The 72,089-nt window shown below is 36.3% G+C and overlaps 2 protein-coding genes and 1 pseudogene across 3 annotated transcripts; all 3 read right to left on the bottom strand.

The window, feature by feature from the left end:
- Window positions 1–15,140: 15,140 nt before the first annotated feature.
- On the bottom strand, window positions 15,141–42,192 carry LOC136219602 (uncharacterized; annotated as a pseudogene).
- A 97-nt stretch (window positions 42,193–42,289) lies between these two features.
- Window positions 42,290–51,781, bottom strand: LOC136211101 (ABC transporter C family member 10-like). Of its 2 annotated transcripts, XM_066002634.1 has the most exons (13): window positions 50,608–51,781; window positions 50,194–50,510; window positions 46,088–48,354; window positions 45,416–45,736; window positions 45,237–45,323; window positions 44,480–45,073; window positions 44,237–44,401; window positions 43,840–44,134; window positions 43,487–43,701; window positions 43,084–43,389; window positions 42,933–42,996; window positions 42,617–42,856; window positions 42,290–42,530 (listed from the first exon to the last, which is right to left on the bottom strand). In XM_066002634.1, the coding sequence occupies exons 3-13, from the start codon at window positions 48,161–48,163 to the stop codon at window positions 42,415–42,417; spliced, it is 4,479 nt and encodes a 1,492-aa protein (XP_065858706.1). In that variant the 5' UTR covers window positions 48,164–48,354; window positions 50,194–50,510; window positions 50,608–51,781; the 3' UTR covers window positions 42,290–42,414. The 2 variants fall into 2 exon arrangements, with proteins under 2 accessions (XP_065858706.1, XP_065858707.1); XM_066002635.1 differs by lacking the exons at window positions 42,290–42,530; window positions 42,617–42,856; window positions 42,933–42,996 and having other exon boundaries at window positions 43,214–43,389; window positions 43,546–43,701.
- Window positions 51,782–51,888: 107 nt separating this feature from the next.
- LOC136211100 (ABC transporter C family member 10-like) lies at window positions 51,889–58,215 on the bottom strand. The gene is made up of 12 exons (XM_066002633.1): window positions 57,750–58,215; window positions 55,369–57,465; window positions 54,921–55,241; window positions 54,756–54,842; window positions 54,048–54,641; window positions 53,807–53,971; window positions 53,406–53,700; window positions 53,098–53,312; window positions 52,695–53,000; window positions 52,544–52,607; window positions 52,228–52,467; window positions 51,889–52,150 (listed from the first exon to the last, which is right to left on the bottom strand). The coding sequence occupies exons 2-12, from the start codon at window positions 57,448–57,450 to the stop codon at window positions 52,041–52,043; spliced, it is 4,479 nt and encodes a 1,492-aa protein (XP_065858705.1). The 5' UTR covers window positions 57,451–57,465; window positions 57,750–58,215; the 3' UTR covers window positions 51,889–52,040.
- Between the last annotated feature and the right edge of the window lie 13,874 nt (window positions 58,216–72,089).

The raw sequence follows: 72,089 nt of genomic DNA, 5'->3' as shown, positions 1-72,089 counted from the left end.
AATATTGGGCTTCCGTCCTTTCCAAAGTTCATAGGGAGTTTTCTTGAGTATAGGTCTAACTAGAGCCCTATTAAGAATGTAGCATGCTGTGTTAACAGCCTCTCCCCAAAAATACTTTGGAAGCCTATGCTCATCCAGCATTGTCCTGGCTATTTCAACCAGAGTTCTGTTCTTCCTTTCTACTACCCCATTTTGCTGAGGTGTTCTAGGAGCAGAAAAATTGTGGTCAATGCCGCTGGCTTCACAGAATTCAACAAACTTTTGATTTTTGAATTCTCCACCGTTATCACTACGGATATGAGCTAATTTTAGGTCTTTTTCATTTTCAATTTTCCTAACCAAATTTGAAAATGTCTCAAAGGTCTCATCCTTGCTGGTCAGCAAGATAACCCACGTATACCGAGAGAAATCATCTACAATGACCAAGGAAAATCTTCTTCCACCCAGACTCAGCGGCTGGACTGGACCAAAGAGATCCAAGTGTAGTAATTCTAACGGACGTTTAGTTGAGACAATGTTTTTACTGTGAAAAGATTGTTTGGTTTGTTTTCCAGCTTGGCAAGCGTGGCATAATTGATCTTTTTGAAATTTAAGTTCAGGCAGTCCCTCAACCAATTGCTTTCTTGCTAGTTTGGCCAGGAGGTCCATGCTTACATGACCAAGTCTCCTGTGCCATAGCCAGGAATTTTCTTCCTTTGTTACTAAGCACACAGTTTTTAAAAACTTTTTCTCTAAGTCTAGCATAAAGACATTATCTATCCGAGGGGCAGTTAAAATTAACTCATTAGTTTTACCCTCGTATATTTTACATCCAGTAGCATCAAATATAACTTTTCTCCCATTGTCACATAGCTGAGCTACGCTGAGTAAGTTATATTTGAGTCCGCTGACTAGGGAGACAGATTCAATAGTAGGATTACCTCTGATGGTTCCTGAGCCTACTATCTTACCCTTCTTGTTGTCTCCAAAACTTACACTCCCTCCTCGTTTACGTTCAAACATGATGAACTGAGTTTCATCACTCGTCATATGCCTTGAGCATGCGCTGTCAATATACCACATCTTTGACTTCTCGGCACATCTCAGGCTTACCTGCATTGTAACTAGTTACTTTTAGGTACCCAATTCTTTTTGGGTCCTGACTTGTTAGGTGCAATAGGTATAGCATCATATTTTATTTTATGGCGACATACATGGACAGTATGGCCATTCTTCCCAAAGAAGTCACAACTGACCTTCTGTTTAGGATTTTTTACTGACTTGTCAGCACCCCAGTGCTAAGCGTGCCAGCACACTTTAGTAGTGTGTCCTAACTTCCCACAAAAGTCACACTGGACTTTTCGCTGGGGATTCCATCTCTGCTGAGTACCTTGGTACTGAGTTCTCAGAGGAATGTTATTTTTCTTAGGAACCTTTAGTTGGTTCTGGATGGTTGTGACGTCCTTCCTCAGTTTCTTTGAAACTGACTGGACTTCAGACACATACTCATGCATGATCTTCATGTTATCATGCAGAGTCGAATTGTCCTGAAGAAGGTATCTGAGGTCACTCAGTTTGACCTCTTCCACTTCGTCACAGCGCCTGCTGAGTGCTCTAACCTTTTTATTACACTTCTTAACAAGTGTATAGAGATCACTCAGGGCATTAACCATATCGTTTCTGAGCTGGGGAAGAGAAATTACCTCATTTGATTGCTCTTCATCATCCGATGCGATGGATGGGTCAGCATGCTCAGAGATGCATGGCTCAGCAAGTTCGTCAGCCATAAAGCATATCTTCGCTGACTCGGTGGCCTCAGTTTCTGTTGATGAAGATTCATCACTGTCACTCCAAGTAGCCACCATTGCCTTCTTCCCACTCTTCTTGTCTTTCCTCAGCGTGGGGCAGTTCGACTTAATATGGTCAGCTTGATGGCACTCAAAGCATGTAATGGGCTTTGAGCTGTCCTTTCTATATTTGCTGTCGCTTGAGTCAGCCTTATACTTATCAAACCTTTTGTAAGGCTTTTTAGAATATTTGTCGTTCTTCCTGAACAGCCTCTTCGTCTTTCTTGTGAACATGGCCATCTCCTCATCATCAGTTGAACTCCCGTCAGTGGAGTCAGCCTTCATGACAAGTGACTTCTGCTTCTTGTCATCAGATTTTTCCTTCACCTCAAAGTTTTTCATGGATATCTCATGGGTCAGCAATGAACCGATGAGTTCATCATATTTGTAGGTGGTTAAATCCTGAGCTTCCTCAACTGCTGTCTTCTTTGCTTGCCAGTCTTTTGGAAGACTCCTGAGTATCTTTTTGACTTGTTCTTCCTCAGTGAAGATTTTCCCAAGTCTCTTGAGCTCATTAATGATGTTGGTGAACCTTGCGTTCATGTCTAAAATGCCCTCGTCATTGTTCATCTCGAACAGCTCGTACAGTCTCATCTGCTCATTCACCTTGGATTCTTTTACTTTGTTTGTTCCCTCGTAGGTGACTTCCAGCTTCTTCCAGATCTCTTGTGCCGACTCACAACCTGAGATTTTGTTATATTCTGCAGCATCGAGCGCACAGTGAAGCATATTGATAGCCGAAGCATGGTTTTGAAGCTTCTTGAGATCATCCTCTGTCCATTCAATCTCAGCTTTAACAACTGACTGGCCAGCAACAACTTTCACAGGTACAAACGGGCCTTGGACTATAGATAGCCAGGCACTCATGTTTGTAGCTTGAATGAAGTTCTTCATCCTATTCTTCCAAAAGGTATAGTTTGACCCGAAGAATATGGGAGGCCTAGTAATGGACAGCCCCTCAGGTAATATCTGAGTTGTCTGGTTTCCAGGGAGAAACCGAGTGCTGTTTTCACCCATGGTATGGATCAACTCAAGGTTGTTAGACCTTTAGTAATGAGCTTTTAAGCTCTGATACCACTGGTTGGTCCCTTATTTAGTTGCAAGTATAGTTCCAAGGGGGGGTTAGGAACTATTTAAACTTTTTCTCAGTTTAGGCAGACTTCTTTTACTAAAGAAAAGGTTTGAACAGCAGCGCTGAGTAAACAGCAAGATACTGGCTTAGTCAACAGGAGACTAGGTCAGTTTCTTAGCTTGAGTCAGGAGATAGCACTTAGAGTCTATTCCTGAGCTCTTACGTTTTAATGCGCACAACTCAACTTGACCTCTTGACTTGGTCAGTTTTGATTTTTTAAGCAAGCAATATAAATAAGGAGTCAAAGGTTTAGAAATACTTCACTCAGCAGATTTATCCAGGTTCGGCTTCTTCTAAGCCTACGTCCTGTCCCCGGAACACGTCCGAGATTTCAAATCCTCTACTGAGCTCTTTAAAGGTAGAGCCTCAAACCTTTTACAATATCAGCAATTGAGTATGACAAGAGTACCTTCCTCTATACTTCTACTCAATCCTAATCTCTCCGCTGAGTACTTAAAACCGAGTACTCAGCCTCTCCTTTCTATCTCTAGAAATGATAAGTGTTTTTGTCCTAATACAAAGATGTGCTAAGGCACTTTAGACGATTTACAATCACTCTAGACTTTTACACAGATATGAAAAAGTAGTGTAAGAATTTTGCTTTGCCTCTTGCTTGCAGAACTTGTAGAGATTTGGTCAGCGTAATGGCTTGATCAAGTTCTGTATTTTGTGAAGCTTGTGATGGCACTATTTATAGAGACGTCTGGTCATTCGGTCATTTCGAAATTCGAAATAACCGTTGGAGGGAAACGGCTATGTGTCGTTGTCATCCTGACTTGGACAGAGCTCTCGGCCAATCACAATTATGTATCTTCTGTCCTCGGTCAGCACAGCAGATGGTCTCTCCTTTTATGGTAAAGTCAACTGGACAGCATACTGTGTCGTCTGAACTTTGCCAAAAGAAGAAACACTTTGTCTAGAAGTTTTCCTTTGCCAGCTGCTGTCTTGTACGCTTTGTCGAGACTACTCAGCAGCTTCATCTTGAAGTTGTTCCCGAAGGTCTTCTAGATCCTTCCGATTGCTGAGTTGCGTTTTGAATGAAACGGCAAAGTCTTGACATACACGGGCCGAGTGTACTGAGTTGTTTGACTTGGACCTTGGCTTCCGTATTGGGCTTGGGCCTTCCAATCCTTATGACTTATAACAAACACATTAGTAGAATAAATCAAAGCATTTAAACTTAGTGTGTTTAGAATATGTATTTTAATTTATACTTAAACAATTTTGTCAAATCAAAATTATGTAGAATGGTGTTTCAACAATGACGAGGTGCACCGAACATAAGAAAATTTTCTCATGAACTAAAAAGCATGTTGGACATGTTTGAATTTCATGGCTAACGTGGTAGCCATGTGTGTGCCAAGTCACACATCTTTTAATCTTTTAGGGTTGTCAACCATTTCAACTAAAAGTTTAAGCTGATTGTTAAAGGTTCAATTCATATTCATATTAATAACTGACACATCCCGCACACGAATCCTAACTGGATTTGAAGCATGTCAACACAAGCCTGTCTTAGCATCTCCTACAATCAAATCTTGTTAGGATTCGAACTGTTGATCACTTTTAAAGACCTTATATTAATAACTGACATTCATAAAACGTTAGAGGCATATATGATTTTTCAATTATGAAACATAAACCATATTTATGTAACTTTCTCTCCTACAAAAATCAAATTACTTGGATATTTAGTTGATCCATAATTGGTCCCTGAAATTAGTTGTATATGGCTAGATCTAAATTTAACTGAATATTCAATATAATTGAATATCCAAGAGGTGAGTTTGTAAAAAGTTAAATTATTTATCCTTATATAATTAAGGCTTAATACATCAAGCGTTTCCTCAACTTGTCCAAAAAGATTGATTGACCCTCTAAATTTATATAGTGTCTCATTCGCTCCCTCAACTAACTTAAAATAACCAATTGGCTACATGGATTTATATAAAGTGACCTATTGACCCTCTAAACTTGCTTACAGTGATCCATTTGTCCCTAAACTTGTTTAAAGTGATATATTTCAATTTGTCTAAATCTGTAAAAAAAAATTAAAAACTTAAAAAATAACATGATTCTAAGTCTTTAAAACAAATTAACTTTCTGTTTTATATATCTTTATAGCGTTTTTATAAATTTATGGATTTAATCATGACACGCAAGTTTAGGGGGATTAAAGAAACACCATATAAGTTTAGGGACAATCAACCTTTTTAGATAAGTTAAGGGGTTGTTGATGTATTAAGCCTATAATTAAATATCCAAGATGTCAGTTTGTAACATGAGATCCCCAGCAATCCTCTAGCAAGATATAGGAAAGATGAGCATTTTATTTGTTTATTTAAATAACGATAAATTTCAAATAAAACTCATGTGGTTTCACTAATTTTCAGATAAAGGATTGTGGTTTACTTTTTGTCAAAATGATGATTGAGGTTTCACACTTGGATTAATACTATTGAAATCATTTTTAACGACCCGAAAATGAAAATTTTCAAGATTTAAAGTTGTTCAATGTCATATTTTTTATGGAACTACATTTTCGATTTTCTAAAATCATCTTTTTTGGAACTTTCTTATTTTGCTAAAGTTGAAAACCTAATCCTCGTTTTGACAAAAAGTAAACCACAGTCCTTTATCTGAAAATTAGTGAAACCACATGAGTTTTATTTGAAATTTACCCTTTAAATAATGTTATGCATTCTAACAATATTTTATCTCAATATTTGTCAACCTAATATGTAAATAACTACATGAGTTAGTAATTGTAAATAAAACTCAAATTCACCCCCAAACATTACCACAAATGAGTAACTCACATGTAACAAGTTAAATCATGAGTTTTTGCCTCAAACCGTAACTTTGGAATCCAAATCCCTAATTTCTCACTTTCCCCAAATTTCAATTACCACGGTCTTCTCCTTCACACCAGAAACGATGACATTTTCTTTTCCTGTGAGTCATCAGTACCTGATCTTATATTCTATCATCACTCACCGTTCATCACGCTTCGTACAAGCCCTTACCATTTATCAGCAACAGAGACATCTGCTCTCACTCTTGTCACTCAAGCCTTTACAGGTCCTAACTATCATCAATGTTCTCGAGCAGTGAAGGTTGCCCTTATATCCAAGAACACGTACTCGTTTGTAGATGGTTCAATCAAAGCACCAGCGACCGATGACGTTATGTACAATCAGTGGGACAGATGCAACAACATGGTGATGTCTTAGATACATCATGTCGTCTCACCTTCTATCGCCATGAGTGTAATGTGGTTAGATAAAGCAAATGAGGTCTAGGGAGATCTGAAAGAGAGGTTTTCACAGACAGATACAATAAGGATTTTGGAACTAAGAAGGGAAATACACAGCTTCAAGCAAGGAGAAAGCAATGTCACTGAGTACTACACTAACCTGAAGTTCCTTTTTGATGAGTTATTGAACCTGAGGCCCATGCTAAAGTGCACATGTACACCACCCTGCCATTGCAATGCCTTCAAAGAGATGAGAAATCAGCGGGACGCAGATCAGGTAATGACCTTCTTACAAGGGCTAAATGATGGATACTCAACAATTTGCTCTCAGATTCTGCTCATGGAGCCCCTACCGACATTGAACAAGGTATTTGCCTGGTCTATTCAACACGAGAGACAGTTGGGATTGTCACCTGCCAAGAATGCAGTCAATCATGAAACCATACCTTTTGCTGGGTTCACCAATACTCAGGGAAGGCGAGGAGGAAAAAACAACAACTCAAAATCACATAATCACAAAACTAGCAACAGAAACACCTCAATATGCACCTATTGTGGGAACACAGGGCACACAGAAGAAATATGCTACAAAAAGCATGGATACCCGCCCAGCTATGGAAATCGCAACAAAGGAAACAACAACATGCAATACCAATCAAGGGCCAACTCAACAATGACTCAGAACAGAGATGCAGGTGAGATGGACTCAGGTGAAGCAGATAACGCACAGAGTGCAGGTGAACATTTCACACTCACAAAGGAACAATACCAAAGGTTGGTTTCACTCATTCCACAAGATCATAGCAAACCATCATCTTCAGGGGGAAGCATCAATACTTTCACAAAAAATGAGAGTACTGGTAAAATTCTGAGCTCCACTTTACTTAAACCTGCTAACCCCTATTGGATCATAGACACAAGGGCAACTGACCATATAATATGTGATATTAGATTCTACAGTTCTTATGATAAGGTGGATAATTGTATTGTAAATTCACCAAATGGTGTGTGAAGGTAGATTACATTGGCACAGTTATACTAAGCTCCACTAGCAAATTTCTTAGCACTAGCAAAATATGTGTTGTTATAACTGGGTCAATGTGCATATTATAGGAAACTACAAGATGGGAGAGGATTGACTTAGCTAAGGAATTTGGAGGATTATATTATTTGGATTACCTCTTACCTATTTTAGCTAGTAATGTTGTTGGTTAAGGCCACTATTTGGAGGTTTGGTCATCCCTCATTTGAGAGAATGAAAAGTTTACATTTGCCCTGTAATGACCTAGATTCTATGAATAAAATGCCTTGTGACATTTGTCAAAGGGCTAAGCAAAAGAAACTGTCATTTCCATTAAGCAATATGTTTGTTTTGATCTTGTGCATGTTGATATACAGGGGCTGTTAAAGAATCTTACACAAATGATCACTATTTCCTAACCATATTGGATGACCACAATCGTTACACTTGGGTGAGCCTAATGAAAACTAAAGCTGATGTCAGACCCTTGTTGCAGAAATTCTGCAAATTTGTCAGCAGACAATTTGGCAAAGAATCAAGGTGATCAGGTCTGACAATGGGCCAGAATTCGCCATGAAAGAATTCTACCTCCAGCAAGAGATCTTACACCATACTTCATGTCCTGAAACCCCTCAGCAGAATGCCAGAGTGGAAAGAAAGCATCACAAAATCATGAATACCAGGGCTATCTTATTCCAAAGTTCATTGCCTAAAATTTACTGGCCTGAGGCTGTGACCCACGCTGTTTATCTGATAAATAGGCTCCCTTCAATCCCTATATAGAACATCACACCCTATGAAAGGCTACATGGAAAGCCTGATGATGTAGAGAATCTGAAAGTTTTTGGATGCCTTGCATATGCATTCACATTGGACATGCACAAAACCAAATTCACAGATAGAGCAGTCAAGTGTGTGTTCTTGGGATATAGAAATGGTACAAGCACATAGTAAGGATGAACTAGATGCCTTACATGATACAATATCAGATGATGAGGAGGCACAAGATAATGAAAACTAGGAGCAAAATGATCCAGTCAACGTTCCAAACCAAAATGTTGATCCAGATGACTATGAGAATGATGTGGAAGCTGGCATGATGACAACAGATAATGCAAACAATGAACAAGGGACAAAAATGTCAACACATCAATAGTTAGATGTAGGTAGTTGTTGGCATTTAAGGAAGTAGTTGGGAATAAAGTAGTTGGAAATTAAATACTTAATTTGTATATAAATACTTGTAATCCTTGTGAGTTATTACATAAGAATATATTCTCTCAAATAACCCTTGTGTGGTAACATGCTATCAGAGCCAGGTTGTTTAGCTTGATAAATTAGTTCTCCGTTGCGTTTCTCAGAACTGGTTAACGGTGGTTAGGGTTGAAGGTCGAAATTTTCAACACCTCCGTTTATCTCACCGCCCCCTCCAATAGTCTCCCCTGTCGCCGATCTATCAGGTCGTGTATTTCCGGCCACCAGAAATGCCGCGCGTTGGCCCCACGCGCCACCCAGTCGCCGACGCGTGAGAGCGCGTGCCTGCTCCGTTCGGCGCCATTCTTCTTCTGCCGGTCTCGCCACTGCATTTTCGGCCCATCTGTGTGGTCAGTTTCTCTTGGTGATAATTCCGGTCAGCCTCCTTTGTGGTAACTCCGGCTTGTGTTCGGTTAGACCCATATTTCTGATCTGGTTTCTCTTTTCAATTGAGGTTGACAATATTTTGATCCTCTTTGGTCTATTTTATCTTTATCTTGGTTTTTTGTTAAAATAATAGTAGTGCATTTACTGTTCATTGAAATTTTGTGGTAATTATCATTTGCTTGGATTGACAATGACTGAGGAAAAGGATAAGAAAGTCATGACTGAAATTACTGTTGGTACCACTCGAATTACGGATAGAAAATTGACTGGAGTTAAGGATTACACTCAGTGGAAACGTACTATTACTCGATACATTAATAGTGTTGATTTGGGGGATCATTTGAGTAATAATCCTCCACCTAGAGATGAGTAGGGAAGTAGAAAGAAATGGATGATGGTAGACTATAAACTTTTTAATCTGATTACTTTCAGAATACTTTAGACTCCACTATTGATGACATTGTGACTCATTGTGATACTTTCAAAGAAATGTGGGAATACTTAGAGTCTATGTATGCTAGTAAACAAGACTTGACTCATATTCATAACTTGATGTCTTCATATTATTGTCCTCAGAGAAAGGGTCACACCTTCTTTCAGTATTATAATGAATGTAAGCAGATTTGTGAGGAGAAGCGAACTCGATTTCTTATGACAGCGGATGTTAAGAAGATGCAAGAGGATGATGATCGTATATTTGTTCTTGGATTTCTGGAGGGTCTTGGTCTTGAATTTGAGATAGCACGTAGCCAAATATTGACCAATGGGACAGTTCCCTCCTTCGCTGACCTCTATTGTCGACTTCTTCCCGTGTGTAAGGATATTGAAAAGACGTCTGATGTGGTGTCTCAAGAGACAATGGCTCTGGTGAGCAATGCGACGCATGGAGTTCAAAGTGGCCCTTAGAATTCCACTAGTCATCGTATCTCTCAAAATTCTCAGCTATGCCATCATTGCGGTAAAGCAGGACACATTAAGAATTACTGTTGGAAGCTACATGGCCGGCCTCAGAAAAGTAACCATCAGAAGTTTGCTCACATTGCTGCTGGTGATGGTATCCTACCGTCCCCTCAATCTTCGTCTTCTACTCCTACTGTCACTATTTCTGTTGATGAATACGCTTGACTTCAGCAGCTGTCTCTTGATCATGGTGCCTCCCAGTCTGCTACTACTGCTTTGGCTGATACAGGTAATCGGGCTGCTTGTCTCTCCACCTCATCCCGTAGTTGGGTTATTGATTCTGGTGCTACCGATCATATGTCTGGTAACACAGGTATTCTTTCTTCTTTTGATACTAATGCTAATCTACCATCCGTTACTTTAGCTAATGGAGCCACCGCTCCTGTAAATGGTCATGGAACAGCTCATCCTACCTCCAAAATCTCTTTATCCTCTGTTTTATGTCTTTCTCAATTCCCTTTTAATCTGTTATCTGTTAGTCAACTCACCAAAACCCTTAATTGCTGTGTTGTTTTCTTTCCAAATTATTGCCTTTTTCAGGATCTTGGGACGAAACAGAATATTGGTAGAGGGAAACTGGTGAATGGTTTGTATGTTCTTGACTCCACTGAAGCGGTGCCAAGACCAATTGCCTGTACAAGCTCCTCTTTGTTGCGGCTTCATTATCAGTTTGATCATCCATCTCTTCCTGTCTTGCAGAAAATGTGTCCGAGTCTCCCGAGGAACTCTACTTTGGAGTGTGAAGAATGTCAGTTTGCTAAGTACCATCGAGTCTCATATTCTCCTCGAATAAATAAATGTGTTGAGTCTGTTTTTGATTTAGTTCACACTGATGTGTAGAGTCCTTGTCCTATTGTTTCTAAACTTGGTTATTGTTATTTTGTGACTTGTGTGGATGATTTTTCTCGAGTTACATGGCTTTATCATTTGAAGCACCGTTCCGATTTATTTACTGTTTTTTGTGCTTTTCATGCTGAGATTAAAACTCAATTTAACAAAAATATCTGTATTTTGAGAAGCGACAATGCCAAAGAATACTTATCCAGTACTTTTACAGCATGGTATTATTCATCAAACGCCATGTGTTGTTACACCACAACAGAATGGTGTCGCTGAAAGGAAGAATCGCCATTTACTTGAAGTCACCCGGGCTATCATGTTCCAAATGCAAATCCCGAAAGTTTTTTGGGCAGATGCTGTTTCCACTGTTTGTTACCTCATCAATCGTATGCCTTCCACTATTCTTCAGGGTCAGATTCCATACTCTATCCTGTTTTCTTCTCAATCTTTATTTTCTCTTGCCTCTCGTATTTTTGGGTGTACTTGTTTTGTACACGATATTCGTCCTCAAGTCTCCAAACTTGACCCCAAATCTCTCAAGTGTGTCTTTTTGGGATATTCTCAAAGTCAGAAAGGGTACCGTTGTTACTCTCCATCTTTGGGGCGCTATCTTGTTTCGGCCGATGTCACGTTCTTTGAGAATACACCTTTCTTCTGTCCATCTTCCCCTCCTCTTTTCCTGCTGATAAAACTGATGATGATTTTTTTATCTTTATTGTAAGTGAACAGGTTGTCCCTCGTCCTCCTATTCGTCACGTTTATTCTAGGCGTGTGCAGCATGCGGTTAAGGCACTTGCTCCAGGACTAGACACCAATGATCCTCCACCATCGTCTGTTTCGGCTCCAGATCCTCCACCTTCATCTGAACCCAGTCTTGATCTCCCCATTGCCCTTCGGAAAGGTACAAGGTCTTGCACTTACCCTATCTCCTCATTTGTCTCTTATAATGCCTTGTCACCCCCTTCCAAGTGTTTTGTAGCTACCTTAGATTCCATTGCGATTCCAAAATCCATTTCAGAGGCTATGGATCATCCTGATTGGCTAAAGACAATGAAAGAAGAGCTGAATGCACTTGAACAAAATCACACTTGGGGCCTGGTGGACTTACCAAAAGATAGGAAGCAAATTGGTGCTCGGTGGATCTGGACTGTTAAGATGAATCCTGATGGTACTGTTGCTCATGTGAAGGCTCGATTGGTTGCTAAAGGCTATGCTCAGACTTGTGGTATTGATTATTTCGATACTTTCTCCCCTGTTGCCAAACTCACTTCTGTCCGTCTGTTCATTTCTTTAGCTGCCACTTACAATTGGGAGCTTCATCAACTGGACATTAAAATCCTTTCTTGCATGGTGACCTGAATGAAGAGGTTTATATGGAGCAACCTCCTGGCTTTGTTGCTCAGGGGGAGTCTGGGAAGGTGTGCAGGTTAAGGAAGTCTCTGTATGGTTTGAAGCAATCTCCTCGTGCATGGTTTGGTAAATTCAGTGCCGCAGTAATGGAATTCGGCTTACATAGAAGTGCATATGATCCCTCTGTTTTTCTACTTCAGTTCTAGTTCTGGATGCATTCTGGTTGTGTATGTTGATAATATCATAATTACAGGAAGTGATGTTGCTCGGATTAAGAAGTTGAAGGAGTTCCTTGGTACTTGCTTCCAGACAAAGGATCTTGGTCCTTTGAAATACTTCTTGGGAATAGAAGTATCTCACAGTAGGAAAGGAATTTGTTTAAATCAGAGAAAATATTGTTTAGTTATGTTGAAAGATGCAGGTCTAATTGAGGGAAAGACTTGTGATGCTCCAATGGTGCCCAATGTGAAGTTGGAGTCCAATGATGGTGACTTACTCAAAGAACCTAAGAAATACAAGAGAATTGTTGGCAAACTAAATTATCTCACAATTACTCGTCCTGACATTTCATTTCCTGTGAGTGTGGTAAGTCAATTCATGTCCTCACCTAGGACAACACATTGGGATGCTGTTACTCACATCCTGAGGTATCTAAAGGGAGCTCCTGGACGAGGCTTGTTATATCAAAATCATGGACATCACATCGCAGAAGGCTTCACCGATGCAGACACTCTACTACTGGATACTGTGTATTTGTTGAGGGAAATCTTGTTTCGTGGAAGAGTAAGAAGCAAAGTGTAGTTTCTAGATCCAGTGCAGAATCTGAATACCGAGCTATAGCACAGGCTACGTGTGAACTTGTGTGGTTACGTCGTCTACTTGGAGAAATTGGGGTTGACCAGATAAAACCAATGAAGTTATATTGTGATAATAAAACATCTATCTATATTGCAAATAACTATGTGTTTAATGAAAGAACAAAGCATATAGAAGTTGACTGTCATTTTACTCGAGAGAAGTTGGAAGATTGTACAATCACAACTCCACATGTCAGAACCGAAAGTCAATTAGCAGATGTGTTCACCAAGGCTTTACCAGGAACTCGAGTCAATTATATTTGTAGCAAGTTGGGCATGATAAATATCTATGCTCCAGCTTGAGGTGGAGTGTTACAGCAATAGTTAGATATAGATAGTTGTTGGCATTTAAGGGAGTAGTTGGGAATAAAGTAGTTGGGAATTAAATGCTTAGTTTGTATATAAATAATTATACTGTTAAAACACTCATTATTTAATTATCACTTTAAACATCAATTGTGTCTAAAATATTTATTTTATTACTAACACAGTTAAAACTAACCTATCAAGATGATAAGATTTAAGTTTGCCAGATATAAGTTAATCACACAAAAATGCATAAAATGTTATATATGTTATTAAAACATATATAAACAACCGTCAAAATACATATAACTGTTTTATTTTATCGACAAACTTATTTGGAAGATTCCATGTAATAGTCAGATAACTGTTAAATCGGTAGTTCAAAATTTCTACTGTGTAAGGATAAAATTGAATTTGTTTGACAATATTAGGGATAAAATTAAACTCAACATATCAACAAGCCTAATCAAATTCATCTCATTTAATATGAATTTCATATTTTATTTCTTCAATGTAACACAAAAAAGGAATTGATTCAAAATGAAAACAAATTGTGATTCATAAATTTAATAAATTATTAGTTATAATTATAAGCAACTAAATCGGAAAAAGACAAGCACTTATGTGGATTTAAAAGCAAAAAAAAAATGATCTAACTAACTTTATAGATTTTGTTAAAAAAAACGAATAAAGGACTCAATGGGCTTTGGAATTAATATGAAATAGACCCACCTCTCCATTTGCTAAAGACTTCATTTAATTTTTAAACACCCAAAAGCAAACGACGTAGTTTGCATTAGGGCGTTAAATTAAAAACATAAAATAGAAGATGGAGAGCAGCCTCCATCCTCTTCGTCTGCCATGGCTGGAGAGGGGCTCCAGCCATGGCAGATCCTGGCGGAGCCAGGAATGAAAACCCCTTGCTGGGGTTTTCTGGCGGAGTCGGAGGGTCGGCTGACCCTCCCCGCCCCCTCTGGCTCCGCCCCTGCTCCTGCAGCAAAATTCATATACAACAGCTTGACATTAATAATTGATCCGGAACCATTTGAACCAAAAGCTCAAGCTAATAGTTAAAGATCCGGTTCATATTAATATCTAACACACTCCCACACGCGAATGCCCACTAGACTTGAAGTGTGCATAATAGAGCCTGCAATTAAATCAATAAATGAGGATGCTAAGGATTGAACCCTAGACCACTTGGTCAAGCTGGCATTTAATGTAACACTCTTTTAAACAAGATTGATATCCAGAACTAACATTTTTAGTAATGAAGGGAATTTAATGTGTGATTATAATTGATGGCAGCTCAATGCGTCAAATTAAAAGATTAAGGCTTAACTTAAAAAAAAAACGAAGGGCCCAAAGATGCTTTGTTTCCTATTATTTTTCTCCACATATATGTGTAGCTAGATGTTTATGTGGTTCCACTTTGATCAACAGAACCCATTATGCAAGAATGATAATTAACATGATGAAAACATACTTTACCTCCCATATTTCTTTATCTGTATGCTCCACTGCCAATTTTGCGTTCTCCAGCCTTTCAATGGTACAATTTATTCCCGGGAGAATCAAAAGCCCTGTGAGAAAATTATAAACATCAAGAACTGAAGCAGAAATGATGAAGGTATAAGGTTTCCTGGACAAACCAGTCATCTGCAGAAAAATTGTGAAACTAAGCACTTAACTCTCTTCATCTTCCTGTTTAAAAGCTCTGATTGTCGCTGCACCAGCAATTAATTCAACCAGATGGCATGAACTGAGTACTTACTTGCGCCATTGATTCACATCAACCCTTTCCTAGATGCAAAATAGTATCTTAGCTCCTTCAGCAGCATAAATGGAAGTTTTCATGAAAAGAGCAGCAGACACAATAATCACTTGATAAATACAAGACTATCAGCAATATAAAAGGGGGTTCATATGTTCCTTTCTGTCTGTATCTTCTCAATTGCTGCATGGAGGCAAACTCACAACTCACTGCTTGATCTTCCTGTCAAAAAAAAGTTATAACATTCTGATGTTAACTGTTTTAATCCGTAGTATTTGCTTGCACATCTCCTAATGGTTCCCAGAAAGAGTCACTGTTGATGCCTGGACTATTAATTTTTGTCCAGGAGAGTATAAAATGTCCAAAATCAATTGAACTGATGCTTTTTTGTCCATAAATTGCCAATGGAGATGAAATGCAGATAAATCAAGATAGGAAGAAGGTGATAATGAAACAAAACTCAACAACTTAATTCAATTATATATAGAGAGGGATGAATGATCCAAAAGTTTTATATAAAAATGAAAAATCCCAATTAAATTGCCAATTTTCTCAACAGCTGCTGCTGCTGCTGTTTCTAGTATGAGACCAGTATTCCTTCACAAGCTGGGCAAATATAGATCCTTCATTACTCAAAAGCTTCAATGGCTCACCATACTCTGCTAGTTTCCCTGACAATGGAACCCCATATTGTTATTAAATGTAAAAGAATGAATTGTGTAGTGTGAAGATCATAGAAATAACTCACCATCACTAATGGCAAGAACCATAGTGCAGTCCATCACAGTTGGGATTCTGTGAGCCACAGTTATTATAGTGCAGTCTGAAAATTCCGTTCTTATGGTTTTCTGAATGACAGAATCTGTGGCATTGTCGATGGATGCAGTGGCTTCATCCAATACTAATATCCTGCTTCTCTTTAGTAATGCTCGTCCTAGACAGAAGAGTTGTCTCTGTCCCATACTCCAGTTCGACCCATCTTGTGTGACTGCAATTACTGATGTTAGTGTGAAAAATAAGAGCTCTTGTATGAATTGCATCTTGTTCATAACAAAATATCTCACCTGGAGAATTCAGGCCATCTTCTTTTCCTTGAATGGCTGCTCTAAGATGACACTTCTCTACAACCTTCCAAATGTTCATGAAAACATAAGAGGGTGTATGAAATCAAATATATGATATCAATATCAGAAGCATGAAATATTGAAATTTTACCTGCCATATTTCTTGGTCTGTATACTCAGACAAGGGGTCCAAGTTGTATCTGACAGATCCAACAAAAAGAGTTGGATCCTGCGGGATGATTGCCAAACGTGATCTTAGATCATGAAGCCCAATTTTGGAAATGTCAATGTCATCCATCACTATTTTTCCTTCTGCAGGCTCTACCAGCCGAAACAAGGAGCTAATGAGAGTTGTCTTTCCACTTCCAGTTCTTCCAACTATCCCAATCTTATGTCCTCCTTCAAAGGTGCAACTTATTCCATGAAGAACTAGTGGAGAATTGGGTCGATATCGAACCTGTTTGATGCTATGAAATGATATATTTGCCTTGATGTTTTGAATTGACAGAACAAAAGTTACATATTTCCAGTTTACCTTCAGATTAGATATTTCCACTCTACCTACAGCAGGCCAATTGGGGTCAGGTCTATTATCTTCTATTACTTCTGGAGCTTCGCTAGGAATAAGCAAGTACTGTTCCAGCCTTTCTTCAGAAATAATTAAGTTTGATAGCAAGCACTGGAACTGGATGGAATTCACGAGAAATAGGTTCAATGAAAGTCCATAAGAAAGCTCCATTCCAATAAATCCTGGCATGAAATTTCATCCAGAAAGGGTTTGTAGATAAGTGTTATAATGAATCATGAAGCTATGAAATTTGACAGGCAACTATAACTAACCAGACGCAGAAGCTCCGTTGTTGAGCAATGTAATGGCAAGTGCTGCCGAAGAGAGAACAATTGCACAGAGAATTTCCAGACGTTCAATCAACCACTCATTTGCAGACAAGTTATGGAAGTATGAACTTGCATTTTTGTCAATGAGATCTAGATTCTTTGAAAAGAATCGGTCTTCCTGCCTAAAAGCTCTTATTACAATTGCTCCTGTAATTGATTCAGCAAGTTGGCTTGCAGCTGATGACTTACTTGTGCCATTGATTCGCATCAACTCTTTCGTAGAAGCATAGTAGTATGCCTACATATATCAAAACAAACAGTAGAAAGAAAGCATCCATTATGAAAATATGCATAAGAAGAAATTAGAAGAACCAAGAAAATATGCATAATTCCGATACCTGCAATCGTGAACTTATATAAAGCATGGGAATTATTACGAACAAGACTGGCCAAGAAAGAAAAGCCAGTACTACAAAATTGGAGTATGAGTTGATGGTTGAGCCTGATGTTATTATCATTCTGAAAGCCACTTCAGTGTCAATGATGCTCAAGTCAGACGACAGCTACAGAAAGAAAAAAATTAATAGACAAATCATATGAAGTTTTGGCTCTAAAAGCTTGGGAATGAAATTCTAATTTCTTACTCTGCTCAGTATTCTTCCAATAGGCGTGGAGTCATAAAAAGACATTGGTGCATAAAAAAGAGATGATGACAAACAAGAAAATATAGATTTGGACGCGCCTAATCCGAGTAGAACTGCACATAAGGATCTGACGAGCAGAAACAATATCACAATAGAACCTGTGACAGTGTAAACTGTGAACAAGAGAATTTGGCTCACGCGAAAATTCTCGACGTTGGCAGCCAACCAATAGTTCTGTATCACTTGGCCAAGTAAAAATATGATATGGAATATGGTTCCTAAAGAGAAGTATAAAAAGCCTTTGTTGTGATGTAAGTACTGCAGATAAGGCTTCAAACCAGTGTTTCCTGCTTCTCTTTCTTCTTCTTGAATTAATTGATCCGCCATAGGTTCTATTAGTTGTTCGTGAATATTAACTGTCTGGATTTCCTCTTTGTAAGCTTCAGTTATTTCCCCATTTTGGCTTTCACTGTAAGCAGCAGTGTTCTTGTGTGCATTGACAAGATCTTGAAATTCGTGACTGGAAGCCATCAATTCATTATAAGTAGCTTCTCGGATTATTTCCCCACCAGACATCAACTGTTAGAAAGTCAGATTTGTATGAGTTGATTTGCTTAAAAATTCAGATTTTGCAACAATGTTTATTAAAACATTCAAATGAAAATGTCAGTCTATGGTTTGAAAATGGGGGAAACTAACCAAAATAGAATCAAAAGCTGGAAGAAAGTCGACTTGGTGTGTAACAAGTAGCACTGTCTTGCCTGACAAAGCTCTGATGACGTATTCCTGCAATGATCCAAGCTTTCTTACATGAAGAACACATTTCCCGTAAATTAGATTAATCACAGAATAACAAGAAGATGTACTATTACATTGAACAAGAAGGTTGCTGTATGTGCATCCACTGCACTGAAGGGATCATCCAAGAGATATACATCGGTATCCTGATACAGGGCACGAGCAAGTTGAATGCGTTGTTTCTGTCCACCACTCAAATTGACTCCTTTTTCCCCAATATGAGTGAGGTCCCCAAATGGAAACATTTCAAGATCCTTCACTAGGGAACATCTCTCAATCACCTCAAGATATCTAACTTGATCCAGTTCAGACCCAAACAAAATATTTTCTTGTACGGTCCCAGTTTGGATCCATGCAACTTGAGGAACATATGCTATATTTCCGTAAACATGAACCTGTACAACAAAATGTATAGTTTATTAGCAGAAAATTTAGTAATTTCTTCTTTTCATCTATTATACTTGTCTCATAAAACCTCAATTAGGAGATATAGAGATAGTGCAGGAAAAAGTTTTCATCAGAACTCACAGTTCCATTGATTTTAGGAACTTCTCCAAGCACTGCAGCTAAGAGGGTTGATTTTCCGGAACCAACTTCTCCGCAGACAGCCACCTTTTTGCCTTCTTGAACCACCAAGTTTATGTTCCTTAATGTAGGGTTTCCCGAGGGATTAGCATCCCAAAAAATTTCATTTGACTGGAAAAAAATGGTCTCATTGAGCTCTTTGCTGCTGGAATTCTGCAGAAAATTCCTTTCTGTAACTCTGGCTCTTCAAGAAACCTCCCAATCCGATCTAGTGAAACCTTTGCTTCAATGAAGCTTTCCAAAACTTCTGGGATCAACCTAACTGATTCTTGGGCAATGCGCAGAGTTGCAAGGAATGTGAACACACTACTAGCAGAGAGTGAAATTCTGAGGAAATAACATGCCCAAAATGTAACTGCTGGTATCAGAACAGGGCATGACCAAAACAAAACCAGATTGTATGCTTTTTGTAATAGTAATTTTGATATGCAGTGAAGTTCTTCTTTTCTTAATCCGTCGATAAGATTCTTGAAATGTGTTTGCCAAGCATACAACTTCAAGACCTTCATATTAGCAAGTGCCTCCGTAATGACCTTGAGCCTCTCATCTTGTTTTTGCATCAACTTCCTTTGGTATTTAAGCTGTGTTTTGACCAGTGGAGAACTTGCAAGGGCAGTCAGAACAATGGCAATAAATGCTGCAATAGTTGCCAACCGAACCGTATAATAGATAATAGCTAAGGCAAGACATAGTTGAATGCTGGTTGTCCATATCTGATGAAACCAATATGGGAACTCTCCAATTCTATAAGCATCAGAAGCTACATAGTTAACTATCTCACCAGGAGAATGAGCTGCCTTAGCAACATTTGATAGATGTAGCTGCTTTTGGTAGATTGCAGCAGATAACATCGATCTCACTTGGATTCCAATCAATCGTGTTCGAAAAAACCATTGCCTTTCTGATAGAGACTCCAAGAATTTTGTAAGAAGAAGCACAACTGTCAATGCATAACCTCCATGCCTCGGTCCTTTAGCTTGAGCAACATCAATGAATGCTTTTAAAAATAGAGGGCCAGAAGATGCAGTGAGTACCTTAATCAATGCAAAGAAGCCAGAGATCAAAATTTGTTTCCAATGCAACGAAATGATCACTGATAACATTGAGGCAGAGTCAGATGATACTTTCTGTTTCTGTTTTCTTACTTCCTCCATGTAAGCTAAGTAACAAGTCTTTGCGCGGTCTTCCTGTCTTAGTAGTGGTATGTCTTCATCCTCAAGTATGTTATCCTTACCCTTCTTCATTAATGAATTCAACCATGAAAACGATATTTTACTGAAAAATCCAGCTCCTGCGAAAGGGGTGGTATTTTCATTCAAATTGATTTCACAAGTGGCATTTGCTTTCCCACTTAGCAATAGTGCACACAAACAATGATCTTCAGTGCTTGGAGTTCTATCTGTAGATATGTGCCTCTTAAAGCAACAGAGGAGAAAAAGAATAGCTCCTGGAAAGGTTAAAGCATTCAAAATCAACTGAATCGACACAGTTTTATCGATAACAGCCACCAAAAGAGATGAAATGCAGAGAAATCCAGCAAACAAGAAGGTGAAAACTGAACAAACTTTCATAGCTGAAATGTATGGAAGGAATAGTTTTGGAAGGCATACTATAAAATTCACAAGCAACCATGAGAATCCTTGCATTAAATTTACTACCCCCAAGCCGACGGAATGATCTCTGCTAATTTGTTCAACAATATCCCATAGCCCCAAGCCCAGATAAGTCAAGCCTAAAATGGAATTGAAAATGGATGAAATACATAACAATGGTGAGAAATAAGGAGACACAGATTGTGTTCCTGTAGGCTTCCTTGATAATGATTTATGTATGGAGATAGAAAAGATAATCAGCAAAAGAAGAATATCAGCAGAAATTATCACAATGATATTGCTGTTTGAATATGGACCAATTAACCGAGAAAAGCTCTCCTCCATATTGATTATTTATGACTTGATCAATCTGCAAATTCTAAACCTTGTTAGGAACAGGAAGGGCTATTTGAGCAAAATTCTGCAGAATCATAGTTTCAATATACGTTAGAAAAAATTCAACAGATATATAAAATTAAGAACCAATGTATGTAAAACATGCTTATTTGTAGAGCACTCTTTTATGTTAAACTGACTATAAGCCAAATGTTGTTAGGCTGTGAGGGCAAAACCGTCAAAAGTTGGCAACTTAATCTTTTGCTATTCTACTCTGCCAAAGAATTCCATAAATTAATTAACTAACTAACTCGTGGAACATCAATATATAATTAAGTCAACAACTGGCATGAGTGAGTCACATAATTGTACAACATAGAAAGAATAAATATATATTTTCTTTATCTTAATATAATGATATATGGTTGGGGTGAAGATCACATGGCTGTATATAATAAATAAATAAAATCAAACCGGTGAATCTTTCACTTTCAACATAATCTAGAAAGCCAAATACATTTGGAGTCCCTGAAGTTGGCAAAAAAAAAAAAGATTGATTCCTGAACTTCTCATTTGCCATTTGAATTTTGCTTAAGGCGACCTATTAGTCTCTACGTGTTTCAATTTATCCAAATCTCTTCTAACTCTTCCAAGTAGCATTTAGGAGTTAATCATATCATTTTAACCAAGCTCAGAGGACTGATAAGATATTGTTAAAGTTTAGGGGACTAATCGGTTCTTTGGGCCTCGTTCAGTGGGACCTCTGATGTATTAAGCCTCTAGAAAATTTTCATTAAAATATGGCCATTGGGATGGGAACAAAGTAGTTGGACCTTGTGCAAGTTGTGGAAAAGGAAATTTTTCTATCCTACTACGGCGTGTTTGGTTCAAAAGTTGCTTGTTTACTACTCTCTCCGTTTCATAATAATTGTCGTTTTGAGGAAAAAAATTTGTTTCAAATTATTTTACGTTTTACACTTTTCAATGAGCATTAAATGTATTTTTTCCAACTTTGTGCTCATATAATGAAAGGAAAGAAATTTGCAGAGAAATTTAAGCATTAATTGCAAGAGGGTAATAAGGTAATGTTTAACTACTTTTTAGGTTAATTAATAGGTTTCTTAATATGTGTGTAGAAACCTTAAAAGACAATTAAAATGAAACAGAGGGAGTATATGTTATTGCCCGTAAATATTAATTGATTTTCTTTCTAAAGTAACTATCAGTAGCTCTTTTCAAGCCTAATCAAATACTTCATTCATGACTACTGTTTGGAGTAAACAACAAAAATCAGCTATAATTCAATATTTCTTTTTCATTTTAGGATCAAAACAACACATTTGTTTGACTAGGTGATCCAAACCATGAGAAAGATGGGACAAGGGCCACATGTGCCTTTAACATTTTTAGGGAGTTTAAATATACCCTAATGTAGGAAACAACCAAATATTAGGCCTAACATGTACAGAGCTATCTAAACTAGGAAAGAAATAATTACATTGTATTTATTCTATAACCCCTATGATTAAGGGATTTGATTTAGCTAACAGCTATATACAATTATGGCATTCCGTAATACCCTCAAGTTGAAGCATAGATATTAATCATGTCCAACTTGATACATGTAATTCTTTGTATTGGTATTTCTGCATTTTCTGTATTACATACACATATACACCCAACTAGCTATAGATATTACCTCTAATGTCAAGGAGACATCTTTACCCTAAAAGCTTATAGTGGCCCTTCAGCAGTCTTGGACATGCTATTCATTAGTTACAAACTAATATTCACATAACACTCCCCTTAAGCTAGAGCATAAATATTTGTCATGTCTAACTTGTTACAAATATAGTTTACTCCAACTTGCTCATTGATTCTGATGTAGGGCTTGTTACAAATATAGTTTACTCGAACCCGATTTAAGGCCTTAGTGAAGATATCTCCAAGCTGCTCATCAGTTCTGATGTAGGGCTTAGAAATGATGTTCTCTTTAAGCTTCTCACAAACAAAAATGGCATTCTACTGAATATGCTTAGAAATATGAAGAACTGTTTAATTATCACACCATAACTTTGCTGAAGTAGTGATCTTGACTTCAAGTTCGGACAAAAGATGACGAATCCACATAATCTCACAAACTGAATGAGACATTGCTTAATACTCAGATTGTGCACTAGAGCCAGATACATCATGTTGCTTTTTGCTTTTTCAAAAAACTAAATTCCCTCCAACAAAGACAAAGTAGTAGCCATTAGTGGATCTTCTACCATCCTTGTCCCCTGCCGAGTCTGCATCGAATACACAATCTCAGAGCAGTCCAGTGATCAATGGTGGGAGAAGATATAAACTGACTAACAACATTTACAGAGTAGGTTATATCAGGTCTAGTCAATGTAAGTTAATTCAGCTTTCCCACTAAACGTAGATATCTTCTGGGATCTTCAAATGGCTTTCCTTCCGATGTGAAAATTTGGAATCATAGGCGCACTACATGGCTTAGCTCCACATTTTTCTATTTCTAAAAACAAATAAAGAACATATTTTGTAAAGATTCTTTCTTATTCCTTGACACCTCAATCCACAAGAAGTACTTTAGAGTACCCAAATCCTTAATATGAAACTACGTGAAGAAAGGATTTTAGATATGAGATTCCTAAGATGTCACTTCCTGAAATAACAATATCGTCAGACGACAAGAAGAATGATATCTGCTGCAGAGTGTTTATAGAAAACGGAGTAATCACACTCGCACTTCTTCATCCCAAACCGCTCAACTACTTTGATAAAAAGACGAATAGAGGTCTTCTTAGCCACCGGAGAAAAAGTGTAAGAAAAGTCCATAAGTTTGAGCATAGCCCTTTGCAACAAGGCGAGCCTTTAAACGAGCAACTGAACCATCAGAATTGACATTCACAACAAACATCCATCGACATCTAACGGATTTCTTTCCGGCAGGCACATTACCAAATCCCAAGTACCATTAGCATTCAAAGCATTCATTTCCTCTACCTTGCATTGCGCCAGCCTGGATGTGATAAGGCCTCCTAGACAGATTTAGGAACAGCAGTAGAATCAAGTGAAGCAATAAGAGCCATAGGAAGGTTATCACTATCTTGTCTAGAGCCTGAGGTTGGATCTGATGACAAACCAAGTTATTGGATCAGAAGCAGAACTCCGTTTTCTTGAATATACCTGAATGATAGAAGGCCAAGATGGTCATGGAGGCTAAGGAATATTGTGGACTTAATAGACCAACACACTATCAACATCCGTATCCGAACTGGATGTATCGAAAGGTAGGGGATAAAAGCGAAGCTGCTCCAAAATGTGAAATCAGAGGACATAAGTTACTTATTAAAAACTGGGGAGAAACAACAATACTCACGAGAGTAACCAAAGAAGACACATTTTAATGCTTTAGGATAAGTTTGGTGACTTGTAGTCGAAGGTCTCGAATAAAACAAGTACTCCCAAATATTCACGGTGACACGAGAAATAATGATTTGTTCGAAAAGAGAGTTCTGTAAGGTTGGATGCATCGCATCACCCGTACTGTAAACCTATTACAGAACGAAAGTCTCTCTCCAAAGCTAAGTTGCAACCTAAGATCCAGCTATGAAAGAAGTGCCTCCATATTAAATATAATGGTATATGGTAGTGGTCCAGAGATCAATATGGCTCAATCTTGATCACGTGGCTATATATAATAAAGCCTGCATATTAAATATTAATAACTACCTGAGGTTCTTCCTAGGAAAGGAAAATGGATGCTAAATTATTTAGTCTTAATATAATTGAATATTAAAGATGTCATTTTGTAACATGAGATCACCAGTAATCCCCTAATAAGATATAGGAAAGATGAGTATTTTATTTATTTATTTAAATAAATATTTTATCTCAATATTTGTCAACCGAATATGCAAATCACTACGTAAGTTAGTAATTGTAAATAAAGGTAAAACTCACCCAAAGTTACTTCAAATGAGGATTAACTCACGTCTAAAAAGTCAAATGACTCCTTATTTATAGCATCTCAAATACAAGCAACATCAAAAATTGTCAAAACTTAACACATTATGTGACAAAAAGCATCCCAAGGCCTCTGATTTTTCGATGTTTGTTGATTAAGTTTTCTTGTTAATGCAAAGGTTAGCTACGAACATAAAACTCGGTTAAAGAGCATTAGTCATTTCAACTACATTTGAAATTGTATTTTAGATGTTCAAAAGCAGTTTTATATATATATGTTGTGGTTATAGGAAACGGTAAAAACCTCCGGACTATAAAACATGAAAATTCAAACTCAAACTCAAATCAAATTATTAATACTTCAAGCCGAGATTGAAGTTCACAAATAACGTTTATAGTAACTAAAGACGTTTAATTTGTGCAATTATAATTGATCAAAGGTTAAATGTGTCAAATTGAAAAATAAAGGGCTTAATCAACAAAGGTTGAAAAAAATAAGAGCCTGAAGATGTTTCTCTTTCCTATTATTTTTGTCCATTTATATGTGTGGTTTGATGTTTATGTGGTCCAGTTTTGATCAACAGGAATCTGTTAAAAAAAAAAGGTTTTAGAGGTGTAAGTGATGATACATGAAAAAATGCACATTTTCAGAATCCATTCTGCAAGAATGATAATTAACATGCTGTAAACAAACTTTACCTCCCATATTTCTTCTTCTCTATGCATGAAGAAGGCCACAAATATTTCCACTTCCAATTCTAATTTTGTGTTCTCCAACCTTCAATAGTACAACTTATTCCCTGGAGAACCAGAAGCCCTATCAGAAAATTATAAACATGAAGAACCGAAGCAGAAAATAATCCATCTTCCTGTTTAAAAGCTCCAATGCTCGCTGCTACTGCTATTGGTTTAGCTAGATGGCTTGCAACTGAGGACTTACATGTGTCATTGATTCACATCAACTTTTTCATAGATGCAAAATAGTATCTCAGTTTCCTTCAGCAGCATCACTGGAAGTCTTTATGAGCAGAGGAGCAGACGCAATGACCACCTTAATAAATAAAATAAAAATAGTAGACAAGGGGTTAAAAGTCTTTCTGTCTGTCTTTTTGTTACCTTTATTTAGCAATGGATTTGACCAAAAAATCCAGCCTCACCACAAATTGTAACAATCTGATATAAACTGTAGTATTTGCTTGCTAATCTGGTAATGGTTCCCAGCACGAGTCACTATTAATGCCGGGGTTATTATTTTTTCTCCATGGAAGGATAAAATGACAGAAAAATACAAACTGATGCTTTTTTGTCAATAAACTATCAAAGGAGATGAAATGCAGATAATCCAGAGAGGAAGAAGGTGATAGCGAAACAAAACTCAAAAGCTTAAGTGAATTTTATATATTCAGAGATAAATGATTCAAAAGTTCTATATAAAAAAGATCATTCTCAAAACTCAAATACTATCTTCCTGCAGTTGTAAGGCTTTTTCAACATTGTCAATTTTCTCAACAGCTGCTGCTTCTAGTGTGAGACCAGTATTCCTTTACAAGCTGGGAAAATATAGATCCTTCCTTACTCATCAGCTTCAATGGCTCATCATACTCTGCTAGTTTACCTGATAATGCAGCCGCATATTGTTATTAAATGTAAAAGAATGGATTGTGTAGTGTCAAGATCATAGCAACGACTCACCATCACTAATGGCAAGCACCATAGTGCAGTCCATCACAGTTGGGATTCTGTGAGCCACAGTTATTATAGTGCAATCTGCAAATTCTGTTCTTATGGTTTTCTGAATGACAGAATCTGTCCAATTGTCTATAGATGCGGTGGCTTCATCCAGTACAAGTATCCTGCTTCTCTTTAGTAATGCTCGTCCTAGACAGAACAGTTGTCGCTGTCCCATACTCCAATTTGATCCATCATGTGTGACTGCAATTGCGGATGTTTGTGTGAAAAATAAGAGATCTTGAATGAATTGCATCTTGTTCATAACAAAATTTCTCACCTGGAGAATTTAGGCCATCTTCTTTTCCTTGAATGGCTGCTCTAAGATGACACTTCTCTACAACCTTCAACATGTTCATGAAAACATAAGAGGGTGCATGAAACTAAATATATGATATCACTATCAAAACCATGAAAAATTGGAATTTTACCTGCCATATTTCTTGATCTGTATACTCTGACAAGGGGTCCAAGTTGTATCGGACAGAGCCAACAAAAAGAGTTGGATCCTGCGGGATGATTGCCAAATGTGCTCTTAGATCATGAAGCCCAATTGTCGAAATGTCAATGCCATCTATAACTATTTTCCCTTCTGCAGGCTCAACCAGACGAAACAAGGCGCTAATAAGAGTTGTTTTTCCACTCCCAGTTCTTCCAACTATCCCAATTTTATGTCCTCCTTCAATGGTGCAACTTATTCCATGAAGAACTAACGGAGCAGTGGGTCGATATTGAACCTGTTTTATGCTATTAGATGTAATGCAGAAGCCATACATATATATATATATATATATATATATAGTTCTTGATGATGTGAACACACAGAACAAGATATAGGTATTTACACTTTACCTTCAGATTACATATTTCCACTTTACCAACAGCAGGCCAATTGGGGTCAGGTCTATTACCTTCAACTACTTCTGGAGCTTCACTAGGAATAAGCATGTACTGTTCCACCCTTTCTACAGAAACAATTAAGTTTGACAGCATACACTGGGTCTGTATCGAACCAACGAGAAACAGGTTCAATGAAAGGCCATAAGATAGCTCCATTCCAATAAATCCTGACATCAAGTTATATATGTAGAAAGCATTTGTAAATTAAGTTATATGATGAAACATGAAGCTAAAAAAAGTTGACAGGCAACTATAACTGACCAGAAGCAGAAGCTCCAAGTTTAAGTGATGTCATGGCAAGTGCTGCGGAAGAGAGAACAATTGCACACAGAAATTCCAGACGTTCAATCAACCACTCATTTGCAGAGAAGTTATGGAAGTATGAACTTGCATTTCTGTCAACGAGTTCTAGATTCTTTGAAAAGAATTGGTCTTCTTGCCTAAAAGCTCTTATTACCATCACTCCTGTAATTGATTCAGCAAGTTGGCTTGCAGCTGAGGACTTACTTGTGCCGTTGATTCGCATCATCTCTTTCGTAGAAGCATAGTAGTATGCCTGCATATATTAAAGCAAATAGTAAAATGCATCAGAAGAAATTAGAAGCACTAAGAAAACTATCAACAAAAAAGGCCAGGAGTACATAATTCGGATACCTGCAATTTTGAAGTTATATAAAGCATGGGAACTATTACAAACAAGACTGGCCAAGTAAGAAAAGCCAGTACTAAAAAATTGGAGTATGAGCTGATGGTTGAGCCGGATGCTATCAACATTCTGTAAGCCACTTCAGTGTCAATGATGCTCAAATCAGATGACACCTGCAGAAAAAAAAAATAATAATATCAAGTTTGGGCTTTCAAAGCTAGGGAATGAAATTCAATTTTCTTACTCTGCTGAGTATTCTTCCAAGAGGTGTGGAGTCATAAAAAGACATTGGTGCATAAAAAAGAGAGCACGATAGACAAGAAAATATAGATTTCGAAGCGCCAAATCCGAGTATAACTATACATAAGGATCTCAGGAGCAGAACTAATGCCACAATAAGACCTGTTGCAGTGTAAACTGTGAACAAGAGAATTCGGCTCACATGAAAATTCTCGATGTTGGCAGCTAACCAATAATTCTGTATCAGTAGGCCAATTAAAAACATGACATGGAATACGGTTCCCAAAGAGAAATGTAAAAAGCCTTTGCCATGTCTCAAGTACTGCAAATAAGGCTTCAAACCAGTGTTTCCTGCTTCTCTTTCTTCTTCTTTAATTAATTGATCCGCCATAGGTTCTCTTAATTGTTCTTGAATATAAGCTGTCTGGATTTCCCCTTTGTAAGAAGCTTCAATTCTTTTTCCATAAACATGATCATTTTTTCCTTCACCGTAACCAGCTGTATTCTTGTGTGCATTGACAAGATCTTGAAATTCCTGACTGGAAGCCATCAACTCATTATAAGTAGCTTCTCTAATTATTTCCCCACCAGACATCAACTGTTATCAAATAATATTTATGAGTTGATTTGCTAGGAAATTCAGGATCTGCTCGAATTACAGAAATAACATTCAAATGGAGGGGGGGGATAGAAACAGTTATAGAGAAAGATACCAAAATAGAATTAAAAGCCGGAAGAAAGTCGACTTGGTGGGTGACAAGCAGCACTGTCTTGCCTGACAAAGCTCCGATAACATATTCCTGCAACAATCCAGAACTTTCTTACAAAAAGACCATATTTCCAGTAAATCATATTACTCGCAGAAGAATGTACTGTACATTGAACAAGAAGGTTGCTGTATGTGCATCGACTGCACTGAAGGGATCATCTAAGAGATATACATCAGAATCCTGATATAGAGCACGAGCAAGTTGAATGCGTTGTTTCTGTCCACCACTCAAATTGACACCTTTTTCTCCAATCTGAGTGAGGTCCCCAAATGGAAGCATCTCAAGGTCCTTCACTAGGGAACATCTCTTAATCACCTCATGATATCTAACTTGATCCAGTTCAGACCCAAACAGAATATTTTCTTGTATGGTCCCAGTTTGGATCCATGCAAATTGAGGAACATATGCTATCTTTCCATGGACATGAACCTGTAAATGAAGTGTATACTTTAGTAGCAGACATTTTTTTTTTCATCTGTCAAACTTGTCTAATAAAAACATCAAATGGGAGATATGAAGACAATGCAGGAAAAAGGTTTTATCAAAACTCACAGTTCCATTGATTTTAGGAACTTCTCCAAGCACTGCAGCTAAGAGGGTTGATTTTCCGGAACCAACTTCTCCGCAGACGGCCACCTTTTCGCCTTCTTGAACCACCAAGTTAATATTCCTTAATGAAGTCCTTGCTGAGGGATTAGCATCCCAAAAAATTTCACTAGACCGAATAAAAACGGACTCCTTGAGCTCTTTGCTGCTGCAATTCTGCAGAACATTTCTATTCTGTATTTCTGGCTCTTCAAGGAACCTCTGAATCCGATCTAGTGAAACCTTTGCTTCAATGAAGATTCCCAAAACTTCTGGGATCAACCTAACTGATTCTTGGGCAATGCGCAGAGTTGCAAGGAATGTGAATACACTGCTAGCAGTGAGTGAAATTCTGAGGAAATAACATGCCCAAAATGTAACTGCTGGTATCAGAACAGGGCATGACCAAAACAAAACCAGACTGTATGCTTTTTGTAATAGTAATTTTGATATGCAGTGAAGTTCTTCTTTTCTTAATCCGTCGATAAGATTCTTGAAATGTGTTTGCCAAGCATACAACTTCAAGACCTTCATATTAGCAAGTGCCTCCGTAATGGCCTTAAGCCTCTCATCTTGTTTTTCCATTATCTTCCTTTGATATTTAAGCTGTGTCTTAATCAGTGGAGAACTTCCAAGCACAGTCATAACAATGGCGATAAAAGCTGCAATAGTTGCCAGCCCAACAGTATAATAGATAATAGCTAAGGATAGACAAAGTTGAATGCTTGTTGTCCATATCTGATGAAACCAGTATGGGAACTCACCAATTCTATAAGCATCAGAAGCCACATAGTTAACTATCTCACCAGGAGAATGAGCTGCCTTAGCCACATTTGATAGATGTAGTTGCTTTTGGAAGATTGCAGCAGATAACATTGATCTTACTTGGATTCCAATTAGTCGTGTCCGAAAATTCCATTGTCTTTCTGATAGAGACTCCAAAACTTTTACAAGAAACAATCCAATTGTCAGTGCATAACCTTCATACTTCAAAGCTCCGTTCCCTTGAGCAACATCAATGAATGCTTTTAAAAATAGAGGGCTAGAAGATACAATGAGTACCTTAATCAATGCAAAGAACCCAGAGATCAAAATTTGTTTCCAATGCAAAGAAATGATCACTGACAACATAGAGGCGGAATCAGATGATACTTTATGTTTCTGTTTTTTTGCTTCCTCCATGTAAGCTAAGTAACAAGCCTTTGCTCGATCTTCCTCTCTTAGTAGTGGTATATCTTCATCCTCAAGTATTTTATCCTTACCCTTCTTCATTAATGGATTCATCCACCAAAATGACATTTTACTGAAAAACCCAGCTCTTGCAAAAGGGGTAGTATTTTCATTCAAATTGATTTCACCACTGGCATTTGCTTTCTCATTTGGCAATGGTGCATAGAAACCATGATTTTCGATGCTTGCAGTTCTGTCTGTAGAAATGTGCTTCTTAAAGCAATAAAGGAGAAGTAGCGCAGCTCCAGGAAAGGTTAAAGCATTCAAAATCAACTGAATCGACACAGTTTTATCAATAACAGCCACCAAAAGAGATGAAATGCACAGAAATCCAGCAAACAAGAAGGTGAAAACTGAACAAACTTTCATTGCAGAAATGTATGGAAGGAATAGTTTTGGAAGGCATACTATAAAATTCACAAGCAACCATGAGAACCCTTGCAATAAATTTACTACCCATGCGTGCACTGGCAAGATAGAATGATTTATGCTTACTTGCTCAACGATATTCCATATTCCTAAGCCCAGATAAGCCAAACCTAAAATGGCATTAAAAATGGATGAAATACATAACAATGGTGAGAAATAATGAGACGGAGACTGTGCTTCTATAGGCTTCCTTGATAGTGATTTATGAATGGAGATAGAAAAGATAATCAGTAAAAGCAGAATATCAGCAGAAATGGTCACAATGATATTGCTGTTCGAATATGGACCAATTAACGAAGAAAAGCTTGAGCTGCAACATTTCTTCACAAAATCAGTAGAACATTCGGTATCATCACAAAACATGGTCCAAAAGCTCTCCTGCATTATGACTCAATAAATCTGCAAATACCAAATCTTGTAAGAAATTTGCTTATATTCTTGTGGGAATAAGTGTAAAATGATGTCTGCCATGAGTAATATCAATAAATCACGTGTGTTAAGACAGCAGAAAATCGGACTTCCAGTTTTCATGTTTCCTCCATGCACTTGCTGCCATATGATATGAGCAGCCTTTATGGAGGAAGAGACGGAACAAGAAGGGCTGTTTTAGTAAAATTCTGCAGCATTATAGTTTTGATGTGTAACCCTCGAAAAAATTCCAACAGATGTCAGAGTAGTATTTCAATACTTCTAAGCAAATGCAAAAGAAAAGGAAAAAACAGAAGTAGAATGCAGTTAGGATCAGTAACTTACTGAATGGCAGGCAAACTTGTCTTCCTTGGTGTGAGAAATTATGAAAAGAAAAAGATAGTTCCAAGAGTGGGTGAAGATAGTTGGCCACTGGCTGTGAAATTTTTAGGGGAGAAGCAATATTTGGTCCCTAAAAAGGAAGGAATTATGAATTGTTTGTAAATAGCAAAAGGAAACTAGCCTCTTTGCATAATTGAAATTAAAGAATTAATGAAGGAGATCAGTTAAAGAATTCCTGCCCCAAAATTGTATATTTTTCTTTTATCTTAATATATAATGATATATTGACCAATCTTAATCACATGGCTGTATATAATAAAGCATGCATATTCATAACTACCTGAATTTTAGGAAAGGAAGATAGATGCCACAAAAGTCAAATTTGAAGATTTAATTATTTTTATTATAATTGATACTCCCTCCGGTCTCATTTTTGTGTTAATTAATAAATGGGGTTGTCAGGAATCGAACTCTTGATCAAAGAGGCTCTTATACTATGTCAAGGAACCAATTGAACTAAAAGCTTAAGCTGATAATTAAGATTGAATAATAGTTTTTATGTTAATCTTTGACAGTAATTAATGCAAATAATTCTAATCAAGTCATAATAATTATGAAGAAAGAGAAATTTTGCATAAAAAATAGAGTTTTAGGATAAGTATTAATAGGCATTTTAATAATCTAATTAATGTTTTATTGTTCTTGGTAAAAAACCTTAAACGGCATATATTAAAGACCGGAGGGAGCACCATATTTTTTGGACTGTTTCATATGTTACTAGTATATATGAACTTTACATAAAACGTTATATTTGGTCCTTATCCCTTACATAAAAGGTTATGTCATATTTAAGTTTAAAATCATATTTTTCAAAAAAATCAAATTACTTCCATATTTAGTTGATCCATCGTTGACTCCTGATATTAGTTGATATGGTATGGCTAGATCTAGATGTAGATGCACAATTATTAAGTTCAAGATTTTAATATAATTAAATATTTAAGATCTCAGTAACAACAATCGCCAGTACTCCTCTAACAAGATTTTTATTATTTAAGTAATAATATGTATTCTAACAATATTTTATGTCAATATTTGACAACCTAATATGCAAATCACTGCACGAGTTAGTAACAATTAAATTTTAATGAACTAATTCAACTTTTAATAATTTGTTGGTATGCAGAATATTATTATGGCAAAAAGCATTCCAAGGCCTCTGATTTTTCAATAACACACTGAGCTCTCATCAATTACAATTGGAAACATTAAGCCTCTTGCTACTAAAAAAAGTAGCTATGAATATAAAACTCTGTTAAAGAGCGTTATTTATTTTATCTGCATTTGAAATTGCATTTTAAATATTCATGTTGGGGATTAATATAAGATCTATGATTAAGCCTTAACTATTAGCTTGAGCTTTTAGTTCAATTGGTTCCATGACAGTTCAAGAGCAGTTTTTTTTTCACTACTAATGTTTTTAGTAACTAAGAATGTTTAATGTGTGCAATTATAATTGATAGAAGGTTAAATGTGTCAAATTGAAACATAAAGGGCTCAATCAACAAAAATAAAAAAAATAAGGACCTCAAGATGTTCCTTTTTCCTATTATTTTTGTCCATTTATGCGTGGTTTGATGTTCATGTGCTCCAGTTTTGATCAACAGAAATCTTCACAAAAAAAAAAAGGTTTTAGAATCCATTCTGCAAAAATGATGATTAACATGCTGTAAACAAAATTTACCTCCCATATTTCTTCATCTCTATGCTGAAGGCCACTTCCAATTCTAATTTTGTATTCTGCAGCACCAGAAGCCCAGTCAGAAAATTATAAACATGAAGAACTGAAGCAGAAAATAAAATTTTGTATCCTGCTATTGATTTAGCTAGGTGGCTTGCAACTGAGGACTTACATGTGCCATTGATTCACATCTTCCTGTAAAATTTGTTTCCTGTGTGTAATCATAGTTTCAACATATGTTAGATAAAATTCAACAGATATATAAAATTAAGAACCAATATATGTATGTAAAACATGCTTATTTGTAGAGCACTCTTTTATGTTAAAGTGACTACAAGCCAAATGTTGGCAACTTAATCTTTTGCTATTCGATTCTGCCAAAGAATTCCATAAATTAATAAACTAACTAACTCGTGGAACATAATTATATAATTAAGTCAACAACTGGCGTGAGTCAGTCACATAATTGTACAACATAGAAAGAATAAAATATATTTTCTTTAATCTTAATATAATGATATATGGTTGGGGTGAAGATCACATGGCTGTATATAATAAATAAATAAATGTCTAGATCAAAATAAATAAATAAAATCAAACCGGCAAATCTTTCACTTTCAACATAATCTAGAAAGTTTAATACATTTGGAGTCCCTCAAGTTGGAAAAAAAATAAATTTTTTTTTTGTATCCGTCATGGAATCCGTTTGCAGCCTATACAACACAGACCCATCCCACCATATATTCAATCATAGATCTTATATTAATCTTTGACAGTATTTTACTGCGGCATGTTTGATTCAATTGTTGTTTGTTTACTATATGTTATTGCTTGTAAATGATTTTATCAGTAGCTCTTTTCAATCCTAATCAAATACTTCATTCATGACTACTGTTTGGAGTAAACAGCTATCATTCAATATTTCTTTTTTAGTATCAAAATAACATATTTGTTTGACTAGGTGATCCAAGCCATGAGAAAGAAGGGATGAGGGCCACATGTGCCATTAACATTTTTGGGGAGTTTATATATGCCCTAATGTAGGCCTAACATGTCCAGAGCTATCTAAACTAGGAAAGAAATAATTACATTTAATTGTATTTATTCTATAATCCCTATGATTAAGCGATTTGATTTAGCTATCAGCTATATACAATTATGGCATTCCGTAATACCCTCAAGTTGAATCATAGATATTAATCATGTCAACTTGATACATGTAATTCTTTGTATTGGCATTTCTGCATTTTCTGTATTACATACACATATATACACAACTAGCCACATATATTATCCCTAATGTCAAGGAGACATCTTTACCCTAAAAGCAGCCTAAGTATGCTATAGTGGCCCTTCAGCAGTCTTGGACATGCTATTCATTAATTACAACAACTAATATTCACATAACACTCCCACTTAAGCTAGAGCATAAATATTTGTCATGTCTAACTTGTTACAAATATAGTTTACTCCATTCTGATGTAGGGCTTAAAATGATGTTCTCTTCAAGCTTCTCACAAACAAAAATGGCATTCTACTGAATATGCTTGGTACGTTCATGCATAGCAATATGAAAAACTGCTTGATTATCACACCATAACTTTGCTGAAGTAGTGATTTTGAATCCAAGTTCGGAAAAAAGATGAGACATTGCTTAATACTCCGATTATGCACTAGAGCCAGATACAACATGTTGCTTTTTGCTTTTCCAAAAAAACTAAATTCCCTCCAACAAAGACAAAGTAGTAGCCATTAGTGGATCTTCTATCATCCTTGTCCCCTGCCCAGTACAATCTCAAAGTGGAGAAAATATAAACTGGCTAACAACATTGATAGAATAGGTTATATCATATCAGGTCTAGTCAATGTTAAGTTAATTCAACTTTCCCAATAAATGCAGTCTGGATCTGATGACGAAACAATTATTGGTATTGGATTAGAAGCAGAACTTCGTCGTCTTGAATATACCTGAATGATAGTAGGCCAAAATGGTCGTGGAGGCTGAGGCTGAGGAATATTGTGGACTTGATAAACCAACACACTATCAATATCCGTATCGGAACTCGATGTATCGAAAGGTAGGGGATAAATCCGAAGCCGCTCCAAAATTGTGAAATCAGAAGACACAAGGTACTTATTAAAAACTGGAGAGAAACAATGATACTCTTTACGAAGATGAGAGTAACCGAGGAAGACACATTTGAATGCTTTAGGATAAGTTTGGTGACTTGTAGTCGAACGTCTCGAATAAAGCAAGTTCTCCCAAAAATTCACAGTGACACGAGAAATAATGATTTGTTCGAAAAGAGAGTTCTGTAAGGTTGGATGCATCACGTCACACGTACCGAAAACCTATTACAGACGAAAGTCTCTCTCCAAAGCTAAGTTGCAACCTAAGATCAAGCTATGAAAGAAGTGCCTCCATATTCCAAGAAGGTAGAACCTATGTTACACGGAAACGGAAACAGGAAATGAAACGGAAACGAAAACGGATATCAGGAAACGTTATTTCTAAGAAAAATTAGCTAGGAAACGGAAACGCGGAAACACTAATGAAGAAGAGTTTCCGTGCAATATAGAGTAGAACAAAGTGACCGTGTATTTAGCGGATGTAAAACAAAGCTTATAGAGCCCTCTTTTATGTTAAAATGACTATAAGCCAAAAGTTGTCAGGTTGAAGTGAGGACAAATCCGTCAAAGCTAGCAACTTAATATTTTGCCATTAATTAATTAATTAACCAACTCGTGAAGATAATTATATGATCAAGTCAACACTTGACGTTAGAAATACTAAAATATAATTTTTATTTAATCTTAATATAATGGTATATGGTAGTGGTAATATGCCCCAACCTTGATCACATGGCTATATATAATAAGGGATGCATATTAAATATTAATAACTACCTGCGGTTTTTTTAGGAAAGGAAAATGGATGCTAACTTTGGTAGTGACTAATAAATTATTTACTCTTAATATAATTGAATATTAGATGTCAGTAATCCTCTAATAAGATATCGGAAAGATGAGTATTTTATTTGTTTATTTCAATCTTTGTTGTGGAGCTGTTTAAGTCAAAATCTACTATCGTTCCATGGAAAATCCATCATGACTAGTTGGTGTGTCTTCACCACTGTTCGCAGAAGCTTGTCACGGTCTCACACGTTTACAGGGAAGGTAACCGAGTTGCTGACGCTCTTGCTCGTATAAGGTGGGACACTGTTCCTAATTTTTGTGTAACCTTTGTGTCAGATGACATTTTAGGCCTACCTCAGTATAGGTTTATTTAGTCTTCTATTTTCCGGTTGCTTGTATAACAACAACAACAACCACAACAACAACAACAAAGCCTTAGTCCCGAAATGATTCGGGGTCGGCTAACATGAACCATCTTATAAAACCGTGAAATCAAGTCGTGTCAGCGACACAAATTCGCTCCCTCCACTCCGTCCTATCCACTACCATATTTTCCTCAATTCCCAGTAAACTCATATCACTCTCGATCACCCTCCTCCAAGTTTGCTTAGGTCTTCCCCTACCCCTCACCACTACATCCCTTTGCCACTCTTCGGTTCTCCTAATCGGCGCATCAAGCGCTCTACGTCTCACATGGCCAAACCACCTTAGTCGGTTTTCTCTCATTTTATTCTCAATAGATGTGACCCCTACTTTTGTCCTAATTATTTCATTACTCACCCGATCCTTTCTCGTATGACCACACATCCATCTCAACATACGCATCTCCGCCACCGACATCTTATGGATGTGGCAATGTTTCACTGCCCAACACTCCGTACCATATAACAATGCTGGTCTAATTGTTGTCCGGTAGAATTTCCCCTTCAATCTATTAGGCATGCCGGGGTCACAAAGGAAACCCGTAGCACTCTTCCACTTCGACCAACCAGCTTTAATCCTATGAGCAACATCTCCATCTACTTCTCCATCCGTTTGGATAATAGATCCTAAATACCGGAAGCAATCCGAGGCCTGAACAACTCTCCCATCTAGGGTGATTGTTCCTGCCTCCCTACTCCTATGGCTGCTAAACTTACACTCCAAATATTTTGTCTTACTTCGGCTCAACTTAAAGCCTCTAGATTCTAGAGTTTGTCTCCATAGTTCCAACTTCCTCTCCACTCCTTCTTTCGTCTCATCAACCAACACAATATCATCTGCAAACAGCATGCACCATGGTATACCATCTTGAAGTGAACTTGTTAGTTCATCCATAACGATGGCAAAAAGAAATGGGCTTAGTGCGGAACCTTGATGCACTCCAATCGTAATAGGAAACTCTTCAGTCTTCCCAACACTAGTACGTACACTCGTGCATGCTCCCTCATACATGTCCTTTATGATGTCAATATATTTCCGCGAAATGCCTTTCCTTATCAAGGCCCACCAAAGTACTTCCCTTGGTACCTTATCATATGCTTTCTCCAAGTCAATGAAAACCATATGCAAGTCTTTCTTCTTATTTCGATAGTGCTCCATTAATTGTCTCATTAGATGGATGGCTTCCATAGTTGATCTTCCCGGCATAAAGCCAAACTGGTTTTCCGAGATCTTCACCGTCCTCCTTAGCCTTTGTTCGATCACTCGCTCCCAAAGTTTCATAGTGTGACTCATTAATTTGATTCCCCGATAGTTGGCACAATCTTGGACATCGCCTTTGTTCTTATACAAAGGGATTAAGATACTTTTCCTCCATTCTGATGGCATCTTATTGTTTCTCCAAATTTTGTTGAAGAACGTCGTCAACCATTCGATTCCTCTTTCTCCCAAACATCTCCAAATCTCAATAGGGATGCCATCAGGTCCTACTGCTTTCTTCAACTTCATCTTACTTAATGCCATTTTGACTTCACCTTTTTGAATTCTCCGCAGGCATTCATGATTTATCATATCGTGATGGATACTTATATCTCCAACATCTTGTCTGCGATCTCCATTAAATAAGTCATCAAAATAGGACCTCCATCGTTCCTTGATATCCTTATCTCCAACTAGGACTTTCTGGTCCACATCCTTCACACATTTAACTTTTCCGAGATCTCGCGTCTTCCTATCTCTCATCCGAGCAATTCTATATATGTCTCTTTCCCCTTCTTTCGTATCCAATCTGGTATACAGATCCCGATTCACCTTTGCTCTAGCACCTCGTATGACCTTCTTTACTTCCCTTTTAGCCTCTTTGTATTTTTCGTAGTTCTCGTCACTCCTACATTTCCCCAATATTTTATAGGATTCTCGCTTACTCTTTACTGCTTGTCGTACTTCTTCTGTCCACCAAGATGTGTCCTTACCTGGTGGCATGCTACCCTTAGATTCCCCTAGAACTTTCTTCGCTACTTCCCTTATACTATGCTCCATCTTAGTCCATATCGAATCTATATCTAAATCCATATTACAAGTCCAAACATCTTTTTTGGTCATCTCATCCACAAATTTTTGTTGATTCTCTCCTTGCAATTTCCACCACTTAATCTTAGTCTCTACTTGTGGTGCTTGTTTTCTTATACATTTCCTACTTCGAAAATCAAGCACCACTACTCTATGTTGGGTTGTCGTACTCTCACCAGGGATCACCTTACAATCAATATAGCTCTTTCTCCAAGCACTCCTTACTAAGAAGAAGTCAATTTGGCTCGCATTACCGCCACTCCGATAAGTCACTAAGTGGGATGTTCTCTTCATAAACCATGTGTTCATGATACTCAAGTCATAGGCTGATGCGAATTCCAAAATATCATTTCCTGCTTCATTCTTATCTCCAAAACCATACCCTCCATGAACACTCTCAAACCCATCTCGCCTAGAACCCACGTGTCCATTGTATAACATTTTATTTTATTTTCTTTATTTTGGGCCCGGTTTGGTTTTGTCCTTTCCGGCCTCTATCTCTAATAAAAAAAAACAATATTTTATCTCAATATCTGTCACACTACATGAGTTAGTAATTGTAAATAAAGGTAAAACTCATCCAAAGTTACTTCAAATGGGATTAACTCACGTATATTCAATAATATAATATTTTTATGTTTAATTGTATTTTTTTATTTAAAAAAAAAAGCAAGGGTGCCAAAGGGATGTCAAAAAGTAGCAACGTTGACATAAAAAAACAAAAAACTCTTATCTCTCCAATGCAAGAAACTCTTTCAAGCACCCTCTACCTCATCAAGCACTCTTGTTCGAGATGCTCTAAAGTAATGTGAGATACCCAGTACACCTCCTCATGCCTAGAACCATATGGAGCATGAAGAAAATATCCTTTGGTAACGGAGTATTGAATACAAGGCTCCAATATTGTACAAAGGAATTATTTGACCTAAAAGTTTAAGCCGATAGGTAAGTTCAAAAATAGCTTTTATTATTATCTCACACAGTAATAATTAAATTTATCGAATTAATTCAACAATCCTTGGCGCAACGGTAAACATTGTTGTCGTGTGACTGAGAGGTCACGGGTTCGAGTCTTAGGAGCGGTCTCATGCCAAAAAATTGGCAAGAAAAGGCTTGCCCCCAGTACATCCTTGTGGTGGGACCCCTCCCCGGACCCTCGCTTAAGTGGGGGACGCATAGTGCACTGGGCCGCCCTTTTTTTAATTCAACAATCAATTATACATGATTTACTCAGAAACATAGTGAAATGAAAGTTTGTTGATATGCAGAATATTATTTGACAAAAAGCATATGGAGGCCTCTGATTTTTTTCAATTTGTGTGATTATATCTTTGATCTTCCAATTTAACGCATTAAACTATTGATAAATTACAAAAATTAGTTATGGACATAAAACTCGATGAAAAAAAGGCAGGGAATTTTGTTTCTCTTGTGAAGAGCGAGAGTAAAAAGAAAAAAAAAAGGAAGATGGGAGTGTGGTAGGTCCTGTAGAAAGTCTCGTGGGTTAAAAGGTAGGAATGTAATAGTTGTTGGTGACAAACGTTAGGGACTTCATAATGTACTTTTTAAAATACAAAGACTAAACAATGTGTTGTATAAAAATGTATGGACTAATAAATTATCCTTAAACATTTTTTATTTCATTTGCATTTGAAATTGCATTTTATCTATTCAAAAGCCGGTTTCTTTATGTATGATGAGCTAGTAGAAAAACGGTAAAACTTCATTGTGGACCGCAAAACATGCAATTTCAAACACATGAAGTGAGTAACGTTCTTTTACCCAAAATTGATATTCATAACTTTTTTAGTAACAAAGAGCATTTAATGCATTCGATTATAATTGATGGCAGCTCGTCGTGTCAAATTAAGAGACTAAGGGCTTAACCAACAAAAATAAAAAATAACTATAAAACAAAAGCCTAAAGACGCTTTCTTTCCTATTATTTTTCTCCACACATATATGTGTTGCTTGATGTTTATGTGGTACCACTTTGATCAACAAAACAATCCTAGATTACTATGTTATGAAACCAATTCAACCAAAAGCTCAAGCTGATAATTAAAAGTCGACTTCATATTAATATCCGACAAAAATTAACATGCAAAAAACATACTTTACCTCACATATTCCAATGCTTGAACAAGGCCATAACTCTTTCTGCTTCCAATTCTTCGAACAACCCCACTTTTGTGTTCTCCAGCCTTCAATAGTACAAATATGTACTGGAGAACCAGCTGAGAACCAAAAGCCCTGTCAGAAACTTATAAACATGAAGAATTGAAGCAGAAATGAATGAAGATATAAAGTTTCCAGGCATTATACAAACCAGTCATTTGCAGAAAAATTGTGAAACTAAGGACTTACATTTATGTCATTTGCAGGATATAAAGTTTCCAAACTAAGGTCTAGATTCTTGGAAAAGAATCCATTTCCTGTTTAAAAGCTCTGAATGTCGCTGCACCTGCAATTGTTTCAGCTAGATGGCATGAATTGAGGACTTGTGGCATTGACTCACATCAACCCTTTCCTAGATGCAAAATAGTATCTTAGTTTCCTTCAGCAGCATCAATGGAAGTCTTTATGAAAAGAGCAGCAGACGCAATGATAAGTTGATAAATACGAAAAATCCATAAATTAGAATTTGATTCCAGTGCAAATACTAGACTATCACCAATATAGAAGGGGGTTCAGATGTTTCTTTCTGTCTGTGTCTCCTCAGTTGCTGAATGGAGGCAAACTAACAACTCACAGCTTGATCTTTCTGTCTTAATAATGGAATATCTTCATCGTCCAATATATTTTTGTTACCTTTCTTCATCAATGGATTTGGCCACCAAAATGGCATTTGACCGAAAAGTCCAGCTTCACCAAAGGTTGTAACATTCTGATGTTAACTGTTTTAATCTGTACTATTTGCTTGCTCATCTCGTAATGGTTACCAGAAAGAGTCACTGTTGCTGCCTGGACTATTAATTTTTCTCCAGGAAAGGATAAACTATCCAGAATCAACTGAACTGATGCTTTTTTGTCCATAAATTACCAATGGAGATGAAATGGAGATAAATCAAGAGACAAAGAAGGTGATAATGAAACAAAACTAAACAACTTAATTCAATTATACATAGAGAAAGATGAATGATCCAAAAGTTCTGTATATATATGAAAAATCCCAATTCAACATTGCCAATTTTCTCAAAAGCTGCTGCTGCTGTTTCTAGTATGAGACCAGTATTCCTTTACAAGCTGGGCAAATATAGATCCTTCGTTACTCAAAAGCTTCAATGGCTCATCATACTCTGCAAGTTTCCCTGATAATGCAACCAAGTACTGTTTTATCAGGATATAAAAAGAATAAATTGCCTAGTGTTGAGTCAGAATCAAATCTACAACTTACCATCACTAATGGCAAGCACCATAGTGCAGTCCATCACAGTTGGGATTCTGTGAGCTACAGTTATTATAGTGCAGTCTGCAAATTCTGCTCTTATGGTTTTCTGAATGATGGAATCTGTCCAATTGTCTATAGATGCAGTGGCTTCATCCAGTACGAGTATCCTGCTTCTCTTTAGTAATGCTCGTCCTAGACAAAATAGTTGTCGCTGTCCCATGCTCCAATTCGCTCCATCTTGTGTCACTGCAATTGTGGATGCTAGTGTGAAAAATAAGAGGCCTTGAATGAATTGCATCTTGTTCCTAAACAAAATTCTCACCTGGAGAATTTAGCCCATCTTCTTTTCCTTGAACGGCTGCTCTAAGATGACACTTCTCTACAACCTTCCAAATGTTCATGAAAACATAAGAGGGTGTATGAAATCAAACATATGATATCAATATCAGAAGCATGAAAAATTGGAATTTTACCTGCCATATTTCTTGATCTGTATACTCAGACAAGGGGTCCAAGTTGTATCGGACAGAGCCAACAAAAAGAGTTGGATCCTGCGGGATGATTGCCAAACGTGATCTTAGATCATGAAGCCCAATTGTCGAAATGTTAATGCCATCTATTACTATTTTCCCTTCTGCAGGCTCAACCAGACGAAACAAGGCCGTAATAAGAGTTGTTTTTCCACTTCCAGTTCTTCCAACTATCCCAATTTTATGTCCTCCTTCAATGGTGCAACTTATTCCATCAAGAACAAGCGGAGCAGTGGGTCGATATCGAACCTGTTTTATGCTATTAGATGTAATGTAGAAGCCATAGATATATGTAATTCTTGATGTTGTGAATACACAGAACAAGATTTACTTATTTACACTTTACCTTCAGATTACATATTTCCACTTTACCTACAGCAGGCCAATTGGGGTCAGGTCTATTACCTTCAATTACTTCTGGAGCTTCACTAGGAATAAGCAAGTACTGTTCCATCCTTTCTACGGAAACAATCAAGTTGGATAGCAAGCACTGGAACTGGATGGAATATACAAGAAACATGTTTAAAGAAAGACCGTAAGAAAGCTCCATTCCGATAAACCCTGGCACAAGTTTTATGACATTGACAAAGGATTGTAAATAAGTTATATGATGAAACATTAAGCTAGAAAAGTTGACAGGCAGAAGCTCCAAGCTTGAGCAATGCCATGCCAAGTGCTGTGAAACATGTTATAACTGACCAGAGGCAGAAGCTCCAAGCTTGAGCAATGTCATGCCAAGTGCTGTGGAAGAGAGAACAATTGCACACAGAATTTCCAGACGTTCAATCAGCCACTCATTTGCAGAAAAGTTATGGAAGTATGAACTTGCATTTCTGTCAATGAGTTCTAGATTCTTTGAAAAGAATCGGTCTTCCTGCCTAAAAGCTCTTATTACCATTGCTCCTGTAATTGATTCAGCAAGTTGGCTTGCAATTGATGACTTACTTGTGCCATTGATTCGCATCAACTCTTTCGTAGATGCATAGTAGTATGCCTAAATATATCAAAGCAAATAGTATAAAGCATCTATCATGAAAAATGCATTAGAAGAAATTAGAAGCACTAAGAAATGAATAATAAAGCATAATTCTGATACCTGTAATTGTGAACTTATATAAAGCATGGGAATTATTAAAAACAGGACTGGCCAAGTAAGAAATGCCAGTACTACAAAATTGGAGTATGAGTTGATGGTTGAGCCTGATGCCAATAAAATTCTGAAAGCCACTTCAATGTCAATGATGCTCAGATCAGATGAAACCTACAGAAAAAACATTTAATAGACAAATCATTTGAAGTTTGGCTTTCAAAAGTTAGCAATGAAATTCTATCTTCTTACTCTGCTAAGTATTCTTCCTACAGGTGTGGAGTCATAAAAAGACATTGGTGCATAAAAAAGAGAGGATGACAAAGAAGAAAATATAGATTTTGATGCGCCCAATCCGAGTAGAACTGCACACAAGGATCTGAACAGCAGAAATAATACCACAATAAGACCTGTAACGGTGTACACTGTGAACAAGAGAATCCGGCTCACTTGAAAATTCTGGATGTTGGCAGCCAACCAGTAGTTTTGTATCAGTTGACCAAGTAAAAATATGATATGGAATATGCTTCCCAAAGAGAAGTATAAAAAGCCTTTGTTGTGCCTTAAATACTGCATATAAGGCTTCAAACCAGTGTCTCCTTCTTCTCTTTCTTCTTCTTTAATTAATTGTTCTTCTATAGGTTCTCTTAATTGTTCTTGAATGTAAGTTGTCTGGATTTCCCCTTTGTAAGAAGCTTCAGTTCTTTTTCCATTAGCATGATCATTATGCCTTTCACTGTAACCACCTGCATTCTTGTGCGCATTGACAAGATCTTTAAATTCCTGACTGGAAGACATCAACTCATCATAAGTAGCTTCCCTAATTATTTCTCCACCTGACATCAACTGTTAGAAAATAATATTTATATGAGTTGTATTTCTTGGAAATTCAAGATCTGCTAGATTTACTTATTAAACATTCAAATGGAAATGTCAGCCTACAACATGGAATTTCAGGGGGGAAGGATGTGAGGAATAGCAGCAGAAATAGAGTTAGAGAGAAAGATACCAAAATAGAATTAAAAGCTGGAAGGAAGTCGACTTGGTGTGTGACAAGCAACACTGTCTTCCCTGACAAAGCTCTGATGACATATTCCTGCAAAAATCGATATTGTATTGCTTGATGAACAAATTTTCAGAAATTGTATTTCTCACAAAATGACAGAAGGATGTTGTACTATACAATACATTGAACAAGAATGTTGCTGTATGTGCATCCACTGCGCTGAAGGGATCATCTAAGAGATATACATCAGCATCCTGATACAATGCACGAGCGAGTTGAATTCGTTGTTTCTGTCCACCACTCAAATTGACACCTTTTTCTCCAATCTGAGTCAGGTCCCCAAATGGAAACATTTCAAGGTCCTTCACTAGGGAACATCTCTCAATCACCTCGTGATATCTAACTCCATCCAGTTCAGAACCAAACAGAATATTTTCTTGTATGGTCCCAGTTTGGATCCAAGCAACTTGTGGAACATATGCTATCTTTCCACGAAGATGAACCTGTACAACAAAGTGTATACTTTAGCAGCAGAAATTTAATTCTCTCTTCTTTTCATCTGTCAAACTTGTCTCATAAAAACATCAAATAGGAGCTATAAAGACAATTTTTACAAAATAAATCAATGTAATTAATGAATAGCATGTCTAAGGCTGCTGTAAGGCTGCTAGGGCTGATAGTAGGGTCGGTTTGTCTCCTTGATTGAAGGAGAACCTTATATATATATATATATATATGTGTGTGTGTATTGCTCTTAAATAAAATATATTCATGTAGGCTTGGTATCCCATGTATTTCTAGTGTATTACATGGTCTGTTACAACAATGAAGGAAAAAGTTTTATCAAAACTCACTGTTCCATTGATTCTAGGAACTTCTCCAAGCACTGAAGCTAAGAGGGTTGATTTTCCCGAACCAACTTCTCCACAAACGGCCACCTTTTTGCCTTCTTGAACCACCAAGTTTATGTTCCGTAATGTAGGCTTTGCTGAGGGATTAGCATCCCAAAAAATTTCATTTGACCGGATAAAAATGGACTCATGGAGCTCTTTGCTACTGTAATTCTGCAGAATATTTCTTTTCTGCAATTCTGGCTCTTCAAGAAACCTCCGAATCCGATCTAGTGAAACTTTTGCTTCAATGAAGATTCCCAAAACTTCTGGGATCAACTTAACTGGTTCCTGGGCAATGCGCAGAGTTGCAAGGAATGTGAAAGCGCTACCAGCAGAGAGTGAAATATTAAACAAATAACAAGTGCAAAATGTAATTGCTGGTACCAAAACAGGGCATGACCAAAATAAAACCATATTGTACGCTTTTTGTAATAGTAATTTTGATACACAATGAAGTTCTTCTTCTCTTAATCCATCGATAAGATTCTTGAAATGTGTTTGCCAAGCATACAACTTCAAGACCCTCATATTAGCTAGTGCCTCCGTAATGACCTTAAGTCTCTCATCTTGTTTTTCCATCAGCTTCCTTTGATATTTAAGCTGTGTTTTAACAACTGGAGAGCTTGCAATCACAGTCAGAACAATGGCGATAAAAGCTGCAATAGTTGCCAGCCCAACAGTATAATACATAATAGCTAAGGCAAGACATAGTTGAATGCTTGTTGTCCATATCTGATGAAACCAGTATGGGAACTCTCCAATTCTATAAGCATCAGAAGCCACATAGTTAACTATCTCACCAGGAGAATGAGCTGCCTTAGCAGCATTTGATAAATGTAGTTGCTTTTGGTAGATTGCAGCAGATAACATCGATCTCACTTGGATTCCAATCAGTCGTGTTCGAAAATACCATTGTCTTTCTGATAGAGACTCCAAGCATTTTGCAAGGAACAGCCCAACTGTCAATGCATAACCTTCATACTTCAAAGCACCTTCCCCTTCAGCAACCTCAATGAATGCTTTTAAAAATAGAGGGCCAGAAGATGTAGTGAGTACTTTAATCAATGCAAAGAACCCAGAGATCAAAATTTGTGTCCAATGCAACGAAATGATGACTGACAAGATAGAGGCAGAATCAGATGATACTTTATGTTTCTGGTTTCTTACTTCCTCCATGTAAGCTAAGTAACAAGTCTTTGCTCGATCTTCCTGTCTTAGTAGTGGTATATCTTCATCCTCAAGTATTTTATCCTTACCCTTCTTCATCAATGAATTCAACCACCAAAATGACATTTTACTGAAAACCCCAGCCCTGGCAAAAGGGGTGGTATTTTCATCCAAATTGATGTCACCACTGGCATTTACTTTCTCACTTGGCAATGGTGCATACGAACCATGATTTCCAATGCTTGGAGTTCTTTCTATAGAGATGTGCCACTTAAAGCAACAGAAGACAAGAAGAACAGCTCCAGGAAAGGTTAAAGCATTGAAAACCAACTGAATTGACACAGTTTTATCAATAACAGCCACCAAAACAGATGAAATGCACAGAAATCCAGCAAACAAGAAGGTGAAAACTGAACAAACTTTCATTGCTGAAATGTATGGAAGGAATAGTTTTGGAAGGCAGACTATAAAATTCACAAGAAACCATGAGAATCCTTGCAGTAAATTGACTATCCATTCTTGTATTGGCAAGATAGAGTGATCTCTGCTAACTTGCTCAACAAGATTCCAAATTCCTAAGCCCAAATAAGCCAAACCTATAATTGCATTGAAAATGGATGAAATACATAACAATGGTGAGAAATAATGAGACAGAGAATGTGCTTCTATAGGCTTCCTTGATAGTGATTTATGAATGGAGATAGAAAAGATAATCAGTAAAAGTAGAATATCAGCACAAATGATCACAATGATATTGCTGTTTGAATATGGACCAATTAATGAAGAAAAGCTTGAGCTGCAACATTTCTTCACAGAATCAGTAGAACATTCAGTATCATCACAAAACATGGTCCAAAAGCTCTCCTCCATGTTGATTATTTGGGGAGAAAAGGAACAGGAAGGGCTGTTTTAGCAAAATTCTGCAGAATTATAGTTTCATTTGTAACTCTGGAAACAATTTCAACAGATGTCAGAGTACTATTTCAATACTTCTAAGAAGATGCATAAACTTACGGACCAATATATGTTGGATGGGAATCAAAATGCCATAGTTTCACTAGCTGCAAAATAAAAGGAAAAAACAGAAGTAGAATGCAGTTAGGATCAGTAACTTACTGAATGGCAGGCAGACTTGGTCTGAGAAATTTTGAAAAAAATAAATAGTTCCAGGAGTAGGTGAAGATAGTTGGCTACTAGCTTTAAGTTTAAGCAATCAATTTTCAGGGGAGATCATTTGGTCCCTAAAATTTGAGGAAGTAGCTCCTTCTGTTGGTCCCTAAAACAGACGTGAGTCCCACAATTGTATATTTTTCTTTTACCTTAATATATAATGATATATTGACCAATCTTGATCACATGGCTGTATATAATAAAGATTTAATTATTTAAATATTTTTTTATTAAAATTGATACTCCCTCCAGTCTCAAATAGATGTCGTTTTAAGATTTCTAATTTGTTCCTCTTAATAAATTTGTTGTTGTGTTACCAATGCACTTTTTACAATCTTTTCTCAAATTTACTCTTATTTATGATAAAAGAGAGGTTTAGTAATTGTCATGGAACCAATTGAACTAAAAGTTTAAGGTTCAATAATAATTTTTATATTAATCTTTGACATACCCCCACATGCAAATGCCCATTGGGCTTTGAAGCGTGGGTTGCCAGGAATCGAACCCTCGATCACTTTGGATAAAGAGGCTCTTATACATGTCATGGAACTAATTGAACTAAAAGCTTAGCTGATAGTTGAGGTCCAATAATAGTTTTTATATTAATCTTTGACATGTATTAATGCAAATAATTCTAATCAAGTCATAATAATTAAGAAGAGAAGTATTAAGAGTATATTAGTAATTTTAATAGTCTAATTAGTGTTTTATTGGTCATGATGAAAAACCTTAACATATATTAAAGACCTACCATATTTCATACGTTATGGATATATTTGAACTTCACATCAAACGTTATATTTGGTCCTGATCCCTTACATAATTAAATTATACTAATATTAAATTCTAGCTTAACTTTGATCATAGAATGATTAGTGAGAAGATGATTTTTCAATTATGAAATATAAATCATATTTATGTAACTTTCTCTTCCCTTGAAGGGTTTCTCAAAAAATCAAATTACTTGCATATTTAGTTGATCCACCGTTGACCCCTGATATTAGTTGATATGGTATGGCTAGATCTAGATCTAGATGCACAACTATTAAGTTCAAGATTTTCATATAATTGAATATTTAAGATCTCAGTTTGTAACAACATATCGCCAGTATTCCTCTAACAAGATTTTTATTTATTTAAGTAATATTATGTATTCTAACAATATTTTATGCCAATATTTGACAACCTAATATGCAAATCACTGCACGAGTTAATAACAATTAAATTTTAAACTAATTCAACTTTTAATAATTTATGATTTACTTAGAAAAATATTGAAATGAAATTTGTTGGTATGCAGAATATTATTTTGGCAAAATGCATCCCGAGGCCTCTGAATTTTCGATTTTTGCAGATTAAGTCTCTGATCTTTCAATTTAACAAACTGAGCTCTGATCAATTACAATCGCAAACATTAAGCCTCTTGTTACTAAGAAAGTAGCTATTGAACATAAAACTCGGTTAAAGAGCATTATTCATTTCATCTGCATTTGCAATTGCATTTTAACAGTTCAAAAGCAGCTTCAAACCCAGATGAAACTATTAGCACTTTTTTAGCGGAAATTGAAGTTCACAACTAACCTTTTTAGTAACTAACTAAGAATGTGCAAGTTATGCAATTATAATTGATCGAAGGTTTTAGAGGTGTAAGTGATGATGCATGAAAAAATGCACATTTTCAGAATCCATTCTGCAAGAATGATAATTAACATGCTGTAAACAAACCTTACCTCCCATATTTCTTCATCTCTATGCATGAAGAAGGCCACGAATCTTTCCACTTCCAATTCTAATTTTGTGTTCTCCAACCTTCAATAGTACAACTTATTCCCTGGAGAACCAGAAGCCCTGTCAGAAAATTATGAACATGAAGAACTGAAGCAGAACGAAATCCATCTGCCTGTTTAAAAGCTCCGATTCTCGCTGATCCTGCTATTGATTTAGCTAGATGGTTGCAACTGAGGACTTGCATGCGCCATTGATTCACATCAACTTTTTCATAGATGCAAAATAGTATCTCAGTTTCTTCAGCAGCATCACTGGATGTCTTTATGAACAGAGGAGCAAACGCAATGGAGAAAATATAAATAAATAAACTGAGAATAATAATAACAAAATATAAAATTTGTTTCCAGAGAAAATACCAGACTATCAGCAGTAGAGAAGGGTTCAGATGTTCCTTTCTGTCTGTGTCTTCTCAGTTGCTGCATGGAGCTAAACTTACAACTCACTACTTATATCTTCCTGTCTTTTTGTTACCTTTCTTTAGCAATGGATTTGACCACCACAGTGACATTTTACCGAAAAATCCAGCTTCACCAAAAATTGTAACAATCTGATGTAAACTATTTTCATCTGTAATATTTGCTTGGTAATATGGTAATGGTTCCCAGTATGAGTCACTGTTAATGCCATGTGTTACAGACCATGTGAATACACTGGAAACACATGGGATACCATATAATAGACTAAAACTATATGAATATGTTTCATTCAAGGATAATACATATATATATATATATACACATTAAGGATACTACCTAGACACTACAGCCCATACCTAGACAGACCCATACCTACCCATACCTACAAGACCCCTACCATGCGTACATTATTACACTCCCCCTCAAGCTGGAACATGGATTTTAATCATGCTCAGCTTGCTACAGATACATAATACATAGTCTTAAAGATAATACAACTCAAAACAAGAAACTTAAGATACTTGGGAATACAAAACATAATTCCGGACACGCAGCCTAGAAGAACAAATCAGATATGAGAGACGACAACGGAACATCAGAATTCGTTGGAAAAGGACAAGCAAAACTCAGTTGAAGCAACACGCAAGAGGCTGCCAGCAATGCCATTGCACAAAAGGAGATTCACCGGAAAACTAACTGGACAAACAGGTCGGAAACAGAGAGACGAAGGCGGCGGAAGAGGAACGGTGACAATTCGGTGAGATGAACTGAGACTTGGAACCCTAGGTCCAAACAATCTGCTCACAAGGCAGACACTAATGCTGAAGAAAACAGCCCAAAAATACAAACCCAGAAATTCTGCACACAAGGGCAGAAAATGAAGCCAAACTAGGCTCTGATACCATGTTACAGACCATGTGAATACACTGGAAACACATGGGATACCATATAGACTAAAACTATATGAATATGTTTCATTCAAGGATAATACACATATATATATACACATTAAGGATACTACCTAGACACTACAGCCCATACCTAGACAGACCCATACCTACCCATACCTACAAGACCCCTACCATGCTTACATTACTACACCATGATTATTATTTGTTCTCCATGAAAGGATAAAATCTCAAAAAACATACGAACTGATGCTTTTTTGTCAATAAATTACCAATGGAGATGAAATGCAGATAAATCCAGAGAGGAAGAAGGTGAAAACAAAACAAAACTCAGCAGCTTAAGTCAATTTTATATATTGAATTGAGAGATAAATAACCCAAAAGTTCTATATAAAAAAGAACATCCCCAAAATTCAAATACTATCTTCCTGCAGTTGCAAGTCTTTTTCAACATTGCCAATTTTCTCAACAGCTACTGCTTCTAGTGTGAGACCAGTATTCCCTTACAAGCTGGGAAAATATAGATCCTTCCTTACTCATCAGCTTCAATGGCTCATCATACTCTGCTAGTTTCCCTGATAATACAACCGCATATTGTTATTAAATGTAAAAGAATGGATTGTGTAGTGTCAAGATCATAGCAACGACTCACCATCACTAATGGCAAGCACCATAGTGCAGTCCATCACAGTTGGGATTCTGTGAGCCACAGTTATTATAGTGCAGTCTGAAAATTCTGTTCTTATGGTTTTCTGAATGACAGAATCTGTCCAATTGTCTATAGATGCAGTGGCTTCATCCAGTACTAGTATCCTGCTTCTCTTTAGTAATGCTCGTCCTAGACAAAATAGTTGTCGTTGACCCATGCTCCAATTTGATCCATCCTGTGTCACTGCAATTGCGGATGCTAGTGTGAAAAATAAGAGGTCTTCAATGAATTGCATCTTGTTCATAAGAAAATTTCTCACCTGGAGAATTCAGGCCATCTTCTTTTCCTTGAATGGCTGCTCTAAGATGACATTTCTCTACAACCTTCAACATGTTCATGAAAACATAAGAGGGTGCATGAAACTAAATATATGATATCAATATCAGAAGCATGAAAAATTGGAATTTTACCTGCCATATTTGTTGATCTGTATACTCTGACAAGGGGTCCAAGTTGTATCGGACAGAGCCAACAAAAAGAGTTGGATCCTGCGGGATGATTGCCAAATGTGATCTTAGATCATGAAGCCCAATTGTGGAAATGTCAATGCCATCTACAACTATTTTCCCTTCTGCAGGCTCAACCAGACGAAACAAGGCGCTAATAAGAGTTGTTTTTCCACTCCCAGTTCTTCCAACTATCCCAATTTTATGTCCTCCTTCAATGGTGCAACTTATTCCATGAAGAACTAGCGGAGCAGTTGGTCGATATCGAACCTGCTTTATGCTATTAGATGTAATGTAGAAGCCATACATATATATAGTTCTTGATGTTGTGAACACACAGAACAAGATTTACGTATTTACACTTTACCTTCAGATTACATATTTCCACTTTACCAACAGCAGGCCAGTTGGGCTCAGGTCTACTACCTTCAATTACTTCTGGAGCTTCACTGGGAATAAGCATGTACTGTTCCACCCTTTCTACAGAAACAATTAAGTTTGACAGTAGACACTGGGTCTGTATCGAACCAACGAGAAACAGGTTCAATGAAAGGCCATAAGATAGCTCCATTCCAATAAATCCTGACATCAAGTTATATATGTAGAAAGCATTTGTAAATTAAGTAATATGATAAAAAATGAAGCTAGAAAAGTTAACAGGCAACTATAACTGACCAGAAGCAGAAGCTCCAAGTTTAAGTGATGTCAGGGCAAGTGCTGCAGAAGAGAGAACAATTGCACACAGAAATTCCAGACGTTCAATCAACCACTCATTTGCAGAAAAGTTATGGAAGTATGAACTTGCATTTCTGTCAATGAGGTCTAGATTCTTTGAAAAGAATTGGTCTTCTTGCCTGAAAGCTCTTATTACCATCGCTCCTGTAATTGATTCAGCAAGTTGGCTTGCAGCTGATGACTTACTTGTGCCGTTGATTCGCATCAACTCTTTCGTAGAAGCATAGTAGTATGCCTGCATATATTAAAGCAAATAGTAAAATACATCTATTGTGAAAAATGCATCAGAAGCACTAAGAAAACTATCAACAAAAAAGGCCAGGAGTACATAATTCTGATACCTGCAATTTTGAACTGATATAAAGCATGGGAACTATTACAAACAAGACTGGCCAAGTAAGAAAAGCCAGTACTAAAAAATTGGAGTATGAGCTGATGGTTGAGCCGGATGCTATCAACATTTTGTAAGCCGCTTCAGTGTCAATGATGCTCAAATCAGATGACACCTGCAGAAAAAAAAAATAGACAAATCATATCAAGTTTGGGCTTTCAAAGCTAGGGAATGAAATTCAATTTTCTTACTCTGCTGAGTATTCTTCCAAGAGGTGTGGAGTCATAAAAAGACATTGGTGCATAAAAAAGAGAGCACGATAGAGAAGAAAATATAGATTTCGAAGCGCCAAATCCGAGTATAACTATACATAAGGATCTCAGGAGCAGAACTAATGCCACAATAAGACCTGTTGCAGTGTAAACTGTGAACAAGCGAATTCTGCTCACATAAAAATTCTGGATGTTGGCAGCTAACCAATAATTCTGAATCAGTAGGCCAATTAAAAACATGACATGGAATATGGTTCCCAAAGAGAAATGTAAAAAGCCTTTGCCATGTCTCAAGTACTGCAAATAAGGCTTCAAACCAGTGTTTCCTGCTTCTCTTTCTTCTTCTTTAATTAATTGATCCGCCATAGGTTCTCTTAATTGTTCTTGAATATAAGCTGTCTGGATTTCCCCTTTGTAAGAAGCTTCAATTCTTTTTCCATTAGCATGATCATTTTGCCTTTCACCGTAACCAGCTGTATTCTTGTGTGCATTGACAAGATCTTGAAATTCCTGACTGGAAGCCAACAACTCATCATAAGTAGCTTCTCTAATTATTTCCCCACCAGACATCAACTGTTATCAAATAATATTTATGAGTTGATTTGCTAGGAAATTCAGGATCTGCTCGAATTACAGAAATAACATTCAAATGAAGGGGGGGATAGAAACAGTTATAGAGAAAGATACCAAAATAGAATTAAAAGCCGGAAGAAAGTCGACTTGGTGGGTGACTAGCAGCACTGTCTTGCCTGACAAAGCTCCAATAACATATTCCTGCAACAATCCAGAACTTTCTTACAAAAAGACCATATTTCCAGTAAATCATATTACTCACAGAAAAATGTACTGTACATTGAACAAGAAGGTTGCTGTATGTGCATCGACTGCACTGAAGGGATCATCCAAGAGATATACATCAGAATCCTGATATAGAGCACGAGCGAGTTGAATGCGTTGTTTCTGTCCACCACTCAAATTGACACCTTTTTCTCCAATCTGAGTGAGGTCCCCAAATGGAAGCATCTCAAGGTCCTTCACTAGGGAACATCTCTTAATCACTTCATGATATCTAACTTGATCCAGTTCAGACCCAAACAGAATATTTTCTTGTATGGTCCCAGTTTGGATCCATGCAACTTGAGGAACATATGCTATCTTTCCATGAACATGAACCTGAAAAATGAAGTGTATACTTTAGAAGCAGAGAATTTTTTTTTTTTCATCTGTCAAACTTGTCTCATAAAAACATCAAATAGGAGATATGAAGACAAGGCAGGAAAAAGTTTTTATCAAAACTCACAGTTCCAGTGATTTTAGGAACTTCTCCAAGCACTGCAGCTAAAAGGGTTGATTTTCCGGAACCAACTTCTCCGCAGACAGCCACCTTTTCGCCTTCATGAACCACCAAGTTAATATTCCTTAATGAAGGCTTTGCTGAGGGATTAGCATCCCAAAAAATTTCACTAGATCGAATAAAAACGGACTCCTTGAGCTCTTTGCTGCTGCAATTCTGCAGAACATTTCTTTTCTGTAATTCTGGCTCTTCAAGAAACCTCTGAATCCGATCTAGTGAAACCTTTGCTTCAATGAAGATTCCCAAAACTTCTGGGAAAAACCTAACTGGTTCTTGGGCAATGCGCAAAGTTGCAAGGAATGTGAATACACTGCCAGCAGTGAGTGAAATTCTGAGGAAATAACATGCCCAAAATGTAACTGCTGGTATCACAACAGGGCAGGACCAAAACAAAACCAGATTGTATGCTTTTTGTAGTAGTAATTTTGATATGCAGTGAAGTTCTTCTTCTCTTAATCCAGCGATAAGATTCTTGAAATGTGTTTGCCAAGCATACAACTTCAAGACCTTCATATTAGCAAGTGCCTCCGTTATGGCCTTAAGCCTCTCATCTTGTTTTTCCATTAGCTTTCTTTGATATTTAATCTGTGTTTTAATCAGTGGAGAACTTCCAAGCACAGTCATAACAATGGCGATAAAAGCTGCAATAGTTGCCAGCCCAACAGTATAATACATAATAGCTAAGGATAGACAAAGTTGAATGCTTGTTGTCCATATCTGATGAAACCAGTATGGGAACTCACCAATTCTATAAGCATCAGAAGCCACATAGTTAACTATCTCACCAGGAGAATGAGCTGCCTTAGCCAAATTTGATAGATGTAGTTGCTTTTGGTAGATTGTAGCAGATAGCATCGATCTTACTTGGATTCCAATCAGTCGTGTTCGAAAATTCCATTGTCTTTCTGATAGAGACTCGAAAACTTTTACAAGAAACAATCCAACTGTCAATGCATAACCTTCATACTTCAAAGCTCCGTTCCCTTGAGCAACCTCAATGAATGCTTTTAAAAATAGAGGGCCAGAAGATACAGTGAGTACCTTAATCAATGCAAAGAACCCAGAGATCAAAATTTGTTTCCAATGCAAGGAAATGATCACCGGCAACATAGAGGCGGAATCAGATGATACTTTCTGTTTCTGTTTTCTTACTTCCTCCATGTAAGCTAAGTAACAAGCCTTTGCTCGATCTTCCTCTCTTAGTAGTGGTATATCTTCATCCTCAAGTATTTTATCCTTACCCTTCTTCATTAATGGATTCATCCACCAAAATGACATTTTACTGAAAAACCCAGCTCTCGCAAAAGGTGTAGTATTTTCATTCAAATTGATTTCACCAGTGGCATTTGCTTCCTCACTTGGCAATGGTGCATAGAAACCATGATTTTCAATGCTTGCAGTTGGGTCTGTAGAAATGTGCTTCTTAAAGCAATAAAGGAGAAGAAGCACAGCTCCAGGAAAGGTTAAAGCATTCAAAATCAACTGAATCGACACAGTTTTATCAATAACAGCCACCAAAAGAGATGAAATGGAGAGAAATCCAGCAAACAAGAAAGTGAAAACTGAACAAACTTTCATTGCTGGAATGTATGGAAGGAACAGTTTTGGAAGGCATACTATAAAATTCACAAGCAACCATGAGAACCCTTGCAATAAATTTACTACCCATGTGTACAATGGCAAGATAGAATGGTCTATGCTAACTTGCTCAACAAGATTCCATAATCCTAAGCCCAGATAAGCCAAACCTAAAATGGCATTGAAAATGGATGAAATACATAACAATCGTGAGAAATAATGAGACAGAGATGGTGCTTGTACTTCTATAGGCTTCCTTGATACTGATTTATGTATAGATATAGAAAAGATAATCAGTAAAAGTAGAATATCAGCAGAAATGATCACAATGATATTGCTGGATGAATATGGATCCATTAACGAGGAAAAGCTTGAGTTGCCACATTTCTTGACAGAATCAGTAGAACATTCAGTATCATCACAGAATATGGTCCAAAATCTCTCCTCCATTATAACTCAATAAAGCTGCAAATTCAAAACCACATTAGAAACTTGCTTATATTCTGGTTTGAATTAGTGTAAAATGATGCTGTCTACATGTCTTCCATGAGTAATATCGGTAAATCAGGATTGCTAAGACAGCAGAATTCGGATACAGTAATATTCTGCAATAAAGAAAAGAAGTGCGCTTTCTTCTAGGTCGCTTTTCTCTTTTAATGATTATTCTATACTCCTCCAAGTAGGGAAAAATAAAATAATAACAATAAAAAGAAGAATAAAATCATTGAGTATGAATTAGTGACACTTACAATTAATTAAAAATTGGAGTTCAAAACTATCTGATCTCAGATAATTTAACTGATCGGAACCACGAACCAGTCCGGTGATAACCCGGTCCAACCCAACTCTGCTGAAATTTCAGCTTTAATTTCAAAAGGATAGAGAAAAACCACATTTCTTCAGAGGAACATCGCATGGGAGCCGATAACGGAGAACATAACATCGCTTCGGGCCCCATTGATATTCCCGTTGAACCTGATTCTGCTGAGATTTCAGCATTACGTTACTTCGGATCCCATTGATGTATTCCGGTCAAACCATATTCTTCTGAAACTTTCAGCTTTAATTTGAAAGAAAGCAACACTAATTGGGGCCGAAGAACAGAATAGACTTTGCCGGAGCAGCATGATATCGCAATGAATTGGACCTTCTGCTGAAATGTACTCCGGTTATTGCTAATCGGAGAAATGTGTATCTTAAAATTAGCAATTTGGAACAAGTTAGGGCAGGTGAAATCAGAAGACGATACCACCTGGGTATTTACCCATTCTGGATAAATTACATTTGTGGCTCTTCAATTATAGCACTATTAACAACCTAGCCCCTAAAGTTTTTCTTAAAAAATATAAAAATTCAGAAATTTTGTGATTTTGCGGGTTAATATTTTGAGAAATTACATTTTTTTTTTTAGTATTTGTTAGTTTCTTTTTGGCATTATACCCGTTTGGATCCTCAAACTAAAGTTTCAAAGTCAATTAGGATCTTAAACTATTAAAATCATTAATTATGTTCCTCAAACTAAGCAAAAATCATCAATTGAGTTCTCATCTTATCCTAAAATTAAAAACTGTGATTATTTCATATATACTGTAATAATCTCTGTATTGGTTCAAAATGAGTTTGGGGAAGAAGGTGAAACTGTTCAACCGAATGATAATCTTAATTGATGATTTTTTATTAATTTAGGGATTTGATTGATGATTTTGATAGTTTAAGGTCTTAATTGACTTTGAAATCTTAGTTTAGAAAGCCAAATATGTATTATGCCTTTTTTTTTTAATTTTTTTTATTCTTTCTTCCAACATAGATGGTTGTGATTGTCTTCCTATACCCTTATATGGGTAGTTGTTTATGGATTGTTTGCTAGTCTAAGTATATGAGTTATCATGTTTTTTTATGGAAAGGCAATAGAGTTTTGTCTAACTATAGTAAATCAGTTAGTATATCTTGTTAAATATCTTAAATATAATTTACTTCTGAAAAGTAATATGGCAATAAAATTGATATTGTTTGGAATTGTTTTAGCTTTGTCCTATAATGAACTATCCAGGCTCAAATCTGGATTAGTGAAGACTATATTAGAATAGTAGATAGCTAGAACAAAAAAAAAGTTTAGCATAGTTATAGGTCATGTTTACTTCTGAAAAGTAATATGGCAATAAAATTGATATTGTTTGGAATTGTTTTAGCTTTGTCCTATAATGAACTATCCAGGCTCAAATCTGGATTAGTGAAGACTATATTAGAATAGTAGATAGCTAGAACAAAAAAAAAGTTTAGCATAGTTATAGGTCATGTTTGGTAAATAGCGTTTTGGGATAAAAAGAGCAGTTTTGACCAACTTTAGCGGTTTGACCACTGAAACCGTTGATTGGTGTGTTTGGTGGAGAGAGGTTTGGAAGAGAGTTTTGGGATGAAAACGCTAATTTAGAAAAAGCTCCTTTTAGGAGCTTTTTCAATTAGCGTTTTGCAATATTAAAATTAATGGACTTCTTTAACCCTAATAATTTTATGTATATTTTTATGTATTAAAAAAAGAAATGCCCTTATTCGTCTTTTTGTACAAACCGCTATTATCAATCAGCTAATTTTTACCAAACAGGTCTACACAAACGGCTAGTCAAATCAACTAATGTAATCAGCTAACAGCTAATTCCCAAACAGTGTCATAATCTGAACTTGATAACAGGGCAATACCAAGAACTGCTATAATTTCAACTATTCCACAACAATCACTCATTGAAATAAAAAAAAATGGCACTTTTATCTCCAAATATTATACACAAATGAGGCATCCCTTGAGAATAGGGCTGTCAATTTCTGACACGAGAGAACAAGATTTACGGAGACAACCCTTCTAAGACGACCTGTTGAACACTATTAAAAGTTGCATTTACATCATATTAATATTATAATACGACAAGCCGTTTCGACACTCCTACTTGAGATGGATAAAAAAAAAATGAAAGTTTTTTTATGATTAACTATCAACTTCTTACTGAATTGAATTTCTAAGAGCTCAAACACATCAAGGGGAAAAAGCAAAGCAAAATCTTAACTTACCTGTTTCTGAGCTGCTCTCCAACCAAGCCATTCATATGCCTCTTTAATCTCTAGAAAACCTAATAAAACCTATTTAAGCAGCGGAGAACTTGCAAGCACAGTCAGAACAATGGCGATAAAAGCTGCAATCAGCTTCTCTATAAAAGCAGCCTGAGAATAATGTGAAGATGGAACTCCAAGTGAGGTATCATGGTGGATCTTTTCTCAATTGCTTCAAATTCCCCAATCCTGTTTCTGTGTTGTTTTTTTTTGGGGCGATAGAAGAAATTGAAGCAGCAGATGAAAAGCTGAAATGGAAAAAAATGAGCGCCAAGTAAAATTGAGTGAAATTCCAAAAATGGGCAGCTCAATTTTGAAAATGAGATTTGCAATTTCGAAAATGAATAAAAACAGTGATTTATAAAACTTAATACAGTCAATAAACAATATAAATTAAATGTATTTTAGAAATAAATAGTGATTTATATAAAAAAATATAAATCTTGAATAATTCATCAAACTGTCTTCTCGGTTATGAATCGTGTCATTTATATTTTTAAGTGTACGTTATTTTATCACTAATTAGTAACAGATAACAAACACATGGTTAGACATGAATTTTTTTAAAATATATATATATTGTCTTTCGTACGAGTTAGACAAAAAAATCTTATGTTTCACCGAATTTTTTTTTTTTGGTAGAAACAGGAAAAGAAAAGGAAAAACCGAAAAAAACCTAGCCAGGGATTAGCCTAGGAAAGCTAACCCCAATCCTATCTTCAAGAAGAAGAGAAGAAAGAAAAACAGGAGGATAAGAAAGGGTTGTGACGCCTAACATCCCCTCATGACCAGCAGCCGCCAAGCGATCCGCAACCCAGTTCTGTTCTCTGAAGATATGGCTGAACATGTTTCACCGAATTTATAAATATTAATCTCAAATTCTATTAGTAAATCATAAAACATAGGGTAAAGTTCAAATAAAACCCTTGTGGTTTCACTAATTTGCAGATAAAGGACTGTGGTTTACTTTTTGTCAAAACGATGACGGAGGTTTTCAAATTTAGTAAAATAAGGACTTTTTCTATTGATACTATTAAAATCACCATTGATGACTTCAAAAATGACATATTTTAAAAACTACTAATATTCTAAGCAACTTTAATTCTTCAACTTTTTTATTTCGAGATTATTTAGATAATATTTGGTAAAGAGAGAGAAAGTTCCAAAAAATATGATTTTTTAAAATCGAAAACGTAGTTCCATAGAAAATATGGCATTGAACAACTTTAATTCTTGAAAATTTTCATTTTCAGGTCGTTAAAGATAGTTTTAATAGAATTATTAAAAGTGTAAAACCTCAATCCTCGTTTTGACAAAAAGTAAATCATAATACTTTATCTGAAAATTAGTGAAACCATATGGGTTTTATTTGAACTTTACCCTAAAACATATGAAATTCAACCAAATGATATGTAACTAGATATAGTTTTGTATAACCGTGTCAAATGGGTCGTGTCAAAAGAGTTGCCTTTGTAAATTATTGTTGTGTAAATTATTATCCAAGGGCATAATTGTTCAATAGGTGCGGTGATAAAGAATTTGGTTGCGATAAATAGCAATACCCTTTTGAAAATGAGATTTGCAATTTCGAAAATGAATAAAAAGAGTGATTTATAAAACTTAATACAGTCAATAAACAATATAAATTAAATGTATTTTAGAAATAAATAGTGATTTATATAAAAAAATATATAAGGTACAAAAATACTCCTAACTTTACGGTCAGAAGCAGTTTTATTTCTAATGTCTAAAATTATGCAATATGTTGGCAGTCAAGAACAATTTTACCTCTACAATTGGGGTAAATTTCATCAATGGTGTACAACTTTTACCTCATTTCACACTTTAGTGTACAACTTTCATTTTGTCTCACTAATATGTACAACCTTATAGGTGACCTCCCACTTTAGTGTACAACAGGTAAAAATGACCGGTCAACGTCTGGTCAACGCGCCACCTCAGTCCTATCATATGTATAATGACTAAAATACCTTTATCCCTAAAAAAAATAGAAAATACAAGATCTCTTTCGTTCAACTATCACCATATTCTTTTCTCTCTCTACTTACATAAATTACTGTTGTTCTTAATAAGAAATTTTTCTGGAAAATTTAAAATTGAAAAACCATTTTTATTAATCTATTATTACATAACTAATTTACTCATATCTTTACCATTTTCAAAGTTAATATAGTTTTCATTGTGCATTTTAAATTTAGGTTAAACTTTATATGAAATTGGCAGATTCAAATGGTAATGTGCAGATTCAAATGCTTATGATTCAAATCCGTTAGCGTCATATTTAGAAGTTCTTAGGGAGTTATGCGAACCAGAAATCCAAAAGTGGATAAGAGAAGCAGTGAGGGGCTTGGAATCGGAAGGGACCGGCGAAGTCGGAATCGGAATCGTCGCCTCCCTTAAAGGAAGACGAAGAAAAAGAAAAACCCAGAAAATAGGTGGTCGAGGGAAAAGAAATCGACAAATGACGAAAGGAGGAGGTTGAGTTTCACGTTTGAGGCAAAAAAAAGAGAGAAACGGCCGGAGGTGGGATTCACCATCACCAAGCGAGAAATCTGCCATGGTAGATCAGGTTTCAATTTTGAGAGGAAAAGAGGAAGAAGATGGAGTAAGGGATGGCTAGGTTATTATTTTAAGATAATTTGGCAAATTGATGGTAATTGAAGCATGGATAAATTCTATCTACTTATTTCTTTTTTTTTTTATCAGAATTACTTATCTCAAATAAAGGTGTGGCTTAGATGGACAAGGGTATTTTACTTTATTTATTTTATTATTATTATTTTGTAGGGATAAGGGTATTTTAGTCATTATACATGTGATGGGGCTGAGGTGGCACGTTGACCAGGCGTTGACCGGTCAATTTTACCTGTTGTACACCAAAGTGTAAGGTCGCCTATAAAGTTGTACATATTAGTGAGACAAGATGAAGGTTGTACACCAAAGTGTGAAATGGGGTAAATGTTGTACACCATTGATGAAATTTACCTCTAACATTGACAAATTTGCTAATCGGAGAAATGTGTATCTTAAATTAGCGATTTGGAACAAGTTAGGGCAGATGAAATCAGAAGACGATACCATCTGGGTATTTACACACCATTCTAGATAAATTACATTTGTGCCTCTTCAATTATAGCACTATTAACAACTTAGCCCCTAAAGTTTTTTTTTAAAATATAAAAATTCAGAAATTTTCTGATTTTGCGGGTTAATATTTTGAGAAATTACATTTTTTTTAAGTATTTGTTAGTTTTTTTTTTTGGCATTACACCCATTTGGATCCTCAAACTAAAGTTTCAAAGTCAATTAGGACCCTAAGCTATTAAAATTATTAATTAGGTTCCTGAACTAAGCAAAAATCATCAATTGGATCCTCATCTTATCCTAAAATCAGAAACTGTGACTATTTCATATAGACTGTAATAATCTCTATATTGGTTCAAAATGAGTTTGGGGAAGAAGGTCTAAAACTGTTCAACCGAATGATTTTCGATGATGCCTCAATTGGTGATTTTTGTTTAGAATGAGACTCAATTGATGATTTCTTATTAGTTCAGGGACCTGATTGATGATTTTTTTAGTTTAAGATCCTAATTGACTTTGAAATCTTAGTTTAGAGAGCAAAATGTGTATTATGCCTTTTTTTTAATTCTTTCTTCCAACATAGATCGTTGTGGACTGTCTTCCTATATCCTGATATGAGTGGTTGTTTGTGGATTGTTTGTCTGTCTAACTATATGAGTTATCATGTTTTCTTTATGGAAAGACAAGAGACTTCTGTCTAACATCACATATGATATGATTGAATCATATAAGTCCATTTATCAACCTGCAATTTGATTGAAATAAGATAAAAGGGAGGTTGTTGTCGGCTAACATGCTTTGATGACTATGTCAGCTTGAGGTAAGACTTAAGGATGAATACAACAGTAAATTAAAGTTAAGATATAAGCTTGGTGAATGAAAGAAGAAGTGTAACTTGAGTTGTTCTTACTATATTTATAATGTGATCGAGTTGTAGAAGATGACTATGAGTTTAGGAGCGGGATGTGCCGCATGTCATCTATTCATAAGTGAACCTGCGCCCGGATATTGGGGCCTGATATCCCTTAAGCCCATTAGGTCCATGATTTACAGGATCGGGTGTGATTGTTGTAACGGGTAGATCCTTGAGTAGGTCTTTTGAGACTTTCCAAGCCAAGACCTTCAATACAGAATCGTATTGACCAATTTTGCTACAATAACGGCACATGTTCTTTTTCCTGGATGATGGTTTAGATTTCGTAAATCTCACGTTGCGAGTTTAAATTTGCATGATATCAGATGTCTCCACAGGTTTAATTTATCGTTCTTTATGATGAGAAAGCATCGGATTTGAGAAGCGTTGTACTTGTTAATTCCTCATAAATTGAAGGAGCGGAATTGATCTTGATAATTTTAGGCTTTTCAAGAAATGAGGGATTGGTAATGAGGTTATGCAGGCTACTGTTGTCTTTTGAATGGACTCTAGCAAGTGTACTAAATACAAGTAATAAAGTGATAAGTCAAGTATCGTATCCACAGGGATTGAGGACCAGTTTACAAGAAATACTTTGTAGAACAGGGTGTTCGTGTGTGTAACTTCTTTAGATTGAGAGACGTTGTTTAAAACAGTAGCAAAGTCAATGATTTAGGAGATTAAAAAGGAGTATTTAATGATGATAAAAGGCAGAACAGGTTAAGCGCAGCGGAACAGGTTACTTTCAGTCTATAAACATCCTATTTATTCATGAATGACGTAAAGTGAAGTCAAGGTCTCTGCTTTAATTCCCTCTTAAGTCAACTCTCGTGTGTTCTTAAGATTCTAAGACGTACTACAACCTTAAGTGTCCCTAAAGTTGGTTCTTTCTCGCATTACGATCGAAACAGCATTTCAATGAAGAAAACCCTTGATACAACCTCCTGACATCTCTGTTTCGGGGTTGAATGCTTGACAAATAGTTTCGTGAAGATGAAAGCAGTTTCCTATCATGCATCTAACACTATCATACATGCATTTAGCAATGGAGTTAAAGATTTGTCAAGCACATCATAATATATCAACATTCATTCATAAATAAGACAATAAACGACTTACATAACCGGCCCTAACTGGCCAAACCCATTCAAAATGACTACTCACTCATAGTGTAGAGTGAACAGCCTGAGTTAATTCCACAAACCTCCATTGATGGAGTCATCTTCCTTAGAGAGCTTTTTTTCTCTCAAAGAAGCCAAAATTCTAGTTAAACGATTATCTGAAGTCAAAAGGTACTGGTCTCCTTCCTTCCACTACGTCTATATAAAGGAAGAAATACGAGCCGTACCACAAAATATTACAAAAAGATTGTTTTTCCTACAGCTATGTTACTAGGAAATGATTAATTCTAGTTTGACCCTTGAACACTCAATGGGGTGATCCATCTTGTCATCATGTTGCTTTTCTGCCTGTCCTACGCCTGCTGTCACTGCCACGCCGCTCCTGCCACTTGTCCAGTCGCTATCCGTCATCAGGTACACAGCGGAGATCCGCTGGATCAAAGGGTGCTCGACTCCTCAAGGTTTGTTGCAAAACAGGCTGTGTAGTAGCCCTTTTTTACTTAATCAATACAAATCTGCATGAAACACTTATAAGTCCTTTTATTAAAGAAATTTCGCCTAAAATACACACAAATTATTATTAACACGCTGTATTATCGCAGTCATATTCATGCCTAACAGCTACTAACGGTTGATTTGCCCATCGTTTGGTCTACTCATAAATGCAGTTGTTATAGCACGTTTTAAATGTAGTCTTTCTCTCTAACCTTTAATTTTCCTATACCAGTTTCTTCACCCTTTATATTTCACTTTCCATTCTCCTTTTTATTCATAAAAAAACATTATATATTGTCTTCCTATTAATTTTTATAAGTTTTTTGTTTCTTTTGAATTTCATAAATAAATTGATATGTTATTCCTTAATTTTGGTAAGATTTATCTTTTCTTATTCTGGTTTATTACATTGTAACTAAGATTATTTTATTGTTTCCTTTTAAATAATAATATAATATGTGATATTAATGGTAGTGGTAAGATAATTTTTCTCAAGTTATAATTATTAGAATTTTTTTAATGTTTTGTAAGAAAAATACTTAGAATAGAGAAGAAAATCTTCTTCTCTATTCTAAGTATTTTTCTTACAAAACATTAAAAAAATTCTAATAATTATAAAATGGGAAAAATCATCTTACTACTACAACTTAATATCAAACATTATGTAATTATTTGGAAGAAAAATGGAAAATTGAACGTATTCATAGAATATCCAATCTATAGATATTATCTCTTTTGACATTGAAAATGAGTGTTTTGAGTTAGTTGCAAAACTATTAATGAACTCAATGGGTGGATATAACTTCGGAATGGGAGTATTAAAGGGCCAACATTGCATAACTGGTATTGATAAGGACTGCGAAATTTCATTTGCCCTTAGTGTATGGGTAACGAAAGAATGTGGTGCCAAATTTTTAAGGATCTTTGGGATGGAAATGGAATCAAGCGGGAAGAAAGTGGGATTATCGGGTGCCATTCTTAATTAAGGATCCAACCCTTGTGAAGAGTGGTCGGGTGAGACAAAGGAAAAGGAAGGTAGTTGCGACAGAGGGTGACCAGTTATTGGAAGGAAAAAATGGGATCCGGCGTGTGAGGAAACTGCTGATAGTGAAGAGGATGACTTTTTTGTCTCGGCCTCTGACCGGTGTATGACCTAATAAGCTGACTATAGAGGTGATTGTGCAATATAATTTGCTAAAATATGGTGAGACGCTTGTAGATCTGTATGAAAGAATGCAGAGTAAGGTTTGGCCTCGTGGCCTTACAGTGCCGAGTTCTGATGGGACCCGATACGATATGATAGATAAATCAAGTGCTTTAGACTCCAAAAAATTGAAGGATGCATGGAGTGTCATTATTACAATGGATTTGGAGGCGCTCTCGACAACGTTCCATATTAGGGACCCCAATGGGTTGTCCACTCTTCCTAAGACTGTTAGGCTAATGATGTTATAAAGCAAAATGAAATGATCATTTATGAGGAGCACCTCAAGGTCGGGATGCGCCTGTAGTGCTACCATCTTTTGTTAAAGTGTTGAGGGAGTTCAACATATGCTCTAGGAAAATCCACTCTAACAGATGAAGAATGATGGTGGGATTCTACTTGCTTTGTCGGGAAACAAGTTTTAAAGAAACTGACATAGTCTTCTGTAAGTTATTTAAATCATCCAAGGGGGACAAGTCACAACATGTGACATTCTCATATCCTAAATTTAATTTTTACCATATGCTTATCAGACAAAAATCCAGAGTTGAGGATCCCGTTTCTTCAAGATTTCCCCTTACAGACCGAGAGTTCAGCACTTAGTGAACATGAACTACTTCGTGACAGACCCTGGGACCTGGTTAGTGGAGAGACCAATGAAGCGAAAGAGTTGGGTTGGTTGCATTCCTAGAAGGGATCCCTCTAAAGCTAAAGAAGGATGTACTGATCCTCATTGAAAATTTTATGATTGTTGGGTGACCGATATAGAGAGATTGGCGGTTGCCCTTTCTGGAGGGGTGGACAAATAAGAGTCTAGGCAAATGGATGACAATGCAGAACTTTACTGCTAGGGATTTGGTAGGGTTAGAATCTATTATGATAGATAAAGCCTGCTAAAAATAGTTGTCTGAAAATAGGCCTTCAGCTTGTGCACTTGTGATTAAAACATGTGTTGTGAAATACTAATTTTTGAATTTGTGTTCTCTTTTGCAATAGAGACGAGTTTGAAAGGTTGTTTGCTAGACTTTGATGACATTGAATATGAATTCGAGTTATTACTGCCTAGACAGGCCTTTGATAAAAACATGATGGGAAAGAAAAACTAGGCAATGTAATATATCTCTAGTGTGTCTACCTCGATTTATGATGCGGGAGTGGTCGGAGGCTCGGTTGAACAAGAGACCGGGTGATAGAAGGATGACTGGGTTGCTGATGAGGATGGGAAAGATGACACAGAGGAAGTGGTTCCTCAGACTCGTAAGACTAAGCAGTCTATAAGGCAGAAGCCAAAGGCGATGTTGATTGACTTGATAGTTGAAGATGAAGAATCTATAAGAGAGAACGAGAGTCATGTACTTCCATATCTTGATTATCATTCTCCCCGCAAATTCTTCATCTTTAGATATAAAGTCAATTTGCACCGCCTTTGGCTTCCACCTTGCAGATCGTTTGGTCCTCCTAGTCCAGGGAACCACTTCCTCCTCGTCCTCTTTCCCACCCTCATCAACAACCAACTCCTCCCGTTACCACCTAATCTCTTGTTCAACCTAGCCTCCAACCACTCTTGCATCATTGATTGAGGTAGACACACTATAAATATATTATGCCGCTTGGTTTTGCTTATCGAACAATAGAAAGTGGGAAGACCAATAGGAACATCATCAAATGCATGTCCATGCAGCAACAAATCGAATCCATATTCGATGTCATCAAAGTCCAGCAAACAGCCTTTCAAACTCATCTACACTGTAAAAGAGAACACAAATTCAAATATTTGTATTTCACAACAGATTTTGAAAGCATAAGTGCACAGATGGAATACCTACTTTCGAGCAACTCACTATGGCGAGTTATATTCACCATAGTACATTCTAGCTTCGCCAAATCCCCCAGCATTAAAGTTCCAGAATGTTTCTATAGTTGGTTTTTAATTGAACTCAATAAATACTTATGTTAGCAAACACTTTATATTCCCATATCCACACAAACATTTTGTTTCAAAATAATTTATATTTTTCCTATAATATGTCAATACCCTCGTAGCTAGTATCCATACCGCGTTGCCTACTTAGATTACTAACTAACTCTTTCCAAGGGCCACCTTATACATAACTAAGTTTTGATATTACTCTTCTTCCCCTGACCTCTGTATTTCTTATGTATATAAACTGTTAAATTCTTTTGGTCCACTGTCCACATCCAAAATCTGTCCATTATTAACTCGTTTTCTATCAGTTTCAGTATTTGAGGCCTTCTTGACATACACAACCTTCTCCATTTCACACATCGATTTCCATTTAGCAACATCGACTTTCACAAAGTTATCAATCCAAAGATCAAATTTATCATCCAGATGGTGTTTCAGGAAATTCAAATCTTGTTTGAAATCCTCCATAAATAATTCAAATGGAAAGCGAGCTTCAGTTTCCTTCCATGTAAAAGTTAGTAGCATTTTCACATCATTTCATTTCACCATAGATTTCGTTATTATTTTGACAAAAAAATCATCTCTTAATTGCATAAGAAAAACAACTAATAATTTTTTTTGACTCTCAAGTGTTTTTTATAAAGAAAAAGCTATGAACACATACAACAATTGTTAAAGCTCATTATTTTATTAAAGAAAACATAATAAAAACTCATTTGAGATCTTTGATCATGTTATCCAACATTACTCAATCAGTGATTCAATTACACAACATGCCATACAAGAACTTCAAAGCCCAAAGCAAAATTACATTGATTCATAATTACACAAAAAAAAAAATTCTCTTGTCACTAAATTGTTTAAGGATAACATTTTTTACCATATAGGTATGTATTTGTTTAGGTCCTTAACTTCTCAAACATAGTAATTTCAACAGTTAATTTGGCATCATAAGCTAACATAAACCTCAAATGAAACAGTAAGTAGAAACAATTAACTTTGTTAACCTCGAAATTGTGATCAATTCAACGTTAGAAACAATTTCTACTAACAATACAACCCTAGATCAATGACCACTTCATTGCTCCAACTCCCTTATACAAACTTCACTTATTCCCTTAGATCAAAGCTTAGTTTCTTATTTATAAATAAGGTTCCTCCTATTGGTGATATTTTGCAAACAAGACCCTTTGAGTTTTGTTAAGAACAACTCACTCATTACCTTCAAAATAGTTGAATTTCCAACACAACACATCTTAAACATTGGTCATAATTAATCAAACACACAGAATCAAGTAAGAACATACCTAAAGAAAAATTATAATTTCAAATGATATCCAACCATTCTTTGGTGGATTTGATAATAAGGGTGACTCATAAATCACACAAGTTTGAAAGTTTAGATAACTTAACATAATATAAACGGTGCCCATTTTTTCATTTTTAAATATCATAGCTATGCTGACTCGCGACAGGTGTAAAAGTTATAGCAATATTAAGAGCAAATGTACTCCATCACATCAAGTAATAAAGTTCCTAAGAACAAATCGATCCCTCAGAGCCTAGTATTTGAGTACCGAATCTTACTAATATTCTATGTTATCTAAGTAATCAATAAAATGGATTTGATCTATGGCTAAGAAAACAAATAGCTATTGGAATTAAAAGCAAGACTTGAAAATTGATTTGTTTGTTAATGAATGGAAAGCTGGGACTTTGTATCTCTTAGCTAACTCCTATGAATCATTGAGCAAAACATTGTGTGTAAACAAATTAACATAAGATGGTGCTTTTCATTAACAAAGAAGTAATTTTGGCTGAAAATCGCTAAATCTACTTCAAATATACTTAGTCTAATGCTTGTTTAGGCAAAATTCCTAATTTTATTTGAAGTATGAAAATCAAGGCTAAGCCATAACCTAGACCATGAAGCCTCACTATTCGGTTAGGAAATATGTATAACTAACACGCTTGGTTGAATTGTTTTCTTAGTTAGGTTTCACAATTCAACTTCTCCATATTAGGTTTCTTAAATAGAGATAAAACAATGATTTAGTTAATTCTTTTCTCACTACAACACAATGTAATTACTCATTAAAAATCCATACTTGTTATCCTAGCCTATAATGATTTAGCTCATGGATGTACTAAATTATGAAAGTGTGATGGAAGTGGAGGTATAAGAACTCATGCTCAAATACTATTTGATAATTGAATTCTTTAAAAGGAAGAGGACGAAGATGAAAAAGAAGGAATTCAAATAATAATAACTTGAGATCACAAAATTCAAATGGAATAAAAAAGCAAAGTCTAAGCTTTGCAATTTGTCCCTAATTGAACTAGAATAAACCTGAAAACTGAATAAGAAAAAACTTCAAAACAATAATAAACTTCTAGCTAAATTGCAATACAAAAACTGTATCTCTGCCAACTAGCAAAGGCTCTTATTTATAAGAGTCCAAGACTCCTAATTACATAAAAACCACATAAATATCTCCTTAGCCTTCAAGGATGCTCATTTTCTTACCATATTTGATTTGGAATTGAGTAAGGAAGGTTTTAGATAGTTTCAAGGATGCTTCCTTTTCTTGCCATATTTGATTTGGAATTAAGTAAGGAAGGTTTTAGAGGCTTTCAATGATGCTTCCTTTTCTTGCCATATTTGATTTGGAATTGAGTAAGGAAGGTTTTGGAGAGTTTCAAGGATGCTTCATTTTCTTATCATATTTGATTGGGAATTGAGTAAGGAAGGTTTTGGAGACCTTTTAAGCAGATTCGAACTTTTCTTCTAATTTTGAAATTGTAGGCAGCTCGTCGAGCAGTCTCTAGCCAGATCATAAGTAGTCACTTAAGATCGACTTCATGCACTTTGACTTTAATTCTCTTGTTGACTCTGGATCACACCTCATTGAGCAATACCAAGCAAATTTCTCCAAATACTTCATTTTAAGACTGAAATTACTTAAAACTCTAATCAATATAAGAATAAGAAAAAATACACTTAAAAACTTAGGAGAAACACTTACAAAAGACTCTAAAATATCATAAAACAAATGACTCAAAATCAGTGTTCTACAAATTAGCCCAGGCGGCCGCCTAGGCAGGAATTTTTAGATCACCGTCTCGATTTTCTCATGTTAGCAACTTTAGGCGGCTTACCCATTTTTGGGCACTTAGGCGGTCCCATGCGGCCCTATTAAAAAACTGGTCATTGAATTTTAT

This window comes from Euphorbia lathyris, chromosome 1 (genome assembly GCF_963576675.1).
Source record: "Euphorbia lathyris chromosome 1, ddEupLath1.1, whole genome shotgun sequence".
In the NCBI taxonomy this organism is placed as follows: domain Eukaryota; kingdom Viridiplantae; phylum Streptophyta; class Magnoliopsida; order Malpighiales; family Euphorbiaceae; genus Euphorbia; species Euphorbia lathyris.
The sequence above is the reverse complement of the archived record's forward strand: the minus strand, read 5'-3'. Positions and strand labels throughout refer to the sequence as shown.

What these genes read in the sequence shown, in the direction of transcription:
- LOC136211100 (XM_066002633.1), bottom strand. Translation starts at nt 57,450, where the DNA reads ATGGAGGAGAGATTTTGGACCATATTCTGTGATGATACTGAATGTTCT. An exon ending in TTCCTAAAATCACTGGAACT is followed by an intron (nt 55,242 to 55,368) that starts GTGAGTTTTGAT and finishes TTCATTTTTCAG; the next exon opens with GTTCATGTTCATGGAAAGAT. An exon ending in ACTTGGAGCTTCTGCTTCTG is followed by an intron (nt 53,313 to 53,405) that starts GTCAGTTATAGT and finishes ACTTGATGTCAG; the next exon opens with GATTTATTGGAATGGAGCTA.
- LOC136211101 (XM_066002634.1), bottom strand. Translation starts at nt 48,163, where the DNA reads ATGGAGGAGAGCTTTTGGACCATGTTTTGTGATGATACTGAATGTTCT. An exon ending in ATATAAGTTCACAATTACAG is followed by an intron (nt 44,135 to 44,236) that starts GTATCAGAATTA and finishes TGATATATTTAG; the next exon opens with GCATACTACTATGCATCTAC. An exon ending in AGATGGGCTAAATTCTCCAG is followed by an intron (nt 42,857 to 42,932) that starts GTGAGAATTTTG and finishes CCACAATTGCAG; the next exon opens with TGACACAAGATGGAGCGAAT.